This window comes from Trachypithecus francoisi, unplaced genomic scaffold (assembly GCF_009764315.1).
Source record: "Trachypithecus francoisi isolate TF-2019V2 unplaced genomic scaffold, Tfra_2.0 Lachesis_group4, whole genome shotgun sequence".
NCBI classification, from domain to species: domain Eukaryota; kingdom Metazoa; phylum Chordata; class Mammalia; order Primates; family Cercopithecidae; genus Trachypithecus; species Trachypithecus francoisi.
In genome coordinates this window covers 91,654,732-91,726,820 of record NW_022681469.1, presented here as the reverse complement: position 1 = coordinate 91,726,820, position 72,089 = coordinate 91,654,732, and the positions used below count along the sequence as shown (strand labels likewise).

The window sequence follows — 72,089 nt, the reverse complement described above, 5'->3', positions numbered from 1 at the left end:
CCCTGAAGTTTACAATATACATTTTTAACTAATTTCAGCCCATTTAAAAATACTCTACTATTTCAATACAGCACAATTATTTGATAATAGCATATTTTCTATTTCTTCCTCCCATCTATTGTGGCATTACTGTCATTCATTTGATTTACCATGTCTGATAATCACCCAATACTTTCTATTATTATTGCTTTAAACCAACAGTTACCTTTTAAATCAATTGTAAATAATAAAATACATTTTATTTTACTCTCCTCATTGTTTCTCTGATGCCATGCCTTTCTTTACACAGATCAAATTTTTTAACCTATGTCCTTTCCCTTCTGCCTGAAGAACTTCTTTCAACATTTTTTTGCAAAGGCATTCTGCTTATGATGAATTTCTTTTTTTCCCAGGTATACTTTTTGAAGGATAATTTCACTGTATGTAGAATTCTAGGTTGATTTTTTTCTTTCAATACTTTAAATATTTCAGTCCACTCTCTTCTTTCTTGCATAGTTTCTTTTGAAAAATCTACTGTTATTCTTATCCATATCTCTCTATAGGTAAGGTAATTTTCCCCCGGTATTCTCTATTTCAGTCTATGGCACCACTGTGTTACAGATGCCTGAAATCTAAGAGTTATGTATGATTTCTCTCCTTCTTTTATCAAATTATTCAGTGTATTCTGTTTAATTCTCTCTATTTACACTACATACTTTCAATCTTGTACAAGTTACCATCCCTCATATCTGGACTATAGCACTAGCCTTCTAAAATGGTCTCTTTGCTTTGGTTCTATCTTTTCTGTAACATATTGCTCATACAGCAGCCATAGTGATATTTTTAAAGCATAAATTGGATCACATCATTATTTTGTTTAAAACTCTCCACTGTTTTACTATTGTATGTATTTATCATCATACTTCTTCCTCTTGTTTTTAAAGTCTTACACAATCTAGTCCTTGACCACCCTTTTAAATTTATTTCCCATCATTCTTTCCCTATAGCCACATAGTCCTTTTCTGCTCCTTTAGTCCACTAGTTTGTTTTTACGAGTGGATGAATTTTATATGGAATTGTCTTCTACTTGATGAACAAATTTCAGCCTCCATATTATCCTTAAAATCTCTGCTTAAATGCCATCTCTTCAGAGTGACCTTTCTTGACCCAAACTAATGTAGTCAGTCATATTATATCACCACACCTTACTTTCATTCTCTGCTTAGCTTTTTCACTATGTGATATTTATCAAACTTCATGAGAGTAAAGAATATTTCTGCCTTGTCCACTGCTATATACTTAGCATAGAGAATGGTCTCTGGTCCATGGGAGTTGTTCCATAAGTTCTTGTTCAATAAATAAATGGGCAGCTAGAAGCAATATGAATTCATTCAAAAATTTATAAGGGCTATCAATATAAAGGGAGGAAATAAGAAAGAAATGTTTGAGTAGAAAACCCAAAATTTTACGTACTTCACAGTTTTGCCTAAACCTAACCCTATGTTCTGTTGACATTTCTTTGTTACATGCAGCTTTCTGTTCTCTCTCTGTGCTCAGCCCATCTACACCTTCCTTTCAATTCCCAGTTCTATGTAGATGACTCACAGCTTTGTCTTTGTATTTCTATCTCAAATCTCTCAACTAAGCTCTAAACCTCTATATGCACCTGCCTACTTGGTGTTTCCTCTTGGATGTCTCCAGCTTAATTCAGATCCAGCATGTCCCAAATATAGCCAGGATATATTCCTCTTGAATCTTGTTTTCTTCTTATTTCCACTGTGTCAATGACTAACACCATTTGTTATCCAATTATTTAAGACACAACCCCAAAATCTGTCTTGAAACTTCCTTATACCTAAAGTCACATCTATCAGGTCACCCTGACTACTCTTCCTAAACACATCCTGATTTTCTATTTTATCTCCAACTATACCTCCTTAAAAGTAATAGCTAAAATTAATAGAGTACCTTACTATATATAAGCACTCTTCTAAAAGCTTTTCATATTTACTCACCCATTTAATTTTCTCAACTACCTCTGAGGTAAATTTTACTTTTATTACCATGTTACAAATAATGAATCTTGACATGGGAGGTTTTGTGAGTTACTACAAGGGAGCACAGAGAGGTACAAACCTGAACAGACTGGTGCAAGTCTACATGTTTAAACTCTGGACTTTATTAGTCTGAGAACCTAGTCACCTCCAGCCTAAGCAACTACAGTAATCTTGGAAGGAGCATATACTTATTGGTTCTGGCTGCCATCATGTTGGATCTTCAATCTGCAGCCAGATTAAGGTTTTCAAGATACATGTCTATTCATTGTAAGCCACTGATTAAAACATTGTAATAGCTTCCATTGCTTTTACTACAAAAGCAAATGTTCTTATTACTTTCAATGTTTCTCCTTTAGGGGAATCTTTTCAAGCCTTCATCACTAGATCAATGTTCCTGTAGCACATATTGTTAAATTACAACCCCATCCTCTTCTGAGTTGATCTGCAGCTGAGTGGACAGTTTCTGTGCACACTGATCTCTTCCCACTTCAGGTGCCTGTGTCATTTTTTTATTTGTCTGAGGGCTTGCTTGGGAACTACTGGGGCTTTTTAACCTACGAGCTGGACAACCTGAGGGTGCCTCGAATTCAGTGCCCCAGAGGCAAATCTTAACAAGTGAGAAAAAAGAATCAGTGGAAAACTATCCTATATTCCTCATATGTTGGTAGGACAATTCTGATATGTGTTACAGATAATTCTTTAATGCTTTAAAGGGTCTTTAGCAGGAATGAATTCCTGCTGTCCATGGAAATAAATCACTTTTAAGTAAATTGTTTTCTTCTCTAGATCACTTTCCCTACTACCTCACTTATGCTCCAGGGATAAATTCTCAAATAAACTTCCTTTATCTAATTTATTGTCTCAGGGGTAGCTTTTAGAGGTACCCAATGTATGGTATCTCCTTAGTTTACTTTGTCCTGCTACCATGTACCTCTGTTTCATAACGTATTTAGAATTTGCATTCATGTGGATGCACAGAAAAAAGTCTGAAATAGTGTTCAACAAATGACTAGTTTTCTGGGAATGGGATTTTCAATATATTTTTAAAAGCATTATAATGTTTAAAAGTGACATAATTTTTTCTAGGACCATAAGAATTAATAAAATGGTACATTTTACTTTTAATTAAAAGAAAAACTTATACAGAAGGAAACTTCTAATATAAATGATTTCACCTTATATGACATTTTGATCATATTATTAATAATATACTGACAGAAGGAAATGGCTTATTTTGTTTAGTAGCAAAGATATCTAATTACAACAAGTCTAAAGAAGGTCCCTTTACTAACTTTTGCATAGAGTTGTTAAGGAATAAAAAGTTTAACAACACAAGGGGCTAAGGAGTTAGTATTTTTTCATACATGTTAATTTTTCTTAAAATATATTTTGAATGTCATTTGCTCCCCATTATAAAGTCTAAATTAGAAAGGAACTAATTAGCTTTGTGTATATATTTCATAGTAAAACCATGAGCATTTTATGCCTACTTTTTACCTGCTATAAACAAACATTTTAATGAGGAAGGAATGCAGCTAAATTTAGATAAAGTGGTATTAAAGTGTGGCCCTAACGCTAATATGAGATTAGTGGTTTTTCCTGCCTTTTTTTTGGACTGAAGCTAAAGTAAAAATAGAAATAGAAAAAAATTTAATCCTGTGAGTATGACCTAAACAGGACTCAGACTATCATTTTGGCTAAACTATCTCTGTGGAGCAATTTTCTTTTCAATACCCATAAGACTGTCACGAAGAAATCCCTGCTTTTCAAAATAAAATATTTCAAGGCAATAGGGTTGATGTGAGCTTCAGAGAACAAGTATTTAGGGATCGTAAATTTAAAAAATGGCTTTTTGGTTCGTGGAAAATACAAGCTATCTTTGGCTAATAAAGTGTTTCATTGAAGTCATGAAACAAGTTTGACCTCAATTTGTTTTGATCCTAAGAAATTAATTTATTATAAATTACCAAGAATAATATTATATACTATCAAAATACAAGGTACATGAACAATCTCTGGAGTCAGAATATATGGACCTAGTAATAAATAAACTACATTTTTCTTCTATTTAAGTTTTAAAAATTAAAATCATAATTTATGTTGGAAGGGTGGGACAATGAGGACATTTATGCACTGCTGGGGCCTTATAAAATGAGAAAACATTAATGTCCATCACCTTCCACTTAGAAGTATGTGTACTACAAAGGACAAATGAACAAATGTCTAAGGACTTAGACGTAAGAATATTCCCATTGCATGACTTATTACAACCAGAATTTTTTTTAAAGAAAATAACATAAATGTTCAACCATAGAAGAAAAGTTAAGTAAATAATGATGAAAGGCTTTCTAGCCTTTAGAGATAATAATAAAAAAATACTCATTGAGAGAAATATGTTCTTAATTTATTGTTAAGTGAAAACAAGTAATTTTGGGCTTTTGGTTTCTGGTCTAGCATGTAAAGAGGTTGGAAGTTACAAATTTATCCCAACGACAAGTGAAAACCCTGAACAAAATAAACAATCAATAACTCCTCTTAGATCATCAGAGAAGTGAAGTCGTAGGGTAATCTATTAACACCCAGAACTGGAGAGACAGGCAAATACAGAGCATCACAAGCTCAGAAACACGTGATCAGAAATCTCCATAGAAATTAGTACTTAGAAATGAACTGTAACTGAGTAACCATTGGAGGCTAAGTATGAACCAGTCTGAGAGTTAAAAATCTTCAGGGAGGTTAAGCTTCAGACAGATCCCCACACTTTTTTGAGTCTTACCTACAGGAACTTTACCAGGTTCTCATAGTGAGTATCTGAGAAAAATCTCCTAGGGCTTCCAATGAAGGAGGGGAAAAATAAACATTTTGAATACACAACAGCATTCTGTCCTTTTAAAAGGCCTGCACTCAAGAGAAACTATTTTACCGGAGCCTAACCTGCTGTTTTCTTGTTTGGTTTTGTTGTTCTGTTTTGTTTGTTTTTCAGAGTCTAACTTACCTGAGGGAAGGGAAATACCCAACTCCAGTACCCATTCTGTCTCATTTAAGGGAAAAAAAGTTTTTTTTGAGAATCACTGGCAAAGTTCACAGTCCAGAAGCACAGGTGTACCCAAACCCTGAGACGGATTTATAAATTATAAGAATGCTTTATTTTTCCCCCACAAAAACAAAAGCACAACATACCAAAAGTAAGGAAATGAAGCAAAAGCAGTACCAGGTGGGCAGCTGATAGTAATAAATGACTATATTATAAAGAGGAAAGATATTAATGAACAACTTAACTTTATACATCAAGGAACACTCAAATGCATTTTATGAGGCCAGCATTACCTTTATAACAATGCCAGACAAAGGCATCACAAAAAAGAAAACAAAGCCAAGATCCTTGGTGAATTTGGATACAAAAATCCTCAATAAAATGCTAGCAAACTGAGTCCAACACAACATTAAGAGAATCATACACTATGATTAAGTGGGATTTATACCTGATATATAAGGATGGTTCAACTTTTTAAAATTAATGTATGTTATTATACAATATCAATATAGCACATTACAGAATAAAAAATAAAAATTACAGGATCATAAATGCAGAAAAGACATTTATCAAAATTAATTATGCTTTCATGATAGAAATTCTGAACATGTTAGGAAAAGTAAGAAATTACCTCAACATAATAAAGGTCAAATATGATAAGCACACAGCCAACATCATACTTGATAGTGAAAAATTAAAAGTCTTTCCTCTAATATCAACAACAAGACAAGGATGCCCACTTTTACCATTTCTATTAAACATAGTACTGGAAAAAACATAGTACTGGAAGTCCTAGCCAGAGCAAGTAGGCAAGAAAAAGAAGCAAAAGACAGTCAAATAAGAAAGAAAAAGTAAAATGTTCCCTGGTGTAGATGGCATAATCTGTTAACTTTTGGAAACCATTAGAAAAATTGAGTGAATTCAGTAGAGTTGTAGGATACAAAATCAACTTACAAAAATCAGTTGCACTTCTATATACTAACAATGAACTATCTGAAGAGGGAACTATGAATATCCCATTTAAAACAACACCAAAAAGAACAAAATAGGAATAAACTTCAGTAAGGAGGTGAAAGACTTTTATACTGAAACCTACAGAACATTGATAAAATAAATTAAACAAGAAGAAAACAAATGTAAAGACGTTACACCTCCATGGATTGAACAACAAGATATTGTTAAAATGTTCACACCACCCAAAGTAATCTCTACCAAATCCCAATGGTAATTTTTTTACAGATATAGAAACAATTCTAAAATTCACATGCAACCACAAAAGTCTGAATAGCTAAATAAATCTTGAGCAAAAAGAATAAAACCGGCTAGACATGGTGACTAACTCCTGCAATCCCAGAACTTTAGGAGGCCGAGGCAGGCGGATCATGAGGTTAGGAGATCGAGACCATCCTGGCTAACACGGTGAAACCCCGTCTCTACTAGAAATACAAAAAATTAGCTGGGTGTGGTGGCGGGCGCCTGTGGTCCCAGCTACTCGAGAGGCTGAGGCAAGAGAATGGCATGAACCCAAGAGGCGGAGCTTGCAGTGAGCAGAGATCATGGCACTGCACTCCAGCCTGGGCAACAGAGCGAGATGCCGAGAGAGAACAAAACCATAGACACCATATTTTCTGATTTTGAAATATATTACAAAGTTGCATAATCTAAAGAGAATGCACTGGCATAAAGATGGACATATAAACCAATGGAAAAGCATACAGAGCCTAGAAACAGATCTACACATTTACAGTCACCTGACTTTCCCCAAAGGTGCCAAAATACACAATGAAAAACAGAATATCTCTTCCATAAAAGGTATTGAGAAAACTGGAATCCACATGCAAAAGAATGAAATTGGACCTTTATATCACATCATACACAAAAATTTATTTGAAATAGATTGAAGACCTAAATGTCAGATCCCAAACTTTAAAATTCATAGAAGTAAGAATGGGCTAAGTACTCAAATAGGCATTTCTCTAAAAAGACATGTAAATGCCCAAGAAGTAGATGAAAAAATACTCAATGTTTCTGATCTTCATGTAAATGCAAATCAAAACCATGATGAGTTGTTATATCAAACCTACCAGGATGACTATTACTTAAAAAAAAAAAAGAAGAAGAAGAAACAATATCAGGGAAAGAAATTGGTACCCTTGCATACAATGGGAATGCAAAATCGTGCAGTTGCTATAAACAGCAGTATGAAGTTTCTTCAAAAATGTAATAATAGAACTGCTACATGATCCAGCAATCCCATTCTGGATCTGAAATCATGATCTTTTAGATGTATTAGCACTTCTGTGTTCTTGTTGCACTATTCTTTACAGCTTAGAAATAAAAATAGTCTAAATGCCATCAGCAGATGAATGGATACAGAAAATATGATATATACATATAATGGAATACTATACTCAGCTTTTTAAAATAAAGAATTTCTGCAATATGTAACAAAATGGATGCAACCTAAAGACATTATATTAAGTAAAATAAGCCAGTAACAAAAAGACAAATAATGCATGATTCCATTTATATAACACTTCTAAAATAGCTACATTCATTGAATCAAAGTGTTGAATAGTGGTAACCAGGGGCTGGAGGATGGAGAAATGGAGTTATAAATCAACAGACATAAGCTTTCACTCAAGCAACATAAATAAGCCTAGAGATCTACTCTAAACATTGTACCTACAGTCAAAAATAAAGTATTGTACACTTAAAAATTGTTAAAAGAACAGATCTCATGTTATTTCACAATTTTAAAAAGTGAAGGAGAAATAAAACCCTTTTCAGACAAATAAATATTGAATAAATTTGTTGCCAGTAGACTTGCCTTGCCAGAATTGTTAAAAGAAATTCTTTGAAAAGAAGAAAAATGATATAGGTCAGAAACACATATTTACATAAAAAAGGAAGAGCATTAGAGAAGGAATAAGTGAAGGTAAACAAAAACTTTTATTTTTCTTATTCTTAGTTGATCTAACAGATAAAATTTTATTCATAAAAGTAATGGCAACAACATATTTCATTATATATGCTTACATATATATCTTGTGTGTGTGTGTGTGTGTGTGTGTGCATTAGTTTGTTCTTGCACTTTTACAAATAAATACCTGAAACTGGGTAATTTATAAAGGAAGAGGTTTAATTTGCTTATAGTTCTGCAGGATGTACAAGCTTCTGCTTCTGAGGAGGCCTCAGGAAACTTACAAGCATGATGGATGATGAAGGGGAAGCTGGCACGTCTTACCTGGCAGGAGCAGGAGGAAGAGAGAGAAGGCGGAGGTGCTACACACTTTTAAACAACCAGATCTCATAAGAACTCACTCACTATCATGAGAAAAGCAAGGAGAAATCAGGCTCCATGACCCGATCACCTCCCACCAGGTCCTTCCTTCAACATTGGGGATTACAATTCCACATGAGATTTGGGTGGGGACACAAATTCAAACCATATCAGTATCTAAGAACACTATATATGCTTAGATACAAATGAAATGAATGATAGCTATGATACAATAAATGGGAGGAAGAAATTTTAATTATTTTTTAAAATATAAGGTATTCACACTACCTGTGAAGCAATAGCATGTTATTTGAAAGTGGGTTTGCATTAGCGGTAAGGGTATGTTGCAAACATTAGAGAATTTACTTCCATATAGCAAAAGTAAATGGATTGAAAAAGATATTTCTAGTTTTCCACCTTAGGAAGCTAGAAAGAGTAAATAAAATCAAAAGTAAGCGGAAGAAAAGAAATAATAAAAATTAGAGCAGAAATCAATGAAATTAAAAATAGGAAATCAATAGAGAAAACCAAAAGATGGTTCTTTGAAAAGATGAAAAAATTGAAAAGCTAAGAATAGAGATGATACCAATTACTAACATCAGAAATAAAAGTACTGGGAAAACTTAGATAAAATAGGCCAATTCCTTAAAAGACACAATTTCTCAATAAATACATAGTTACTTCTTGTTACAAAGGAAAATAGGCTTACAAAAGAAATGTAAGGGATAGGCGTATATCTATTAAAAATCAAATCAGGGGAGGTGGAAGAAGATGGCAGAGTAGTAGTTTCCACTGATTGTTCCCCTCTCAAGGATGCCAATTTAACAACTATCTACAAAGAAAAAGACACTATCAAGAACCAAAAATCAGGTGAGCACTCACAGTACCTGGTTTTACCTTCATGTTGTTGAGAGAGGCATTGAAGAGAGAAAAAGCAGTCCTGAATCGCCAACGCCACTCCTCCCCCATGACTGGCCGTAGTGGTCTGGGCCTCAGGAGAGCATCTCTGGGTGCTAGAGGAGGGAGAACAAAGCAATTGTGAGGCACTGACTCAGTGCTATCCTATTACAGCAGAAAGGAAAACCTGGCCAAACTCAGCTGACACCTGCCCATGGAGGGAGCATTTAAATCAGCTCTAGTCAGAGGGTAATCACCTCTCCCAGCAGTCTGGACTTGAGTTCCTGCAAACCTTACCACTGAGGGCTATAGTGCTCTCTGTCTCCAACTAAACATGAAAGACAGTCTAGGCCATAAGGACTGAAACCCTTAGGTGAGTGCTAGTGCTAAACTAGGCCCAAAGACAGTGGACTGAGGGGATGGGGCACAGGACGTACTAAGACACTCCACCTGCTGGAGCAGCCAACTGAATACTGGCATCACCGTCCCCTAATCCCAGTCTGCACAGCTTTTGGATCCCAAAGAGACCCCTTCCTTCTGTTTGAGGAGAGGAGAGGGAAGAGGGGGAAGGACTTTGACTTGCCTATTGAATACCAGCTCAGCCACAGAAAGATAGGGCACAGATCAGAATCATGAGGTCCTTGGTGCAGGCTCTAGCTCCCAGATAATATTTCTAGACACACCTTGGGCCAGAAGGGAACCTGCTGCCTTGAAGGAAAGGACTCAGTGCTGGTAGCATTCGTCACCTAGTAACTAAAGAGCCTTTGGGCCCAGAATAACCATCAGTGATACCTAGGTACTATGTCGAGGGTCATGAGTGAGCCTCTGAGACATGCTGACCAGTTCATACTCATCACATTACAAGCTATGGTGGCTATGGGACACAACCACTTCTGCTTGAGAAAAGCAGAGGGAAAAGTAAAGGGGACTTTATCTTGTACCTTAGTTGCCAGCATAGCCACAGAGGGTTAGAACACAAAGAAGGCTCTTGGGGTCCCTGATTCTAGCACTTTACTCTTAGACGGCATTTCTGGACCTGCCCTGGGCTAGAGGGGAGCCCACTGCCTTATGGGAGAGTCCCAGGTCAGGCAGCATTCACCACAAGCTAACTTAAGAGCCCTTGGGCTTTAAGGGAAAGTTGGCAGTAGTCTGGCAGTATGCCTTCAGGCCAGGGGTGGCTACAGGGTGAAGTGCCTCTGCCTTTGGAAAGAGGAGGGAAGAGTAGGAAGAACTGTGTCTTGTGGTTTGACTGCCTGCTCAGCCACAGTACAATAGAACACCAGGTAAACTTCTAAGGTTTTAGCCTTTAGTCTCTTAATGCTGGATTGCACACCTGGACTCATCTGGAGTCTGGGGGATCTCATCACCCTGAAGAGCAGGTTACAGGCCTATCTGGCTTTGCCTCATGCTGATTGTAGAGCTCCAGATACTACAGCAAACATAGGCAGCAGTCAGAGAGTGGTTACAGCAGGCCTTGGGTGAGACCCAGTGCTGTGCTGCCTTCAGGTCTAACCCTGCACAGTCATAGTGCTGGTGGCCACAGGGGTGCTTGTATCACTCCACCCCCAGTTCTATGTGGTTCTTAACAGAGAGATAGAGACTCTGTATGTTTGGGAGAATGTAAAGGAAGAGAACAAGACTCTCTGCCTGACAATCCAGAGAATTCCCCCAGATCTTGTTCAAGACCATCAGGGTGGTACCTCTGTGAGTCTGTTAGAACCACAGTATTACTGGGCTTGGGGTGCCCCCTAAAGGAGATACGGCTTAGATCACAACACCCAAGTCCTTTCAAATATCTGGAAAGCTTTCCCAAGAAGAATGGCTACAAATGAGCCCAAACAGTGAAGACTACAATAAATACCTAACTCTTTGATGCCAAGGCAAAGAAGAACATCTACTTGCATCAGCACCATCTAGGAAAATACAGTCTCACCAAATGAACTAAATATGACATCAAGAACCAATCCTGGAGAAACAAAGATATGTGATCCTTCAGATAGAGAATTCAAAATACCTGTGTTGAGGAAACTAAAAAAAAAGTCATGATAACACATAGAAGGGATTCAGAATTCTATCAGATAAATTTACCAAAGAGATTGAAATAATTTAAAAGAATCAAGCAGAAATTCTGGAGCTGATAAATGCAATTGGCACATGGAAGAATGCATCAGAGTCCTTTAATAGCAGAATTGATCAAACAGAAGAAAAAATTAATGAGCTTGAAGACAGGCTATGTGAAAATACACTGTCAGAGGAGACAAAAGAAAAAAGAATAAAACACAATGAAGCATTGCTACAGGATCTTGAAAATAGCCTCAAAAGGACAAATCTGTTATTGGCCTTTAATAGGATGTAGAGAAAGACATAGAGGTAGGAAGTTTATTCAAAGGGATAATGACACAGAACATCCCAAACCTAAAGAAAGATATCAATATCCAAGTACAAGAAGGTCATAGAACACCAATAAGACAACCCAAAGAACACTACCTCAAGGCATTTAATAATCAAACTCCCAAAGGTCAAGAATAAAGAAAGGATCCTAAAAGCAGCAAGAGAAAAGAAACAAATCACATACAATGGCGGTCCCATACATCTGGCAACAGACTTTTCAGTGGAAACCTTATAGGCCAAGAGACAGTGGAATAACATATTTAAAATGCTGAAAGAAAAATACTTTCACCATAGAATAGTATATCTAGTGAATATATTCTTCAAACATGAAGGAGAAATAGAGACATTCCCAGACAAACAAAAGCTGAGGGATTTTGTTAATACCACATCTGTACTACAGGAAATGCTAAGGGGATTACGTTAATCAGAAAGAAAGGATGTTAATGAGTAAAAAGAAATCATCTGAAGATACAAATGTCTTGAGGCAAATGATAATGGAAACAATATATGAAAACCTATGGGATACAGCCAAAACAATATTCAGAAGGAAGTTTATAGCTATAAATGTCTACATCAAAAAAGTAGAAAAGCTTCAAATAAAAAAATCTAATGATACATCTTAAGAAACTAGAAAAGCAAGAGCACATCAGACCCAAAATCAGTAGAGAAAAGATTCGAGAAGAAATAAATGAAATTGAAATAAAAAACATATAAAAGATCAGTGCAACAAAAAGTTGGTTTTTTGAGAAGTTAAACAAAATTGACAAACCTATAGCCAGGCTAAGAAAAAAAAAAGAGAGAAGATACAAATAAATAAAATCAGAGATTAAAAAGGAGATATTATAGTTAATACTGCAGAAATTCTAAAGATAATCAATGTCTACTATGAGCCACTATTTGCCAATAAATTAGAATATCTAGAAGAAATGGACAAATTCCTAGATACATACAACCTACCAAGGTGAACTAGGAAGAAATTCAAAACCTGAAGAGACCAATAATAAGTAACAAGATCTAAGCTATAATAAAAAGACTTCCAATGCAGCAAAGCCTGGGGTCCCATGGCTTTACTGCTGATTTCTACCAAACATTTAAACAATTAATACCAATCCTATCAAACTGTTCTTAAAAATAAAGGAGGAGGAAATATGTCTAAACTCATTCTACGAGGTCAGTATTACCCTGATACCAAAACCAGACAAAGACACATCAGAAAAAGAAAACTACAGGCCAGTGTCTCTGATGAACATTGATGCAAAAATCCTCAACAAAACAGTAGCAAACCAAATTCAACAATGCATTCAAAAGATCATTCATTGTGACCAAGTGGGATTTATCCCTGGGATGCAAGGAGAAACAAACCACACCAATCAATCAATGTGTACATCATATCAATAGAATGAAGGATAAAAATAATATGATCATTTCAATTGATGCTGAAAAAACATTTGATAAAATACAACATCCCTCCATGACAAAAACCCTTAAAAAACTATTAGAGAAGGAGCATACCTCAAAGTAATAAAAGCCATACATGACAGACTCACAGATAGTATCATACGGAATGGGAAAAAACTGAAAGCCTTTTTTCTAAGATCAGGAACATGATAAGGATGCCTACTGTCACCACTGTTATTCAACATAGTACTTGAGGTCTTAGCTAGAGCAATCAGACAAGAGAAAGATATAAAAGGCATCCAAAGTGGAAAGGAAGAAGTCAAATGACCCTTATTTGCAGATGATACGATCTTATATTTAGAAAATCCTAAAGACTCCACAGGAAACCTTTTAAAACTGATAAAAGTTTTATCAGCCAGGTGCAGTGGCTCACGTCTATAATGCCAGTACTTTGGGAGGCCTAGGCAGGTGGATCACCTTATGTCAGGAATTCGAGACCAGCCTAGCTGACGTGGTGAAACCCCATCTCTACTAAAAATACAAAAATTAGCTAGGTATGGTGGTTTTTGCCTGTAATCCCAGCTGCTCAGGAGGCTGAGGCAGTAGAATTGCTTGAACTCAGGAGGTGGAGATTGCAGTGAGCCAAGATCATGCCACTGCACTCCAGCCTGGGTGACAGAGTGAGATTCCATCTCAAAACAAACCAAAAAAAAAAACCCCAAAAATCCTGATAGATTCAGTGAAGTTGCATACACAAAATCAACCAAAAATCATTAGCATTTCAATATGACAACAATGAACAACCTGAAAAAGAAATACAAATATAATCTCATTTATAATAGCCATGCAAAAAATGAAATACTTAATAGTTAACTTAAAGAAATAAAAGATCTCTATAATGAAAAATATAAAACACTGATGAAAGAAATTGGAGAAGACACCAAAAATTGAAAAAATATTCCATGTTCATGGATGGTAAAAAGTAATATTGTTAAATATCCTTATTACCCAAAGCAATCCACAGATTCAATGCAATCTCTATCAAAATACTAATGACATTCTTCACAGAAATTTTAAAAAGAATACTAAAATTTATATGGAATGACAAAGAGGCCCAGAAGAGCCAAAGCCATCCTAAGCAAAAAGAACAAAACTGGAGGAACTATCTTACCTGACTTCAAATTATAGTACAGAGCTATGGTAACCAAAAGAACATGGTACAAGCATAAAAGCAGACACATAAACCAATGGAACAGAATAGAGACCCCAGAAATAAATCCACACCGCCTACAGTGAACTCATTTTCAACAAAGGTGCCAAGAACATACACTGGGAAAAAGATAGTCTCTTCAATAAATTGTTCTGGGAAAACTGGACATCCATATGCAGAAGTATGAAACCAGATCCCTATCTCTCGCCATATGCAAAAATCAAATTAAAGTGAATTAAAGACTTAAATCTAAGATTTCAATCTATAAAACTATGACAAGAAAACGTTGGTAAAATTCTCCAGGACATTAGTCTGGGCAAAAATTTCTTGAGCAATACCCAAAAGGCACAGGAAACCAAAACAAAAATGGGCAAATAGGATCACATCAAGCTAAAAAGATTCTGCACAGCAAAAGGTACAGTCAACAAAATGAAGAGACAACTCACAGAATGGGAGAAAATATTTGCAAACTACCCATCTGACAAAAGATTAATAACCAGAATATATAAGAAGCTCAAAAAACTCTGTAGGAAAAAATTGAATAATTGGATCAAAAAATGGGCAAAATATTTGAGTAGACATTTTTCAAAAGAAGACATACAAATGGCAAAGAAGCACATGCAAAGGTGCTCAGCACCATGGATCATCAGAGATACACAAATCAAAACTATAGTGAGCTATCATTTCACCCTAGTTAAAATAGCTTATATCCAACAAACAGGCAATAACAAAGGCTGACAAGAATGTGAAGAAAAGGAAACTACTGTACACTGTTTGTGGGAAGGTACATTAGTACAACCATTATGGAGAACAGTTTAGAGCTTCCTCAAGAAACTAAAAATTGAGCTACCATAAAATCCAACAATCTCACTGCTGGGTATATACCCAAAAGAAAGGAAATCAGTATATTGAAGAGATATCTGCACCCCTATGTTTGTTGCAGCACTGTTTACAATAGCTAATAAAAGGAAGCAACCTAAGTGTCCATCAAAAGATAAATGGATAAAGAAAATGTGGTACATATATACAAGGGAGTACCATTCAGTCATAAAAATGAATGAGACCTAGTCATTTGCAACAGCATAGGTGGAACTGTGGATCATTATGTTAAGTACAGAAAGGAAAGGAAAGGAAAACACTTCATTTTCTCATTTATTTATGGGAGCTAAAAACCAAAACAGTTGAACTCATGAACATAGAGAGTAGAAGAATGGTTATCAGGGGCTGAGAAGGGTAATTAGGAGTTATTAATAGTGGGGAAATGGGGATGGTTAACGGATAAAATACAAAATATTGTTAGAAACAATTGAATAATACCTACTATTTGATAGCACAATGGGGTAAGTATAGTCAGTAATAATTGTACACTTCAAAATAACTTAAATAGAGTAGTTGGATTGTTTATTACTCAAGGATAAATGCTTGAGGGGATGGATACCCCATTCTCCATGATGTGCTTATTTCACATTGCATGCCTATATCAAAACATCTCATGTACCCCATAAATATATACATCTACTATGTACCAAACAAAATTAAAAATAAAAATTTAAAAACAAAACAAAAAAATTCAGACCAATAATTAATAACCATCCAAAGCAGAAAACACCAAGCCCAGATGGATTCACCAGTGAATTCCTTTATATTTAAGTTCTGGGGTACATGTGGAGAACGTGCAGGTTTGTTACATAAGTATACACGTGCCATGGTGGTTTGCTGCACTCATCAACCCATCATCTACATTAGGTATTTCTCCTAATGCTATCCCTCTCCTAGCCCCCCAGCCCCAACAGGCCATGGTGTGTGGTGTTCTCCTCCCTGTTTCCACGTCTTCTCATTGTTCAACTCCCACTTATTAGTGAGAACATGCGGTGTTTGGTTTTCTGTTCTAGTGTTAGTTTGCTGAGAATGATGGTTTCCAGCGTCATCCATGTCCCTGCAAAGGACATTAACTCATTCTTTTTTATGGCTTCATAGTATTCTGTGGTGTATATGTGTCACATTTTCTTTATCCAATCTATCATTGATGGTCATTTGGGTTGGTTCCAAGCCTTTGCTGTTGTTAACAGTGCCACAATAAACATATGTGTGCATGTATGATATATGTTTTTCATATGTATTTCATATGTTTGTTGGCTGCATAAATGTCTTGTTTTGAGAAGTGTCTGTTCACATCCTGTGCCCAATTTTTGATGGGCTTGTTTTTCTCTTGTAAATTTGTTTAAGTTCTTTGCAGATTCTGGATATTAGCCCTTTGTCAGATGGATAGATGCAAAAATTTTCTCATATTCTGTAGCTTGCCTGTTCACTCTGATATAGTTCCTTTTGCTGTGCAGAAGCTCTTTAGTTTAATTAGATCCCATTTTTCAATTTTAGCCTTTGTTGCCATTGCTTTTGGTGTTTTAGTCATGAAGTCCTTGCCCATGCCTATGTCCTGAATGGTATTGCCTAGGTTTTCTTCTAGGGTTTTTATGGTTTTAGGTCTAACACTTAAGTCTTTAATACATCTTGAGTTAATTTTTGTATAAGGTGTAATGAAGGGATTCAGTTTCAGCTTTCTGCATATGGCTAGCCAGTTTTCCCAATACTATTTATTAAATAGGGAATCCTTTCATCATTGCTTGTTTTTGTCAGATTTCTCAAATATCAGGTGGTTGTATATGTGTGGTGTTATTTCTGAGGCCTCTGAAAATTCTCAATAAAATACTGGCAAACCAAATCCAGCAGCACATCAAAAAGCTTATCCACCATGATCAAGTCGGCTTCATCCCTGGGATGCAAGACTAGTTCAACATGCACAAATCAATAAACGTAATCTATCACATAAAAAGAACCAATGACAAAAAGCACATGATTATCTCAATAGATGAAGAAAAGGCCTTTGACAAAATTCAGCAGACCTTCATGCTAAAAACGCTCAATAAACTAGGCATTGATGGAAAGTATCTCAAAATAATAAGAGCTATTTATGACAAACCCACAGCCAATATCATACTGAATGGGCAAAAACTGGAAGCATTCCCTTTGAAAACTGGCACAAGACAAGGATGACCTCTGTCACCACTCCTATTCAACACAGTGTTGGAAGTTCTGGCCAGGATAATCAGGCAAGAGAAAGAAGTAAAGTGTATTCAATTAGGAAAAGAGGAAGTCTAATTGTCTCTGTTTGCAGATGACATGGTTGCATATTTAGAAAACCCCATCGTCTCAGTCCAAAATCTCCTTAAGCTGATAAGCAACTTCAACAAAGTCTCAGGATACAAAATCAAGGTGCAAAAATCACAAGCATTCCTATACACCAATAACAGTCAAACAGAGAGCTAAATCATGAGTGAACTCCCATTCACAATTACTACCAAGAGAATAAAATACCTAGGAATACAACTTACAAGGGATGTGAAGAACCTCTTCAAGGAGAACAACAGACCACTGCTCAAGCAAGTAAGAGAGGACTCAAACAAATGGAAAAGCATTCCTTGCTCATGGATAGGAAGAATCAATATTGTGAAAATGGCCTTACTGCCCAAAGTAATTTATAGATTCAGTGCTATCCCCTTCAAACTACCATTAACTTTCTTCGTAGAATTGGAAAAAATTACTTTACATTTCATATGTTACCAGTGAATTCTACCATACATCTGAGGAGGCAATTGTATCAGTTCTCTACAATCTCTTCTTAAAGATAGAAGGAGAAGGAATACTTCTTAGCTTATTCTGTGAGGTCAACATTATGCTAATACCAAAACCAGCCAAAGACGTTACAAGAAAACTACAGAACAATAGTTCTCATAAATATAGATGTAAAGTCCTCAACAAAATAATAACAAAAACAAAATTGAATCTAACAATGCAAAAAAAAATAATTATATGGCATTACCAGGAAATTTATCTCAAATATACAAGGCTCATTTAACATTGAAAAATTAATTAAGGTAATTTATCATATTACCAGGTTCAAAACCACATGATCATATCAATATCAATATCAATATCATATTGATATTGATCATATCAATAAATGCAGAAAAAACATTTGGTGAAAATCTAACACCCATTCAAAACTGAGAGTTTTTGCTGAGACACAAAAAACTAAGCAAACTAGGGATAGAGGAAAACTTATTAACTGGATAAATAATATATACACAGAAATATCTTACACTAACATAATACTTAATGGTGAAAATCTAGACACTTTCCTGCAAAAATAAGGAAAAACAAAAGGGAGTTCCTCTTAACATTCTTTTTCAAGATCATATTGGTAGTCTGAGCTAATGCAATACTTTTTTTTTTATAAAAAGAAAAAAAGATAGACATATTGAGAAGGATGAAATAAAACTATGTTTATTTTCAGATGACATAATTATCTATGTGGAAAAAACAAAAGAATTAACCTTTTTTTCTGAAATTAATAAGTTATTATAGCAAGGTTGCATGATACAAGGTTAATATTAAAAAGTCTATCATTTATCTATATACCAGGAATGAGTAAGTGGAATTTGAAATTAAAAACATTATACCATTTACATTAGCACTCCCTCCAACAGTGAAATACTTAGTATAAATCTAACAAAATATGTACAAGATTTATACAAACAAAACTACAAAACTCTAATAATAAATATCAAAGAACTAAATAAATGGAGAAATATTTCATGTTTGTGGATATGAAGGTTCAGTATTATCAAGATGTCAGTTCTTCCCAACTTAATATACAGATACAACACAATCCCAATCAAAATCTCAGTAAGTTCTTATGTGAATAAACTGATTCAAAAATTTATATGGACAGACAAGAGAACCAGAATAGCCAATTCAATTTTGAAGGAGAAGAACAAAGTTAAAGGACTAACACTATTGATTTCAAGACTTACTATAAAGCTACAGTCATCAAAATGTGTGGTACTGGTGAAAGAATAGACAAATAGATCAATGGAACAAAATAGAAAGCCCTAAAATAGATCCACATAAATATAGTCAACTGATCTTCAACAAAGAAGCAAAGATGATACAATGGAGCAAAAATAATCTTTTCCACAAACAGTGCTAGGACAATTAGACATTTGCATGCAAAAAAAAAAAAAAAAAGAATCTAGACATAGACCTTACACCTTTCACAAAAATTAGGATGGATTACATATGTAAATACTATAAATGCAAAACTATTATAAAAAATATACAGAAAACTCTTAAACTCAACAACAAGAAAATTAAAAACACAATTTAAAAAGTACCAAGATCTTTACATCTCACCAGAGAAGATATATAGATGGCAAGTAAACATATGAAAATATGTTCCACCTTATATGTCATAAGAGAAATGCAAATTAACACAACAATGAGAAACCACTACACATCAACTAGAATGGCCAAAATCCAGAACGCTAACACCAAATGCTGCTGAAGATCTGAAGCAATGGAAACTCTTAGTCATTCCTAATGATATGGTATATCCATTTCGGTCTCAGTCATTGCTGGTGATATGATAGAGTCAATTTGAAGATGGTCTGGTGGTTTCTTACAAAACTAAACATACTCTTAGCATACAACCCAACAGTCATGCTTCTTGGTATTCATCCAAAGGAGTTGGAAACATATGTTCACACAAAATCCTGCACATGGATGTTTATAGCAGCTTTCTTCATAATTATCCAAATTTGGAAGCAACAAAGATGTCCTGCAGTAGGTAAATGGATAAATAAACTGTAATACATCCAGACAATGGAATGTTATTCTTCACTAAAAAGAAATGAGCTATCAGGACGGGCACGGTGGCTCACGCTTGTAATCCCAGCACTGTGGGAGGCCAAGGGAGGCGGATCACAAGCTCAGGAGATCAAGACCAGCCTGGCTAACACAGTGAAACCACCCCCCTACACACACACTAAAAATACAAAAAATTAACCAGGTGTGGTGGCACGTGCCTGTAGTCCCAGCTACTCGGGAGCCTGAAGCAGGAGAATCACTTGAACCCGGGAGGTGGAGATTGCAGTGTGCCGAGATTGTGCCACTGCACTCCAGCCTGGATGACAGAGCAAAACTCCATCTCAAAAAAAAAAAAAAGAAAAAGAAAAAAAGAAAAAAAAAAACGAAAAGAAATGAGCTATCAAGTCATGAAAAGACAAACAGGTAGCTTAAATGCACATTTCTTAGTAAAATAAGCCAATCTGAAAAGGCTACATACTATATGATTTCAAAATATGGCATTCTGGAAAAAACAAAACTATGGATATAGTAAAAAAGATCATTGGTTTCCAAGAGTTAGGGAGGCAGGAGGGAAGAACAGTTGAGGCACAGAAGATTTTTAGGGAAGTGAAACTATTTTGTATGATGCTACAATGGTGACTACATGTCATTATTCATTTGTCAAAATCCAGAGAATGTATACCACCCAAAGTGAACTCTGAAATAAACTATGGATGTTAATTGATAATGATGTGTCAATGTAGGTTCATCAATCGTAAAAAGTATACCACTCTGGTGTGGTATGGGGTGTTCAACATAAATCCATTTTAGTGGAAATAGCGAGCAGGTGAAGGAGAACGGCTGTAACAGGACCATTATTATTTTTTAAAAAATTCCTTGGAGTCTTGGTGACAAAATAAGAAATTAAGCAGAGCTTCTCAAACTCCATTATACTTCTCTTTCCACCTAAACACTACCTCTTTCTGACAAAAGATATAGATATAGGGTTTTTTTGTTGGTTTGTAAAAATTTTAATATACTCCTTCAGTTATATTAAAGAACAGTTCAAAGGGGGATTTTAAAATTTCTTCTTGCAGAGGAAGTTGTATAGATAGCTCAACAAGAATCTGAATAAAAATTATTTGAAAAATTTTTCTAAAAAAAAAGTAATAAAATGTTTTTGTCATCTTTGCTACAAGAACTGAAACTTATGAGAGTAGAAAAATAAGAAAACGACCATAATATGTTTTGACAATAACAGAGAGCCGTCTAATTGCTGTCAAAATTAAATACACTAGAAAGAATGATAAAATTCAGGCTTTTGTTTTAATTTAAAATGCAACTCCAGTGAATCAATACAAATATTATTTTTTTTCTTAACATAATGTATTTATAGACTCCTTTGCTTTTGTGGTCCCTAAGAAGGTATAACAAATGGAAAATTCAGTTGCGTAGTACAATTTCAAGATCGGTCTCTCTCCAAGGTCAGATGGAAGACTCTAAAACTCCCAGAAGGGATTCTCTGAGACTCTTCCAGACAACATGCCTCATGAATGAGGTCAGATTCAATGGAGATTCAATAGAACATTCAAAAGGCAAATGGAGAGTAAGGATTTCATTAATGATTGAACTAGACTCTGAAACGAGGCCAAAGAAGCTCTAAGACTAGTCAGGACTCAGCTTTAGATTTTGGAAAGCTTTAAGAACATTGCCATAAAATATCAAATATTTTAAGTAAATAATGCCTTGCTTCCACCACCACTACCACAATCACAAATTTGGAGTAATTAGCTATTAGTTTATGGCAATTCTGGGGTGAATCGAGAAAGGCATCTAATATTCTATACAATATTCTATACTTCCCCATGCTCTTTTCAAAGCCTTAATAACCTTCATTTATTCAGTATTTACAATGTGATAGCTTTATAATGTGGAAAATATTGGAAATAGTTAGACTTTATCTTTGTTCTTAAAAATTCCCAACTAATCAAAGTAGACAAATAACAAAAAATGACTACCATAAAATGATTAAAATAATGAATAATTATAAACAGAGAGACAGGGTTGATTAAATATGCTGGAGAAAAATAACCCCTGAGTATATGGGAAGAAGATCCCAAATAAGATGGGATAGATTGTTAACGAGTATAGAATTTGGAGGTTTAGGGTAACAAAAAATAATCTTTTTGTTGAATATTGGAGTTAAGGAAGAGATGAATTCTATTTTAAAAAGGGATGCATTTTAGTGCTAAGGAGAAATCTGGAAAATCTCACATCAAATGACTACAATAAAACAAAATATAAAGCTGTCTACTGATTGTAATAGAAAAAGGAAATTAGATTTATGTTTAGAGGGATATAGGCCTGATTTTAGGCCATATAAAATGGAATCTACAGACCATGGAAACATGAACCAAAAAAAAAAATCAGTGTGTGAACAAAAAGATTACTGAGTAGGATGAACGATACCACATGAAACCAGGGAATAAGAACAGATACAATAAATGTTAGATTTTTACAAATGCTGAGGATCAGAAGCCTCAGCATGCTAAGTGTTTGCTAAAATATGAATGAATTGGGAGCAGTAATGAGCACATTACCAAATTGACTGATTATAGAACTCATCCTGGGAGAGAAGGGGTTGAATGAGAGAGAAGAGTAAGCAAGACCAGGCTGAAGTTAAGTAACTTAGAGATCATAATCCAGACAGAGATAGCTGTAGTGGGTCAAAAGGATAGGGAGAAATGAGAATGCAGGTATTTATGTGCAGAGAAATGCATTGCAGAGCTAAGAGGTTAGTTTCAAGTATAGCTTTTTCATTAAATAGTTCAAACATTGAAGATTATTATCTGTGCAGCCAAGATAATCAAATATGTTGATGATTAAATCACTGAAGGTAAGAGAGGCCAGGGCTGAAAGAATAAAAAAGTGCATAGCACTGGTTCACTGAAGATTGTGAAGTGCTTTAATGGGAGTCAATAGCCATTTGTAACCATCAATCTAAGGCAGAAAATGTATTCATTTATTTTACAAATACTTATTGCTTACTCTGCTCCTGGCACACTTTATCTAGTAAACAAACAGATAAGAAGCCCTGGTTCTCAAAGAACATACATTCTAACTGGAGAGACAAACAGTTAAGCAAACACAATAATACACCAAGTGGTGATAAGAAGTATGAAGAAAAAACGGGACTGTTATATTGTAATATTACATGAGCTTAGGGAAAGACCAAAACAGGTAATAACGTTTGACATTGGAACTGAGACCTGACAGAGGAAAGAAGAAAGAAAGATAGTATCTGTATGAAGAGTGTTGCAAACAATGAAGAAAGCAAGTCATAAATTCTGGAGGTAGAGACATAATTGGAATATATGAGGGACAACAAAGAGGCACATGTGACTCAGAAAGGCAAATATGCACAGAGAATCTAGAGTGTGGGGGCAAAGGTCGAGATTAAAGTAAGGAGAAAACAGGAAGAAGAATATATTGAGTTTTTTAAGCCAAGATAACAGCTTTGGATTTGAGTGGAATAGAAAGTTGTCAGTCATGGTAGACTATAGGTCAAGAAAGAATGAAACCAGAAAGAATAGTTAGGAAAGTAATTTAATAATACATTGGACAATTTTGCTGCCTTGGGCTAGGGTGGAGTGAAAAGTCTGATGAAAAGTGGTTGGAAGCTAGATAAAGATTAAAGAGGAATTGCAAGTGGGTGGGGGTGCTGGGGGGAGACAGAGAGGAAGGTAGAAAGTATCAGTGCTGACTCTAAGGTTTTTGACCCAAATAACTGGAAGAATATAATTGCAACTGAGTTGGAGAATGCTGGGGGATGGACAAGTTGAGGGTAGAAGAAAACCAATAATTCATTTTTGGTGATTTTAAGCTTAAGATGTGACCAGGATGGCCTTAAAATTCCCCTCAAGTTGACTAAATTTTGGACAAGTTTCTTCCTGCCTATAGGCTCATAGCATTTCTTTTTAAAGAACACTAATTTTAGATAATTTGCAAGAGAAAACTGTTTCTGCCCTCCTGAGATCCAAATCTTCCACATCCCAGAAATATTCTTCCCAAGCTGCTAGAAGCAATCCCTTTGACATGTAATCTTTAAGAAAGATGGCACCTCTAGGTTTATCCATGTTATTCCAAATGACACAATTTTGTTTATTATTATGGCTGAGTAGTTTTATATTGTTTACATATGCACCACATTTTTTAATCCATTCATTCATTGATTGACATATAGGTTGATTCCATATCTTGGCTATTTTAAATAGTGCCGCAGTAAACATGGCAGCACAGACATCTCTTTGACATACTGGTTTTATTTCCTTTTGATGTAAACCCAGTAGTTGGAGTATTGTATCATATGGTAGTTCTATTTGTAGTATTTTGAGGAACTTACACACTATTGTCCATAATGGCTATACTCATTTACACTCCCATTAACAGTATATATAAGAGTTCCCTTTCTCCACACCCTCACTAGCATTTGTTATTTTGTCTTTTTATATTATGTGAGATAAACCAAGTACAAAATGACAAATACCACATGATCTCACTTATATGTGGATTATAAAGAAGTTGATCTCACAGAAGTAGAGAGTAGAATAGTGGTTACCAGAGGTGGGGGAGATGGGGAGATGTTGGTCAATGGGTACAAAATTAGTTAGAGAAGAGGAATAATTTCTGGTGTCCTATTGCAAAGTAAGGTGACTACAGTAAAGAATAATGTATTATATACTTCAAAATAGCTAGAAAAAAGGATTTTGAGTTTTCTCACCACAAAGATATGACAGGTATTGGAGGTGATGGATATGCTAGTTACCTTGATTTGATGATTACGCAATGTATACATATATTGAAACATTACACTATCCCTCTTAAATGTACCATATAGGTATATGACTATAGGCATATATATATTATATATATATACACACACACATATACATATATATACACATACATACACAATTATTACATGTCGATTGAAACCAAAATAAAACTTTAAAAGATAAAAAGAAAGAAAGCATCTCTATTTCTTAGTCTCTGTGGGAGGGGAGGAGTCTAACTTCAATAAGCACCAATTGCAAAAACTGATGTGCTAATCACCTGAATCAGCCTTTCCCCTGATGTCAGTTTTCCACTGTTCTTCCACTAGCTCGCTTCAGTGCTTGAAACTCTCTCACCTTTTGTTTTATCAGAGTTGAGTTCAATCTTTCTCCTTTATTGCAATAGTCTTGAATAAAGTCTTCATTTCCCATTTAACTTATCTGGTGCAACTTTTCATTTACAGATGCATATTGGATATCTAAATAGAGATATCAAGAAATGAAGATATGAGTTTCCAGTTCCAGGGAGAAATTCAGACTAGAAATATAAATTTAGGAATTTTAAAGTTGGTAGTCACATTTAAAGCTGCCAAATACAAAAAGATCACCTGTGTGAGAGAACTGAGTCCTGAAACATACCTGTGTTTAAAGATCTGGGAGGTGTAGAGGAATTATCAAAGGAGAATGAGAAGGAGCAGCCAGTGAGGTGTGTAGAAAAACAAGGTTGGTATTATGAAGGTCAAGTAAAGAAGTTGTTTCAAGTAATAATGTGTGAATAATGTTTGTGTAAATGATACTATTTGGTTAAATTGAATGTCTAGTAAATGACCACTAGACAACATAATACAGAGGATTTTTGTGTCCTTGCCGAGAGCAGCCCCTGTTGCACAGCACGAACACAAGCCTGAACAGTGTGGGTCCAAGAGGGAATGGGAAGAGAAGAAAAAAAACTGTGACTACAAAAACTCTTCTCTATAGAGGAGAAAAATGGGACAGGGACTATGTGAAGGGATATAGAATCAAGGGAAGATTTCTTCAAGATAGTTTGTGTTTATGTACTAATAGAAAGAGACCACTAGTGAAAAAATGATGATGCAAGAGACAAAGCCATAGCAAGAGCAATGGCCTTGAGTGCACTGCAGTGGATGGGTTTAGTACTTAAATAGGTGGGTTTGCCTTGATAATCAGGTAAGGCATATGGGTAATGATGTTGCTCTATATGGTGGTGGAAGCATGCAAGAATTTTCCTCTAGTTATTTCTACTTCCTCAATGAAATAATAAGCAAACTCATTAACTGAAAGCGAGGTTGCAGCAGAGCAGAAGGGGACGAAAGTTTGAAGAGAGAAGAGAATAATTTCCCAAGGCAATGGAAATATAAAATAAAATAATTCCCCATGGGACTGGATAAGTGAAAATGAAGAGGGATGACAGAGCTACACTAAGGCCCCCTTAATGAGTGTGGTTATGAAATTAATGTGATCACAGCAAACATATGATGCATTTTGCCACCATTTGTGATTAGCTGCTATATTTCAGGAGCAAGATAGGAAAAGAGTTAGTTCTAAACAGGATTAAGGTTGGCCATGTGGCAATGATAGAAGGAATATTTTAATATTAGGCCATAGAAGCTAAGGAAGGTAAGGAGGAGAGTGAGGACTTGAGTGAGATTCATGGTGACAAATTGCTAGCAGGAACAACTGACTAGAAGTGATGTGGTTTTTATTGTTATTTCTATTGTTGTTGTTCTCTTTTGCTTTTTGATTTTTACAGACAGGAAACGAGTTTTAGGAATCAGAGTACTCTAAAGAGGATAGAAGAAGAGGATGTCATAGAGAACAGATGTGTTCGATGGAGTGATTAAAACTGGAAATTTTGGAGTGGATAAAATTGTTAATAATGAAGTTTAACCATGACCATGGATGAGGTGGAACAGAGGTAAGATCACCAAAGAATGGGGGCAAGAAATGGAGAGGACATGTATTGAAAGAAACACATGTGTGGATATTGATGTCACTGAAAAATATGAAATAAGCATTTATGGAAAAGGAACAGTTGGAAACTAAAATCTCGAAGGAATTGTCAGGGGCAATCAAAGGCTTGTGGATGACTGAGTCAGGGAGAGTTACTTGGGCAGTAAACATATTGGGTAGCATGACTTTCAAAGGAACTGAGAGTTTTGGGGAAAAGGTCATCCCATGGGAAAAGCAGGGCATCCATCCTATCTCCTGACACAGAGGTACAAGACATATTAAAGAGATATGGCAGACACTTCTTCTGAGGAGTAATAGATGGCTTTGAGCAGAGAGTTGTGTTACAGCTTCTAACATTGACTTGTTTAATGTTCTGTGAAATGTTAAAATTTAATATGGCACTTTGAAAGTTAGTAAATATAGGAAATATCCAAGGAGCTGGTTTTAAAATGCAGATGCTTCTTAGGTAATCCAGGTGAACACTGTAAGTGATGTCATGTTGATCATATGTACCATTGCTTTAGTGTGATAAGAATGACACTTCACTTCAGTGGTCTTTCTCCCAAAAATCCATAGCCCTACTCTCATCATGAGAAAAACATCAAACAAACCTCAACTGAGGGATATTTTATGAAATATCTGACCAGTGCTTCTCAAAACTGTCAAGGTCATGAAAAACAACAACAATGTCCAAGAAATTGTCATAGTAAAGAGATGCTAAAGAAGACATAATGACAAAGTGCAGTGTGGTATTCTGGGCGGGGTCCTATGACAGAAAAAGGACAATGGGAAAAAAATAACCAAGTAATTCAGAATAAAGTATGGGATTTGCTTAATAACAGTGTATCAATACTGGTTCATTAGTTATGACAAATGTGAAATAGTAATATAAAAGTTGACAGTGGAGGAGACTGGGTCCAGTGTATATAGGAACTCTGTATTATCTTTGGAACTTTTCTGTAAATCTAAAGTTATTCTTCAAAATAGTCTGTTCCCATAAATGCAGATGCTTAGGTGATAGGACATAAGAACCAGCATTTTAAAAAACTGAGATGTAGTTTAAATACAAGGAAAGGTTAAGATCTTAATTATTTTATTTGATCAGTTTTTGTGAATGTATATTAAGACATAGAATATCTTCAGCACCCAAGAAAATTCCCTCATGCTCCTTTCCACTCAGTATCCCCCTTCCAGGAGTGACTGCTGATCTGATTTCTAACAGTTTCTATTAGTTTAGTGCATATTATTTTATTTATTTTTTTTTTAGACAGAGTCTCACTCTGTTGTCCAGGCTGGAGTGCAGTGGCCCAATCTCGGCTCACTGCAACCTCCACCTCTCAGGTTCAAGCAATTTTCCTGCCTCAGCCTCCCGAGTAGCTGGGATTGCAGGCACATGCCACCACGCCTGGCTATTTTTGTATTTTTAGTAGAGATGGGATTTCATCATGTTGGCCAGGCTAGTCTTGAACTCCTGGCCTCAAGTGATCCACCTGCCTCGGCCTCCCAAAGTGCTGAGACTATAGGCGTCAGCCACCACGCCCAATGAGTTTAGTGCCTATTATATGATCCATTTATAGTTTCTTTGGGTGATCAAAGTGAACACTGTATTCCTATGAGGAAACTAATATAAATGGATCATATAAAATGCACTTCTTTTGCATCCAGTTTCTTTCACTCAGCACAATATTTGTAAAATATTTATTTTATAGTGTGTATCAGTTGCTTATATAATTTATGGCTAAATAGACTTCCATTGTATTGATGTGCCAGTATTTAGTTATATATCTTTTGATTGATGAATAATCATCATTTTTAATAACCACAGAAGTGATTATTTTACAGGTGGTATACAGATTTTATTTTGAGAAACATTGTTTTAAAAAGTGGATACTGAATCCATTATTTCTTAGTTAATAAACACTTCCAAGCATGAGAAGATAACTGAGTATCTAAGAACCTTAATACAGCTGCAAAATAATATGTCAAGATTATCTCACTAGCCAGGTAAACAATAACAATAAACAATAGCCTAGTAATGAAAAGGTGCAAGGTATTAGAATGTCTATGTAGACAAGAGAAATAATTTGTCGTCTAAGAGAGCTCATTTGTCTTTAGTTCAAAATGGTGCTGATTTGTTTATCTGTCTTTAGGGACCAATGAGAACAAAATGAATAGAGGCGGTGTGTTTCTGATGAGGCAGTATACATCTCTGGTGATAGTTGGGCAGTTTGGCCAACATGAGGTGACCTTTCGCATTTCTGCAGCATTGTGTTTTAGACATAATGATACTATGGCTCAGACTATGCCTATGTACCCGAATGGTTCTTTTTTTCCAGAATAGTATGTTACAATGTGGGAAATTATTCCGAAGCCAGGTAAAATAAGAATATAGACTTCAGGGTGTCCGAAGAATCAGAATAAGTGTTGATATAAGATAGGATCTCCCCCTCCTGCAGGGTCAAAGAAGGTGGTGTTGAGATACACTGTACTGGGTGTTTAAGGAATGTTGAGGGAAAGGAAATAGCCTGATAAATTGCAGGGAAGGAAAAAAAGACAAACTGTTGGAAAGAATACACATCTGAATTCGGACGACAGGAAGAAACAAGGAGCTGAGGATATAGGCTTGCTCTTCACAGCTCTCTGGAGTGCAATAATTGAGACTGAGAGCACAAGTAATATCCTGAATAGGAAAAGAAGGCTGCTGCTGCAACTTACACTTGGAACGCAGACTCCCATGGCAGTAAGCTGCTTCTGTTCCCATAGGAACCTGTATTCTCCAGCCCCAGTCTGAGTAAGCATTTGGAGCGTATCTTCCACAGCTTCATGAGAAATGCATGAGTAAATTAAAATCTGTTCCCACTCTTTCCATATCCAGTGGCTGCAATTTCTCCCTTCTGTGTATTTTCTCGTTTGCTCATTCTCATTATCTCTTTATTTTTTCTTCTTCTTTTGTTTGGATGTTTCATCTTGTGTGTATGCTCCTAATTTTACACTTTCACTTTCTCAATAATGTTTATAAACCCTATGTTGGCATTTAAATGAAAATCATATTTGGCATTTTAATGTAGATTTGGAAGAATTAAAAAGGTAAAAAACCCTAAGCCATCAGAGAGATGAGCTGAACAGCTTTAAGAGAACATCAACCTCACCCTGCAGTAAAACAGGGTGAGTCTGAAATTGGGATAGCTAGAGACTGAACCCACTCCCCAGGGAAGACTCTAAATTCCTTCCCCCAAATTTCACATGGAAATTTGTTTATCAGAATCAGGCAGAGATGGCTAACTTTACTTTCTGGAAAACCTATGATGTCATTTTATTAACTGTTTAGATTGGCTGCAAAATGCCTCCAAGATTATTTGATGGTTTAGTGTTTGGCCTTGTTGCACCATAATAATTTGATGGCCTCGTGATTTCATTTAGAGCCTGATATTGTCAGTCACACCAGATTCAAGTGTAGCTCTTACACAGCTGGAAGTAAAAGTCATCAAATGTTGGCATTGGTGTGGCCCATTGATATGATTTTAATTGTTGAGGGAATTAAGAATAATATGCTGAAGAAATATGAAGCAGGTCTAGAGTCAATGAAATTATTCAGCTCGATGAATTCTCACTTGTTGAATATAATGAGTCTACTGGCTGTGTGTACATTGTTACTAGGGCAGTGAGTATGTGAGGCTCAGGGTTTCTCAGTATCTGATCATATAACGACTGGAAGGCAGGATACAAAAATGTTTCCTAGCTTCAGAGTTGGTTGTTTTCTTCAGCCTCTGTGCTGCATTTGGGTCATCTTACCTCCTTTGCTGTAGCTGGGAAGGGTATTGTTGTGAGGCCATATCTCATGCTTGAAATAAAAGAGTTGGGAGCCATTTTGTGTTGGGTTCAAATCTCTTTCTTCTATTACCTTTCCAACTGTCCTAGGGAAGTTATGTAGTCACTTTGAATCTCTCCTTCTTCATCCTTAAAGTAGGAGCTTACAGTAATATATTAAAAGAGTATATAACATCTATGGAGTTGTTTTCATGATTGAATGAGTTGTTACCTGTCAATCACTTGGAACAGTTACAGAACATAGCAAGGGCCTACTACCTGGTAGCCATTAGTGTTTTTATTGCTTAATATTTTTTTCTTTATATCTCTTTCATCTTAGTTGGTAGGATGTCTTTGATTGGTGATTTTTGTCCTACTCAGAGTACAACCCATTAAAATAAAATAAACACTTGCAAACAAGGTACTCTACTGAAGACTGACACAGAGCTTACTGCAGCAGTGTGGTGATGTTTAGCAGCTTGCTCACTACAACTTTTCATAGAATATCAATGTCTTAGCCACCTTTTCACAGATATGTGAGCTATACCAGGAGAAGTAACACATATGGATCAAGGTTGCCCATTAAGTCACGAGAGCTCTTCTTATAGCTAACATTTTCAGCACTCCCAGGGCAAGACTTTAGACTGATGCATTAAGAACCTATCAATCCGAGCACACTGGGAGGCCAAGGCAGGTGGATCACCTGAGGTCAGGAGTATGAGACCAACCTGGCCAACATGGTGAAACTTTGTCTCTACTGAAAATACAAAAATTAGTCAGGTGTGGTGGCAGGTGCCTATAATCCCAGCTACTCAAGAGACTGAAGCAAGAGAATCGCTTGAACCCAGGAGGTGAAGGTTGTAGTAAGCTGAGATTGCACCACTGCACTCAAGCCTGGGTGACAAGAGCAAAACTCCATCAACAAAACAAAACAAAAACAAACAAACAAACAAACAAAAAACACCTATCTTGATAAAATGTACTCTAATATAGAAGAGCTCGTTTGTTTGGATGGGGTTCTTATGGCCAAATTTTGTATTTTATTTCTGATACTGTCTTTATAATGACAATGAAGGGGATCAATTCATTATTTATTTTTCTATTTATTTGTGTGTGTATTTTTCAGCTTGGGCTGTCATAAAAAATACTATAGACTGGGTGGCTTAAACAACAGAAATTTATTTCTCACAGTCACAGTCCTGAGGGCTTAAAAGTCCAAGATCAAGGTGCCCACCAATTTGGTTCCCCAGTGAAAGTGCTCTTCTTGGCTTGAAAATGGCTGCTTTTTCATGGCATTTCACGGTATCATAAAGTGGACAGAGGGAGAGAAAGAGAAAAAGAGAGAGAGAGAGAGAGAGAGAAAGTGAGGAAGAAAAGCCTCTGTTGTCTCCTCTTAGAAGGGCAGTAATCTCACCATGAGGCCCCGCGCCCTCATGACCTCATCTAAACCTAATTATTTTACAAAGGCCCCATCTCCAAATACCATCACATTGGGAGTTAGAGCTTCAACAAATAATATTGGGGACAAGGTGTAACTCAGTCCATAGCAGTTTGTTTAGTTATTGGTAAGAAACACCAACAATTTGTGACAGCTCTTTATAAGGAAAAAATATTGTGGAGCTTGGAATTTAAAAGGATCCTGTTTTTTAGCCTGAAAATATGTGATAAAATATAAACATCAACCTTACTGAGCGGGTTTAGTATAAACTAAGTGTGATTTGAATGCAAAAACTCCCAAAAGGTTCTCATTAGAGGCCAGACTCATAAGGTCTGCCATTCCTCATCAGACATGTGTTGTCAAAAAATATTGAGACACACATGTGTAAAAGTTAGCAGGTTCTTAGAAGATATTATAAATTATAAGTTTCTTAAATTTTTCTGTCTTTCTCAGAGCAAGTCAAATACTAGAGTCTGAAATTATCAATTTGGGGGTCACACATTTCTTTTTGTTAATATTGTGCCTCCCTAAATGTTCTTTTTAAGTGGGAATATATTCCCTTGAAGGCAGGACATAGAAACACCTAATGATAGGAAAATTTTCCTGGCCAAGAGTGAATAGGAGAGAAAGGAGTCTGGGGAATGGGACACAGCATTTCTAAGTATAGGTGTGGAGGGAGAAGAGAGGGGTCAGGGACACAGCCCTGGGGTTTCCCATTACAATCCTGTGGAAGGCCAGGAATAGAATGAACAGAATGAGATTACCTAGGTGCAGAGTGGTGTCTAGAGGATAATAAAGACCACTTACTGGTATATTTGGTTTGTTAATGTTTCACATACAGAAATAACCTAATGACCACCAGTTAGTTTTTCAGTTCCAGGTAATCATCATCATATACTAACTCCATGACTTTCATTGTTTGTTTTCAGATAAGCAAAAAGAAAAGTAAGAGATATGGAACTGAACTTCCCTTTGGCAAAAAAATTAGAAAATGATAATCAGGTGAGGAGAGACCTTAAAACAGAAAATTATATACTTTGGGGTTATTGAAAAACAATTACTCCTGTGATATTATACTATATAAGAGAAGAGGTGATGTAGAACTATATGGATAAGAGTAGTATTGAATGGTTTTATCATAAAAATATTTCTTCATATCTGGTCCTACAGACATAAAATATATTTTTTAGCTTATTCTTCTACTAAGACTCAAAGCAAAGTAAATGGAATATAAATCTCTCTTCCCCCCCTTATTTACCTTAAGACACCTGTGAATCATTCTTCAACGTATAAAAAAATTTATAAGGCCAGTACCTTGAGAACATCAAATTTTTGAAAACACATATGAATTTACATAGTCAATAATAAGATTTGTTAAGAACCCTGGGTGAAAGGAAATGGTGAATCAGCCTGGTGAATTAATCTGCTCATCAGATTAATACATAAAAGTGGAAACTTGGGTAATGCTATTTTCTTTACATTTACCTGATGGATCTATGATTTTTAGACAGGTATGAACAAATGGCATTTTATGATCCAGAAGGAAATGACATTCTGTTTTTCTGAAGTCAGTTATTCACAGAGATAAATACTGAGTACACCTCAAACTCATATGGTTTTAAGTATAAAATCACAGATGAGTAATATAATACACAGTTTCTGTGCACACTTGCTGAAAACATGTATCTTTTTATGTATTTTCAGTTCACAATACTTGTCAGAACTTCAGTGTATTTAAGCTGGGTACTATGTTTTTTGCCAAAACAAACCATATGAAGACAACACCCTTTGGTAAGAACACTGATATTTGGTATGCATTAAACATTATTGTTGTTATGTTTATAATTTACCATGTATTTTCTGGTCATTAAAGATGGCATTTTATTTAATATGGCTGAGGTTATAGTTGTAAGAACTAGCTAAAATATATTCAAATCCTTTTAAAGCTCTGTATTAGTCTGTTCTTGCACTGCTATAAAGAAATACCGGAGACTAGTAATTTATAAAGAAAAGAGGTTTAATTGGCTTATGGTTCTGCAGGCTGTGCAAGAATCAGGGCTAGGGATGTCTCAGAAAATTTTCAATCATGGCAAAAGGTGGAGGGGAAGCAGGCAGGTCTTACTTGACTGAGCAGGAAGACGAGGAATGAGGTGAGGGGTGCTACACGCTTTTGGTATTGCGACAACTCACCCTCAGGAGAACAGCAGCAAAAGGGAAATCCACCCTCATGATCCAATTAGTTCCCACCAGACTCCACCTCCAACGCTGGGAATTCCAGCTGGACATGAGATTTGGGCAGGGACACAGACCCAAACCATGTCAAGCTTCCTTTATTCAAGCAGAGAATACTTAGGGGTAAACGGATTCAGAGGACCTAAAATATATTAAGAAGGATGGAAGTTATATACTATTTATCCTTTTTGTGAATTTCAAGGACCAGGTTTTTCTTAGAGAGGAACTCCTGTGATTTAGGTTCACTTTAAATTCTGAGCAGTACAAATGGTGTTTTTAAATAATGATTATAGAACATCACTCTGTATGTTTTAAATTGTTTCCAGTAAAGGGGAGGGCCTAAATAATCACAACTCAGTTAGTTAATTTATAATTAATATTTCACCTAAAAAGAAAATGGGCTTATTGTGGGAAAAAAATAATAACAGTGAAATGCTCATATCAAATTTCATTGTAAAGTTGTTTCATAATTAGAGTTTTATCAGATGTTATATTGTAGCATTAGCAAACTGGAACATGCAGTAGTAAATGTTGGCTGTAAGGGTTTTGGTCACTTCCTAAACTCTTTATAATTAATGACTCTTAAAAATGTTTTTAGTGTTAGTTTTATTATGTCACCAAGTCATTAATATTTCAACATGGTAATAATCCAACTAAAATGTAATTTTCCAGTTAAAACCACAGCAACCAAGGTACCTTTTCAGTTAATAACAACATTGCCCAATATAACAAAAATTACAACTTCCTGAGAATTCCTGTAAAGCAGGATTTCTCAACCATGGCACTATCGACACTTCGGGGTAAATAATTCTTTGCTGTGTGGGCTGTCCTGTGATTGCAGGATGTTTAGTAACATCTTTGGCATCTACCCGCTAAATGCCAATAGCACCTCCTTTCAGTTGTGACAACCAGGAATGTGTCCAGATGTTGTTAAGTGACCCATGGCTTGGTTGAAAATCACTGCGGTAAGACCTTAAATGTACCCAATTCTTAGGTGGCAAATAGTTTACCCTTTGGTGGTTGAGTTAGCCTAAGAATAAACCTAACTTTATGATCCTGAGTCACTCTTCTTTTTAAGTCATATTATCTTATCTAACTCATTCTAAATCTAGCCTAGTAGAAAGCAATGTGCCCCATTTCTCTGCATCACTAATTTTGATGATTGAGTGCTTTAATGGATTTATAATTCAGACTGACTCTGTTATTTGCTATAGGTTCACTTTACAAAAATATTACAATTTAAATGGCTTTTTTTTCCCTAAGCATTACAAAGGGTAACAGAGTCTGCATGTTTACAACAACCATACAAATATATTTTAAAATGGTGTTTCTATTCTTATCTCTAGGGTCTGTATCAATAAATAGGTATATTATTAGAAGTCACAAGGAAAATTAAGAAACACCAGAGAATGAATTAGCTCAGCTATGCTTATATTTTCTTGGCATATTGGGCTATTACCTTTCTGAATCTCCTTCACTGGCCCACTTTTTATTTGGTCTGACTCATTTTCTCAGGGATGCATTTATTAAAACAAAAACACACAGGCCTTTCTAATTTTGTTGAAGCTTCATTACAGTGGAAATAGGGTCTAGAGGATCTGATGACAGAATCTGTTTCTCTCTCTCTCTCTCTCTCTGTCTCTCTCTCTCTCTCTCTCTCTCCCTCTCTGACACACACACACACACACACACACACACACACACAAAATTTCTTGTGATACTAGAAAGCAATGATGTATAAAATTAAAAAGTTAGAAAAACTATTTAGGTATTTTTAATGACAAAGAAGGAAGAAGTATGAAATTCATTTTTTATTAGCACCAACCAGATGTGAGTATACATAAGACAGACACATTGAGGAATAAAGTACTCCCAAAGGTAAACTGTTTTAAAACCCATTGCTCTCTGCATTCTTATTTGTTTAGAAAAAATGTATATATACACCTTAAAAACTTTACACTGTGTGGTTTTAAAACAATGGATTCTAAAGTTAGCATATATGGGGGATACATAAGTCATGAAAATTTTCTTGATGACAATTATTTTTAAAATACAACATCTGTTAGTAGTGAAAGAGCAAGTTCATGGTTGTCATTTTCCTGGGTTTAGGAGGGAAGAGTCAACAGAGAAATAGAGGTGATATTTATACCTGCTCCATTCTAGATATTTTATAATTTCTTTGTATATGCATTCAGTTATACAGAAAATATCGTACTTTATTCTCATATCAAATATTCATTTAGCCAGCCATTTCTTGAGTATCTGTTAGAGCCTACACTTTTTTAGGTGCTGGGATGTAATGATAGTAATGATAAGTAAAGCAAAAGCCCAAATATCCATGAGTTCCCAGTCTAGAGGAGAAAAAATTAATATACAGGTAATTGTAATGGGTGGACAAGGGAACTACTATGAGATGAACCTGTGATCCTCAGCTGGGCAAGGAGAGTGAGGAAGGTGATGCAACAGTACGGGCACCAAAGAAGAAGAGGCTGTAATCAGATGCTCACTGGACCCTTAGCACATATAGTGGAAGAGCAGAGGAGAAGGTGAGTAAGAGCAGAAGAAGCAAATGCAAGAGGTTTGAGTCAACAAGAAAACTCTGCAGAGTTCTTTAAAGCCTTTGATGTGAATAGTTGTAGAGCACCTATGGTGGAAGAGTAAAAGGCAAGGCTTGGGACCAGGGATGGTGGCTCATGCCTCTAATTCCAGCACTTTTGGGGGCCGAGGCAGGTGGATCACAAGATCAGGAGTTCAAGACCAGACTGGCCAAAATGGTGAAACCACGTCTCTACTAAAATTACAAAAATTAGCCAGGTGCAGTGGCAGACGCCTGTAATCCCAGCTACTCAGAAGGCTGAGGCAGGAGAATTGCTTGAACCTGGGCAGCAGAGGTTGCAGTGAGCCAAGATCGCACCACTGCACTCCAGCCTGGGTGATAGAGTGAGACTCCATCTCAAAAACAAAAAACAAAAACAAAAAAAGGCAAGGCTTGGGAAAGATACAGAACAGTTTTGAGAGCCCTCAATAACATTCCTTATCTGAGAAATGCTCTCATTGTGCACTATCTACAATATATTTCTGATTAATTACCTTTGGTCATCACACATAAATCTGACTAATGTGTGCATTGGGTTACAGGTTAAAATTATCTTTGCAGGCTTCCTACCATTTAATTCTCAAAACAACTATATTTTGTGTAAAGGCAAACTCCCTTAGAGAGGCTAAGTTACTTAGTTTGCTAGTAACTGGTAATGGCAGGATTTGAACACAAATGCTCTGAACACCAAATCTCCATATTACTTGTGTTTTTCCCTAGTCATCAGTCTTATAAAGAGCTGTGTATTATGCCATTCTCACATTGCTATAAAGAAATATCCGAGACTGGGAATTTATAAAGAAAAGAGATGTAACTGGATTATGCAGGCTTTACAGGAAGCATGGTTCTGGCATTTGCTCACTGTCTAGAAAGGCCTCAGGAAGCTTACAATCATGGCAAAAGGCGAAGGGGGAGTAGGCATGTCACCTGGCAAAAGCAGGAGCAAGAAAGCAATTGGGGTGGGGAGGTGCCACATACTTCTAAAGGAACAGATCTGATGAGAACTCACTATCACAAGACAGCACCAAGCTATGAGACATCCACCCCCATAATCTACACACCTCCCTCCAGGCCACACCTCCAGCATTGGAGAATCTAATTTAACATGAGATTTGGATGGGGTCATGTATTTGAACTATATCATTTCACCACTGGCCCCCTTCAAATCTTATGTCCTCACATTTCAAAATATAATCATCTGTTCTCAATAGTCCCCCCAAAGTCTTAACTCATTCCAGCATTAATCCGAAAGTCTCAAGTTCCAAACCCACAGTATTATCTGTAAATGAATTTCTTTTATCTATGAGCTGTAAATAAATAAATAAATAAATAAATAACAATTAAGTTAGTTGCTTCCAAGATACTTTGGGAGTTCAGGCATTGGGTAAACATTCCCATTCCAAAAGACAGAAGTCATGAAAATGAAAGGGCCTACACACCCCCATACAAGTTCAAAACCCCACAGGGCGGTCATTAAGTCTTAAAGCTCCAAAGTCATCTCCATTGACTATATGTCCCACATCCAGGGAAAATGGGTGCAGAAGGTGGGCTCTCAAGGCCTTAGGCAGCTCCACCATGTGGTTTTGCAGGGTGCATGTCCTAAGGCTGCTCTCATAGGCTGGAGTTGAGTGACTGCCCCTTTTCTACATGCTGGGTGCAAGCTACTAGTATATCTACCATTCTCAGGTCTGGAGGATGGTGGCTCTCTTCCACAGTTCCACTAGGCAATGCCCCATTGGGGACTCTGTGTGGGGCTTCCAACTCCACATTTCTCCTCCACACTCCCGTAGTAGAGGTTCTCTGTGAGGAGCTCCATCACAACAGCAGGCTTCTGCCTGGACACAGAGACTTTCTCATATATCCTCTGAAATCTAGGCTGAGGCTACCAAGCCTCAACTCTTACACTCTGTGTACCTGAGTACATAGAAGCTGCCTAAGCTTACAGCATGCACCCTCTGGAGCTATGGCCCAAGCTATACCTGGGTCCATTTGAGCCAAGGCTGGATCTGGAACAACCAGGATGTGGGGAACATTGTCCCGAGACTGTGCAGAGCAGCAAGGCTCTAGGTCTGTCCCACAAAACCACTCTTCCCTCCTAGGCATTCAGAACTGTGATGAGAGGGGCTGCTGCCAAGGACTCAGAAATGCCTTCAAGGCCTTTTCCCTATCATCTTGGCTATCAGCTCTTGGCTCCCTTTCAGTTATGCAACTTTCTCTAGCAAATGGTTGCTCCTGAAAAAGCTTTTTCTTTATCTGCCACATGGCTGGGCTGTAAATTTTCCAAACTTTTATGCTCTGCTTCCCTTTTAAATATGTTTCAACTTTAAGTCATTTCATTGTACCCTCATCTGAGGTTAGGCTGTTAGAAGCAACCAAGTCACATTGAAATGTTTTGGTTCTTAGAAATTTTTTCCACCAAATACCCTAAATTATCTTTGAAGTTTAAATTTCCACAGATCCCTAGGAAATGAACAGAATGCAACCAGGCATTCTTGGGAAACACAAGTGCAATGCGGATTTGGTATCCAGAGGATTTGTGTTCAAATCCTGCCACTATCTGTTACTAGAAAACTACATACCTTAGCCTCTCTAAGAGTTTATTCTTATACAAAATATGGTTGTTTTGAGAATTAATGGTAAGAAGCATGTGAAGATAATTTTAACCTGTAACCCACTGCATGCACTAGTCTTACGTGTGGCAACCAAAGGGAATTAGTCAGACATAGAAGACAGTGCATACTAAGAGTACTTCTCTGGGGGGTCCGTTCCAAGATGGCCAAATAGGAACAGCTGCAGTCTGCAGCTCCCAGCGTGATCAATGCAGAAGACAGGTCATTTCTGCATTTCCAACTGAGGTACCTGGTTCATCTCACTGGGACTGGTTGGACAATGGGTGCAGCCCATGGAGGGCTAGCCACAGCAGGGCAGGGCATCACCTCATCCAGGAAGTCCAAGGTGTCAGGGGGTTTCCCTTTCCTAGCCAAGGAAAGCCATGACAGACTGCACCTGGAAAATCAGGACATTGCCACCCAAATACTGCACTTTTCTGATGGTCTTAGCAAATGGCACACCAGGAGATTATATCCCACACATGGCTCAGTGGGTCCCACGCCCACGGAGCCTTGCTCACTGCTACCACAGAAGTCCAAGATGGAATTGCGAGGCAGCAGCCTGGCTAGGGAGGGGCGTCTACCATTGCTGAGGCTTAAGTAGATAAACAAAGTGGCCTGGAAGCTCGAACTGGGTGGAGCCCATCACAGCTCAAGGAGGCCTGCCTGCCTGCCTCTGTAGTCTCCACCTCTGGGGGCAGGGCAAAGCTGAACAAAAGGCAGCAGAAACTTCTACAGACCTAAACGTCCCTGTCTGACAGTGCTGAAGAGAGCAGTGGTTCTCCCAGAATGGTGTTTGAGCTCTGAGAACAGACAGACTGCCTCTTCAAGTGAGTCCTTGACCCCTGTGTAGCCTAACTGGGAGACACCTCCCAGTAGGGGCCGACTGACACCTCATACAGCTAGGTGCCCCTCTGAGACAAAGCTTCCAGAGGAAGGATCAGGCAGCAATATTTGCTGTTGTGCAATATTTGCTGTTCTGCAGCCCCTGCTGGTGATACCCGGGCAAACAGGGTCTGGAGTGGACTTCCAGCAAACTCCAACAGACCTGCAGCTGAGGGTCCTGACTGTTAGAAGTAAAACTGAAAAACAGAAAGGAAGAGCATCAACATCAACAGAAAGGACATCCACATCAAAACCCCATCTGTAGGTCACCATCATCAAAGACTAAAGGTAGATAAAACCACAAAGGTGAGGAGAAACCAGAGCAGGAAAGCTGTAAATTCTAAAAACCAGAATGCCTCTTCTCCTCCAAAGGATCACAGCTCCTCACCAGCAATGGGACAAAGCTGGATGGAGAATGACTTTGATGAGTTGACAGAAGTAGACTTCAGAAGGTCAGTAATAACAAACTTCTCCTAGCTAAAGGAGGATATTTGAACCCATAGCAAGGAAGCTAAAAACCTTGAAAAAAATATTAGACGAATGGCAAACTAGAATAAACAGTGTAAAGAAGAGTTTAAATGACTTGATGGAGCTGAAAACCATGGCACGAGAACTACGTGATGCATGCACAAGCTTCAGTAGCCAATTTGATCAACTGGAAGAAAGGGTATCAGTGACTGAAAATCAAATTAATGACATGGAGTGAGAAGAGAAGTTTAGAGAAAAAAGAGTAAAAAGAAATGAACACTGTCTCCAAGAAATATGGAACTAAGTGAAAAGACCAAATCTACATCTGATTGGTGTACCTGAAAGTGACAGGGAGAATGGAACCAAGTGGGAAAACACTTGTCAGGATATCATCCAGGAGAACTTCCCCAACCTAGCAAGGCAGGCCAACATTCAAATTCAGAAAACATAGAGAATACCACAAAGATATTCCTTGAGAAGAGCAACCCCAAGACACATAACTGTCAGATTCATCAAGGTTGAAATGAAGAAAAAAATGTTAAGGGAAGCCAGAGAGGAAGATCAGGTTACTCACAATGGGAAGCCCATCAGACTAACAGCAGATCTCTCAGCAGAAACTCTACAAGCCAGAAGAGTGAGGGCCAATATTCAACATTCTTAAAGAAAAGAATTTTCAACGCAGAATTTCACATCCAAACTAAGCTTCATAAGTGAAAGAGAAATAAAATCCTTTCCAGACAAGCAAATGCTGAGAGAGTTTGTCACCACCAGGCCTGCCTTACAAGAGCTCCTGAAGGAAGCACTAAACATGGAAAGGAACAACCGGTACCAGTCACTGAAGAAACATGCCAAATTGTAAAGACCATCAATGCTAGGAAGAAACTGCATCAACTAATGGGCAAAACAACAAGCTAACATCATAATGACAGGACCAAATTCACACATAACAATATTAACCTTAAATGTAAATGGGCTAAATGCCCCAGTTAAAAGACACAGACTGGCAAATTGGATAAAGAGTCAAGACCCATCAGTGTGCTGTATTCAGGAGACGCATGTCACATGCAGACACACATAGGCTCAAACTAAAGAGATGGAGGAAGATCTACCAAGCAAATGGAAAGCAATAAAAAGCAGGGGTTGCAATCCTAGTCTCTGATAAAACAGACTTTAAACCAACAAAATCAAAAGAGACAAAGAAGGTAATTACATAATGGTAAAGGGATCAACTCAACAAGAAGAACTAACTATCCTAAATATATATGCACCCAATACAGGAGAACCCAGATTCATAAAGCAAGTCCTTAGAGACCTACAAAGAGACTTAGACTCCCACACAATAATAATGGGAGACTTTAACACCCCACTGTCAATATTAGACAGATCAATGAGAGAAGTTAACAAAGTTATCCAGGACTTGAACTCAGCTCTGCACCAAGTGTACCTAATAGATAGATACAGAACTCTCCACCCCAAATCAGCACCACATCATACTTATTCCAAAGTTGACCACATAGTTGGAAGTAAAGCACTCCTTAGCAAATGTAAAAGAACAGAAATCACAACAAACTGTCTCTCAGACCACAGTGCAATCAAATTAGAACTCAATATTAAGAAACTCACTCAAAACTGCACAACTACATGGAAACTGAAGAACCTGCTCCTGAATGACTACTGGGTAAATAATGAAAAGAAGGCAGAAATAAAGATATTCTTTGATGAGAATCATCATCAATAGAACAAAGACACAATGTATCAGATTCTCTGGGACACATTTAAAGCAATGTGTAGAGGGAAATTTATAGCAGTAAATGCCCACAAGAGAAAGCAGGAAATATCTAAAATCGACACCCTACCATCATAATTAAAAGAACTAGAGGAGCAAGAGCAAACAAATTCAAAAGCTACCAGAAGGCAAGGAATAACTAAGATCATAGTAGGACTGAAGGAGATATAGACACAAAAAAACCCTTCAAAAAATCAATGAATCCAGGAGCTGGTTTTTCGAAAAGATCAACAAAATTGATAGACCACTAGCCAGACTAATAAAGAAGAAAAGAGAGAAGAATCAAATAGATGCAATAAAAAATGATAAAGGGGATATCACCACTGATCCCACAGAAATACAAACGACCATCGGAGAATACTATAAACACCTCTATGCAAATAAACTAGAAAATCTAGAAGAAATGGATAAATTCCTGGACACATACACCCTCCCAAGACCAAACCAGGAACAAGTTGAATCCCCGAATAGACCAATAACAGGCTCTGAAACTGAGGCAATAATTAAGAGGCTGTCAACCAAAAACCAGTCCAGGACCAGATGGATTCACAGCTGAATTGTACCAGAGGTACAGAGAGGAGCTGGTACCATTCCTTCTGAAACTATTCCAATCAATAGAAAAAGAGGGAATCCTCCCTAACTCATTTTATGAGGCCAGCATCATCCTGATAACAAAGCCTGGCAGAGACATAAAAAAAGAGAATTTTAGACCAATATCCCTGATGAACACTGATGCAAAATCCTCAATAAAATACTGGCAAATCGAATCCAGCAGCACATCAAAAAGCTTATCCACCATGATCAAGTCGGCTTCATCCCTGGGATGCAAGGCTAGTGCAACATATGCAAACCAATAAACGTAATTCATCACATAAACACAACCAAAGACAAAAACCACAGGATTATCTCAACAGATGCAGAAAAGGCCTTCAACAAAATTCAACAGCCCTCCATGCTAAAAACTCTCAATAAACCAGGTATTGATGGAACATATCTCAAAATAATAAGACCTATTTATGAAAAATCCACAGCCAATATCATACTGAATGGACAAAAACTGGAAGCATTCCCTTTGAAAACTGGCACAATACAGGGATGTCCTCTCTCACCACTCCTATTCCACATAGTGTTGGAAGTTCTGGCCAGGGCAATCTGTCGGGAGAAAGAAATAAAGGGTATTCAATTAGGAAAGAGGAAGTCAAATTGTCCCTGTTCACAGATAACATGATTGTATATTTAGAAAACCCCATTGTCTCAGCCCAAAATCTCCATAAGCTGACAAACAACTTCAGCAAAGTCTCAGGATACAAAATCAATGTGCAGATATCACAAGCATTCCTATACATGAATAACAGACAGAAAGCCAAATCATGAGAGAACTCCCATTCACAATTGCTACAAAGAGAATAACATACCTAGGAATCCAGTTTACAAAGGATGTGAAGGACCTCTTCATGGAGAACTACAAATCACTGCTCAACGAAATGAAAGAGGACACGAACAAATGGAAGAATATTCCATGCTCATGGATAGGAAGAATCAATATTGTGAAAATGGCCATACTGCTCAAGGCAATTTATAGATTCAATGTCATTGCCATCAAGCCACTAATGACTTTCTTCACAGAATGGGAAGAAACTACTTTAAAGTTATAGAGAACAACAAAAAAAAAAAGAGCCCACATTGCCAAGACAATCCTAAGGAAAAAGAACAAACCTGAAGGCATCACGCTACCTGACTTCAAACTATACTGCAAGGCTACAGTCACCAAAACAGCATGATACTGGTATCAAAACAGAGAGACAGACCAATGGAACAGAACAGAGGCCTCAGAAACAACACCACACATCTACAACCATCTGATCGTTGACAAACCTGACAAAAACAAGAAATGGAGAAAGGATTCCCTATTTAATAAATGTGCTGGGAAAACTGACTAGCCATATGTGGAAAGCTGAAACTGGATCCCTTCCTTACACCTTATACAAAAATTAATTCAAGATGGATTAAAGCCTTAAATGTTAGACCTAAACGAGAAGAAAACCTAGGCAATACCATTCAGGACATAGGCATGGACAAGGACTTCATGTCTAAAACACCAAAAGCAATGGCAACAAAAGCAAAAATACACAAATAGGATCAATTAAACTAAAGAGCTTCGGCACAGCAAAAGAAACTACCAGCAGAGTGAACAGGCAACCTACAGAATGGGAGAGAATTTTTGCAATCTACCCGTCTGACAAACAGCTAATATTCAGAATCTACAAAGAACTTAAACAAATTTACAAGAAAAAAATCAAACAACCCCATCAAAAAGTGGGCAAAGGATATGAACAGACACTTCTCAAAAGAAGACATTTATGCAGCCAACAGAGACATGAAAAAATGCTCATCATCACTGGTCATTAGAGAAATGCAAATCAAAATCACAATGAGATACCGTCTCATACCAGTCAGAATGGCAATCATTAAAAAGTCAGGAAACAACAGGTGCTGGAGAGGATGTGGAGAAATAGGAACACTTTTACATTGTTGGTGGGACTGTAAACTAGTTCAACCATTGTAGAAGACAGTGTGGCGATTCCTCAGGGATCTAGAACTAGAAATACCATTTGACCCAGCCATCCCATTACTGGGGATATACCCAAAGGATTATAAATCATGCTACTATAAAGACACATGCACACGTATGTTTATTGTGGCACTATTCACAATAGCAAAGACTTGGAACCAAACCAAATGTCCATCAGAGATAGACTGGATTAAGAAAATGTGGCACATATACACCATGGAATACTATGCAGCCATAAAAAAGGATGAGTTCATGTTCTTTGCAGGGACGTGGATGAAGCTGGAAACCATCATTCGGAGCAAACTATCACAAGGACAGAAAACCAGACACGACATGTTCTCACTCATAGATGGGAGTTGAACAATGAGAACACTTGGACACAGGGCAGGGAACATCACCCACTGGGGCCTGGCATGGGGTGGAGGAATGGGGGAGGGATAGCATTAGGAGAAATACCTAATATAAACGACAAGTTAATGGGTGCAGCAAACCAACATGGCACATGTACATATTTGTAACAAACCTGTACGTTGTGCACATGTACCCTAGAACTTAAAGTATATATTTAAAAAAGAGTACTTCTCTGATAAAGCATATTACTGAAGGCTCTCAAAACTGTTCTGTTTCTTTCTCTAGCCTTACCTTCTACTCTTCCATCATAGGTGCTGTACAACTAGTCACATCAATGTCTTTAAAGAATTCTGCAGAGTTTTCTTGTTGACTCAAACCCCTTGCATTTGCTTCTTCAGCTTGTTACCTAATTTCAAAGTCACTTCCACATTTTCAGGTATCTTCACAGCAATGCCCCACTTCTCCATACAAATATTCTGTATTAATTAGTTTGTTCATGCAATGCTGTAAAGAAAATACCTGAGACTGGGTAATTTATAAAGACATTTAATTGGTTCATGGTTCTGCAGGTTGTACTGCTGGTATTGTGTCGGCATCTGCTCAGCCTCTAGGGAGGCCTCAGGAAGCTTATAATCACAATCATGATGGAATTTATTGATAGTTATGATTTAAAACTATATTGATGTACATATTGCTTTTTATAGGCAAATATTTAAAAATATGGTTTAATAATGACCTCTGTTTTCTAGGATGTGGGCATGTCACTTGGCAAAAGCAGGAGTACTGGACAGAGAGAGTGGGGGTGGGGAGGTGCCACACACTTTTAAATGACCAAGAACTCACACATTATCATGAAGACAGCATCAAGCCATAAAGGATCCACCCTCAGGATCCAAACACTTTCAACCGTCTCCTGCCTTCAGTATTGGGGATTGTCATCCAACATGAGATTTGAGTGGAGACAAATACCAAAACTATATCAAACTGAGAACTTTGGAGCCAGGGAGAGGAGAGAGCTTACCATTGCTGAGAGAGAGGAAGATAGATAGATAGATAGATAGATAGATAGATACACTATACATATGTTTATATATTTATCAAGTATATATATTTATATATATCAACTATATATAACTTTATATATATCAATTATATATATCTTTATATATATCAACTACATATATAGAGAGAGAGAGAGAAGAAATATGCATATTTGAGCAAGTTTTTCTCATAGATGTGTCATTACTAAATTTTTATTCCTTGGTTAGGAAATGGAACTGATCAATAATGCACAGTTGAGATTCTAAATTTCATATGTTAAAAAAATTAGCTATAATAAATGAAAAGTAATGAGAGGACTAAATATATTATAAAGTTATATTAATATACATAAATTAGTTACACAAGTTAAAACAATTTATTACCAATGAATGAACAAATTAAATGGAACCAAATAAAAACTGAAGAGAGGGTTCTGAAAATATCAAAATTTAGTATATGAGAAACAAAATACTTCAAATCAGTTGGAAAATATTGCATTTAATAAGTATTGGGAAAACTAGATATTCATTCTGGGAAAGAAGAAAAAATTGGATAAATTCGATTAGCTTTTCACATCTTAGACACTGGTTATTTAAAAATGAATTAGAGATTTAACTATAAAAAAGGTAAATAGAAGCATTTTTAAAATGGAAAATAATTGTTTTATAATTTTGAATAAGAAAGACCTTTCTAGATATTACACGTAAGCTGGAAGTCATATTAAAGAAATATTTTAACAAATTCAATTACCAAGCGTGCACACATGCACACAGACACACATGTGAAATCTTCTTTCACAGAAAAATGTATCATGAAGAAATAAAATCATAGGGGAAATGGTTTAAAAGTATTTACAATGAATATTAGACAAAGAGCTAATTTCTGTCTCATAGAAAGGGCCACTACACTTGATACGAAAAATGATCAACAACCCAAAGAAGAAATAAACAAATATTTAAAAAAATAAAATAGGAGTGGCTCTTAAGTATGTGAAAAGATTCCTAGCCTCTCTCACAATAAGATAATTATCATTTAAACCTATATAGAGATACATATTACCTTTTGATAGGCAAATATTTAAAAATATTATTTGATCATGAACTCTGTTTTCTAGGATGTGGGGAAACAACTTTCATAGAAATGTAACTTTTTACAACCACTGTGGAAAGTCATTTGGCAACACCTGTCAGAATTATAAACACCTGCTCATTTAATTCCAGAACTTAACTTCTGAAATATATCATGTAGGTAAACTTTGTGCATGCAAAATGACTTGGATGTAAAGTTCCTCACTGCAGCTTTATGTACAAAAGCCAAAGATAGGAAATAATCCCATGTCCCTCAAGATGGGACATGATTATACCATGTTGCATCCACTGCTAAAGAAAAGAATGAGGAAGTTTTTTATGTATTGACATAAATTAATTTCCATGTTTTTTGATAAAAGCATGTATATTTGGGCACACATACACCCATACATACTTTTATACACATACTGGTTTAATACACAGAATGACTCTAGAAGTGTATGCAGACCACTGATAAGTCATTGCCTCAGAGTGAAAAACTAGGTACTTGGGAGTGGGGGCAGCAGGAAGATTTTTACTATAAATCCTGTTGCACCCTTGGGATTTTGCACCATGTGAATGCATTGCCTTTTAAATAGTAAATTCAGGAAAACACAGTAAGGAATTTCAAAATTGGGTCTCACAAAATCTGAATAATTCTTTAGAATCCACGATTGCTAAGGTAACTGAGATAGCCTAGAGTCTAATTGGTAAAAATGGGATTTTGTTGATTCTTCTAGTCAGTGTGAACTGCTATTAAAAATCATTAAATTACATTATCTGATTCTGTTTGACTTAGTATGTTTTTGAGCCTTTTCTGTTTCTACCAGCATCTCAACTATTTCTGGTTAAATGTTTCTGATTCAAATTCTTTTGGAAAGACTCAGATCGGTCCAATTATTGCCATCATCTCTACAGGTCACTTCTTTCATACCAGATTATTATTTGCCATTGTTAGTCTATACATTGACTCACCTTGGTTGGTGACTCATTCTTGGGCAATCATATATGGTCAGGTAGACAGTACAATTTCAGTTATATGCAGTAAGAATTATCAATCATGTGAATGTTATTGGCCCCACTTCTCCTGCCAGCCAGCATTTGTTTGCTCCCCCCACAACAGACCTCAACAAAAACACCTAATCTCTGTTTCAACTTCTCTTTTTTCAATTGCTATTAAATCCATTCCAATCAAGCTTTGGTCCTCTACTAATCTACTAATACTACTTATCTCAAGGTCACCACTGAACTTTGCTAAATTAGAAGAAAACGGTTCATCAACTTATTTGACCGCTCAGCTGTCTCACCAGCTATTTGACAGTCTAGAATTTAGGGGGGGAAATAGGCAGGAAGGTCTCTGGGGACTCTCCAGGGTTATATTTATATATATAATTTATATAATATAAATTTTATTATAGACATTAATATATGAACTGTATATAATAGATTTTTAGAAATAAACTTTTTTTTTTTTTTTTTTTTTTGAGACGGAGTCTCGCTCTGTCACCCAGGCTGGAGTGCAGTGGCACAATCTCGGCTCACTGCAAGCTCCGCCTCCCGGGTTCACGCCATTCTCCTGCCTCAGCCTCCCAAGTAGCTGGGACTACAGGTGCCTGCCACCACACCCAGCTAAGTTTTTTGCATTTTTAATAGAGACAGGGTTTCACCGTGTTAGCCACGATGGTCTCGATCTCCTGACCTCGTGATCCGCCCGCCTTGGCCTCCCAAAGTGCTGGGATTACAGGCGTGAGCTACCGCGCCCAGCCTAGAAATAAACTTTAAAAAATACTTTTTAAAAAAAGTTTCAGAATATTAGTTTAAAGCTGACTGCATCCAGGGATGCAATAAAATTTCTAATTACCTGTCTTTCAATCTCAGGTCTATTATTCTTTGTTTGAATCCACTTTTATATTGTCTCTTTTTTACTATAATATGGATGCTTGTTACTCTAAGATTATTATCTGTTTTCAGCAGCTCAGCTTTCCTCTACTAGGAGGTTCAAAAAAGACCCAGAACTGAGCCTCATTGAGCTATGGTTTGGTCATAACCAAGGATGAACTAATTGCTCTAGTCAGAGGGATGTGTTACTCTGATTGCCAGTGCAGGTCATATACTCACCTTTGTAGTTACAGAAGAAGTAGCTCCAGTAATATCACAAGAATTAGCAGAGATGGGAGGGATGGTGTCTTAGTCTTCTTTGTGTTGCTACAACAGAATGCCACACATGGGATAATTTACAAAGAAAATAAAATTTTCACAGTTCTGAGGCTGAAAAATCCCATATCAAAGTGCTAGCGTCTGATAAGGTTGTTTCTGCCACACCATCCCATGGCCGAAGGTGAAATCTCCCAGGAGATCAAAAGATGAGGCAAGAGAGAAAATGGGCCAGATTCATTCTTTTCATTAGGATGATAAAGAGAAGAGTTATCATTTTATTAGTAATTCACTCCTGTGATAACTCCCAGCATAATGCCATTAATCTGTTAAGGAGGGCAGAGACATGAACTAATCACCATTTAAAAGCCCTACCTGTCAGCACTGTTGCAGTGGGAATCAGGTTTCCAACACATGGAAGTTTGGGGAAACATTCAAACCATAGCAAATCATTTTAAGAGGAGAATAAGGGTGCTGACACCAGATGAAGAGTTGAATATTTTAACTACTGACAAATATATCTACTTTCCTTACATTTATTCAAAAACTTACTAACGTATATTTTTGAACTTTTAAAACTCAAGTCATTTTTTAAAGGCAGTTTTCTACAATCCTACCAACTTTTCTATAAACAGATGTTCAGCTTTAAGGTTGCATTCTTCAGCCTTTAATACATATTAAAATATATATACGTGTATATTTTTTGCTATATGATTTTTCAGATCTCATCTGCTAAATTGAAAGGGAAATGTCTGAATCACGGGGTGCTAGTGGTCAAGGAAAAGTAGTAGAGCAATTTGTTCTCAAGTGCTACTGTCTGAATAAAAATGCAAGATATTAACTTGACTGGTCTTTTTAGAATGTATAATTGTGTTTTTATTTTATAAAAATTTCTAATTTTCAGGATAAATAGGCCTAAATTTCAATCAACTTAGATGGGAGTTGTTTGGATAAGTTCTCTTAATTGCTGGGAGGTACATTGACTATAAATCTCCAGTCTGTCTCATCCCAATAAACTCTACATCTGTGTGTTTTGATTGAAATTGGAATGAGAGCAAAGGGATGATCGTAATGGGAAAGATAACCTGCTAGAAGTGATTAACATTTATTATGATCATCTCTACACATTAGCCAACAGACATTTTTAGCAAAGTATAAATTGATGAATACAAGAGCAGGCTGCCACAACTTAATGAAACATACCATTTTTCTTTCTCCACTGGCTTTATGTTAATGCAGAGTGAATTGTCTGGCAGGAACATCTGTTTATCTCATGGACCCAGCCAAAGTAATCTCATGTGCAGATTTTACTCATTTTCTTCAGTAGGTCAGGTGAATAAGAAGGTTCCTGAAAATGATAACAAAATACCAGTATCACCAGCACAAATCTCTGCTGAGCCCTCTTGTGTTGCAGGCCTTGGAGATACAATAATGGGACAAGACAAAATATTCATGACCACAAGAAGCTGACAGACTAGGCATACTGAGGAAATAAAATTAAGACAGATTGAGGCCAACTCGGGAATCTTCAGGCTTGCTTCAGGAAATCATAGGATGAATTATTGGACCACTACTACTCTGCCTTTCATCCTCATGAAACACTGAGATGATTTATATGAATCAAATTGCTGGTGATTCTCCAGGTCCAATATGAGTTAGTTAGTAAATCTTATGCACCATGGCAGGTGGAGATGGAGAGATGATCCTTAGGCAGACCCAGGTTGACCCTAGAGTTAGAAAATATTATTTTTCATCTGTGCATGCACCCACACACACACACACACCCCTAGACAGTTCCTTATAACCTGGACATGAAAATGCCACAGGATGAGTGGTGAAAATAGAAAAATACCTGCTTTCTGTAGCTACAGAACCTATGGGAAAATAAAATCCTTAAAATGATATTAGACTACAAACTTCTTGTCATACTATCTATATTCCCTGCAACAAACAGGACCCATTCTCCATCACTCAGGTTGGAGGTTGAAACATTAAAAATTCCCAAAATAAAACACTATGTGGATGGAAGAATTGGCCATGCATTAGCAAAGAAATTATCTTCTTTTTTTTTTTTTTTTTTTTGAGACGGAGTCTCGCTCTGTCACCCAGGCTGGAGTGCAGTGGCGTGATCTCGGCTCACTGCAAGCTCCGCCTCCCGGGTTCACACCATTCTCCTGCCTCAGCCTCCCAAGTAGCTGGGACTATAGGAGCCCGCCTCTACGCCTGGCTAATTTTTTGTATTTTTTAGTAGAGCGGGGGTTTCACCGTGTTAGCCAGGATGGTCTCAATCTCCTGACCTCGTGATCCGCCCGTCTCGGCCTCCCAAAGTGCTGAGATTACAGGTGTGAGTCACTGCGCCCGGCCAATGATCTCTTTTTTATTATCACTCTTAAAACCTCTTAACATCGAAACATAATGCCTGACAGCCTCCTCAAACAAACTGCAAAAGTAAAATAAAAATAACCTCTTTCATTAAACATTGCATGGGACACAGACTCCCCGAGGCTTCTCCAAGGAACCCAGTCTGAGCAACCTTACTCTAGACCTAGGGTGCTCCTCCTTCCTAGAAAGCAGAAGGGTAAGGAATGGTGAAATGCGCAGGTGAGGAAAATAAGTGGTATCAATTGTTAAATTTGTTCATTTTAAAGATAACATAGGAACTGCCAAAAGTTTTTAAATGCTAATATTTTCGAAGACAGTATTCTAACAGTTTTATCAGATGGAGAGTTTTACAAAGAAGTCAGCTTGTCCCTGTTTTCTTTATATGTCTGTACCCTCACATTTGTGTAACTTTGTTTGCTTAGAGGTCTATCTCTTTGTGTTTCTCCTGTTTCTCCTTCTCTGTGTGTGTGTGTGTATAAACAAATATTCTGTGTATAATATAGTTATACTATATTTATATATGCATATGTATGTCTATACACACATGTATGTGTATATGTCTATACACACATACATACATATACATATATGCATGTATATATACACATATACACATATACACCTCTGTGATATACACAACTCTGTCATATATGTATGTGTATATGTGTACATATGTGTATTGAACACACATATATGTATATATGTACATGTATTATGTACACATATAGGTATATTTATATATTTGGGTATATATATGTATGTACATATATACATACAAAAATATACATACATATTATATATGTATACATATAAACATACACACATATGTAATATACATACACAAAACATTTATAATCTTTTCTGGAGCACTAGAGCAATTGAAATATCTTTCAAACACATTTTCAGGGCCGGGCGCGGTGGCTCAAGCCTGTAATCCCAGCACTTTGGGAGGCCGAGACGGGCGGATCACGAGGTCAGGAGATCGAGACCATCCTGGCTAACATGGTGAAACCCCGTCTCTACTAAAAATACAAAAAACTAGCCGGGCGACGTGGCGGGCGCCTGTAGTCCCAGCTGCTTGGGAGGCTGAGGCAGGAGAATGGCGTAAACCCAGGAGGCGGAGCTTGCAGTGAGCTGAGACCCGGCCACTGCACTCCAGCCTGGGCGGCAGAGCGAGACTCCATCTCAAAAAAAAAAAAAAAAAACACATTTTCAGTATTGAAATTGGGTCACTTAACATGATAGTCACTAGCAAACTTGAAGATAGGATTTGCGTTATAATTTTTATCATTAGATTTACGGCTTTAGCTTCCTTTCTTTGTTCTTCTATGGCCAAAGTTCCTAGAGGTGCTGACTTGATGAAGCCAAATTAGAGCAGACTTACCCTTGAACGTACTTTCTTCTAATGCACACAAATGCTCTTATTTATTATCCATCTTTAATTTTTAAAGTCGGTTCTCTCTTAGCAATGTCCCACACTTCCAATACTTCCAGGGTATTATTATTGTAATGCTGACAGGAACGTTCTACCTACCAAAGGGGTGACATATCCTGAGGACAGGTCACTCAATGAGTTGACACCTCTGCTAAGAAGGCTTGTTTGTCTAAGAGGCCTAGTGAAGTGTCTACCACCAAAGGGACAACTCTGGCTTTGGTGTTACACAAATATCAATGATTCTCCTTCTGTTGATCATACCCGCCACTGATGACACTGGCGCCTATGTGTAGATAGAATGCCATTTGCTGGAACTCTGTGGCATCTCATTTAATGATTCACGGACAGGCATCATTGTAGTAATTGTCAAATAGACATTGAACTGTGATGAGAGCAATGTTTATTACATCCAACTGAGGCAAAAAACTTCCTTTACTAGCATATATTGATACATTCAGTAATAGGTTGCTCAAAACTTGTTGACTGACTGCCTAACTCCTATAGAGACTAATAAAAAGCCAAAGGATATGATCACTGGCTTATCTTTATTTACTTTTACTTTATGTCTCCCTATTTATTCCAACAATTAAAGCAAACAGGAGAGAGAGTTTGCTTGGACAAAACAATGTTATAGGGAATATAGCTAATAAATCTTAACCCTCATCTCAGCAAAGGAGCACCCCAGGCAGCAGCTGGGGATTTTGCTTTTGCTGATTTTTAAAATAAATGAAAAGTGAACTGCAAGTTATAACAGGAAAGCCTGACCTATACAAATAATAAGACACCTGCACTTAACCTGAGCAATCAATACAGCCTCATGTAGGAAAAGTGCTAGGGAAGCTGGATCGACACCCAGGGTAAATCCAGGCAGGGTAAGTGTTCCCAGCAAGGCAGCCCTAAACTTGTGTTTGTCTCTGCATTTCTCTCTGGCTTGTCCGTAAATCCAAAAAGGCTAAATTGAGTTCCTTTTTCTTCTCCCCTGAACACACAATAAGTATTTGTTCTGAGTCCTCTGCTATTATCTCCTATCCAGTTTCCCTCTGCCCATCTGAACCACATTAATTCTAAGACTTACTTTTCTATTTTCCTTACAGAAAGAAAATGATCTCCATATAAACCTGAACTAATTCAGGTTCTCTAGGCCTCCAGTCCTTCCTTAGCAACTTAATAGTTTGATACATTAAATCTCTTTACTAAATGTTTACTATATGCCTCGTGCCATGTTAAGCACTGGAGGACAAAAAGAAAAGGAGAAGGAGTGGAAAAGGCATGATCTCTGTTTCTAAGGATTATGGTGAGGTGGGTATTAAGAAGCAAAGAAATCAACTATGGTGGGTTATGGGAATCAGATAAGCTTTTGGGACACTTTGCACGGCAAGAAAGCGACTATGAGGGAGCAGCTGGTGACCACTCCTCAAGAGAGGTGTGCTTGGCTCAGGGCCTACAGGCCACACTGCTGCTGTGCTCCAGGAGAAGACCCTACTCCCTGATGGCTCTTTCGTTTTAAATGTGCATGCTGACCCTGAGAATGCCTTATGATGTCCGACCTAGGCAACTGGTTGTCTGAGTTAAGGATCCTCCAGATCTTTAGGAAATTGCTGGGAAAGGCAAACTACCCAAATATCACATGTCCCAAGGATGATTGGATGGTTGTAGCCCTTCCACTGGAGGGAAAAAGACTCACATCTCATGCTTGTGGAGTCAGGGGATGGCATTCCTAGGTAACTGATCACAGACAACCTTGCTTTTCACTCTATAATGAATGTTCATACATGCTCTAGGTATGTCACAGAAGATGGTCCTGGCTTCTGTGAAGACAAGTGAAAGTAAACACTGAAAATAGACAGGAAGGGAAAGGAGGGATTTAGCAATGACCCACCAAGCAGATAATGCTTTACAGTCAGGTGCTGTGGGAAATGTATTAATAACATCAGCGCTTACTTTTTTTTATTATTATAGTTTAAGTTCTAGGGTACATGTGCATAATGTGCAGGTTTGTTACATATGTATACTTGTGCCATGTTGGTGTGCTGCACCCATCAACTCGTCAGCACCCATCAATTCGTCATTTATATCAGGTATAACTCCCAATGCAATCCCTCCCCCCTCCCCCCTCCCCATGATAGGCCCCAGTGTGTGATGTTCCCCTTCCCGAGTCCAAGTGATCTCATTGTTCAGTTCCCACCTGTGAGTGAGAACATGCGGTGTTTGGTTTTCTGTTCTTGTGATAGTTTGCTAAGAATGATGGTTTCCAGCTGCATCCATGTCCCTACAAAGGACACAAACTCATCCTTTTTTATGGCTGAATAATATTCCATGGTGTATATGTGCCACATTTTCTTAATCCAGTCTGTCACTGATGGACATTTGGGTTGATTCCAAGTCTTTGCTATTGTGAATAGTGCCGCAATAAACATACGTGTGCATGTGTCTTTATAGCAGTATGATTTATAATCCTTTGGGTATATACCCAGTAGTGGGATGGCTGGGTCATATGGTACATCTAGTTCTAGATCCTTGAGGAATCGCCATACTGTTTTCCATAATGGTTGAACTAGTTTACAATCCCACCAACAGTGTAAAAGTGTTCCTATTTCTCCACATCCTCTCCAACACCTGTTGTTTCCTGACTTTTTAATGATTGCCATTCTAACTGGTGTGAGATGGTATCTCATTGTGGTTTTGATTTGCATCTCTCTGATGGCCAGTGATGATGAGCATTTTTTCATGTGTCTGTTGGCTGTATGAATGTCTTCTTTTGAGAAATGTCTGTTCATATCCTTTGCCCACTTTTTGATGGGGTTTTTTTTTTTTTTTCTTGTATATTTGTTTGAGTTCTTTGTAGATTCTGGATATTAGCCCTTTGTCAGATGAGTAGATTGCAAAAATTTTCTCCCATTGTGTAGGTTGCCTGTTCACTCTGATGGTAGTTTCTTTTGCTGTGCAGAAGCTCTTTAGTTTAATTAGATCCCATTTGTCAATTTTGGCTTTTGCTGCCGTTGCTTTTGGTGTTTTAGACATGAAGTCCTTGCCCATGCCTATGTCCTGAATGGTACTACCTAGATTTTCTTCTAGGGTTTTTATGGTATTAGGTCTAACATTTAAGTCTCTAATCCATCTTGAATTAATTTTTGTATAAGGAGTAAGGAAAGGATCCAGTTTCAGCTTTCTGCTTATGGCTAGCCAATTTTCCCAGCACCATTTATTAAATAGGGAATCCTTTCCCCATTTCTTGTTTCTCTCAGGTTTGTCAAAGATCAGATGGCTGTAGATGTGTGGTATTATTTCTGAGGACTCTGTTCTGTTCCATTGGTCTATAGCTCTGTTTTCGTACCAGTACCATGCTGTTTTGGTTACTGTAGCCTAGTAGTATAGTCTGAAGTCAGGTAGCGTGATGCCTCCAGCTTTGTTCTTATGACTTAGGATTCTCTTGGCAACGCGGGCTCTTTTTTGGTTCCATATGAACTTTAAAGCAGTTTTTTCCAATTCTGTGAAGAAACTCATTGGTAGCTTGATGGGGATGGCATTGAGTCTATAAATAACCTTGGGCAGTATGGCCATTTTCACGATATTGATTCTTCCTATCCATGAGCGTGGTATGTTCTTCCATTTGTTAGTGTCCTCTTTTATTTCACTCAGCAGTGGTTTGTAGTTCTCCTTGAAGAGGTCCTTTACATCCCTTGTAAGTTGGATTCCTAGGTATTTGATTCTCTTTGAAGCAATTGTGAATGGAAGTTCATTCATGATTTGGCTCTCTGTTTGTCTGTTATTGGTGTATAAGAATGCTTGTGATTTTTGCACATTAATTTTGTATCCTGAGACTTTGCTGAAGTTGCTTACCAGCTTAAGGAGATTTTGGGCTGAGACAATGGGGTTTTCTAAATATACAATCATGTCATCTGCAAACAGGGACAATTTGACTTCTTCTTTTCCTAACTGGATACCTTTTATTTCTTTCTCTTGCCTGATTGCCCTAGCCAGAACTTCCAACACTATGTTGAATAGGAGTGGTGAGAGAGGGCATCCCTGTCTTGTGCCAGTTTTCAAAGGGAATTTTTCCAGTTTTTGCCCATTCAGTGTGATATTGGCTGTGGGTTTGTCATAAATAGCTCTTATTATTTTGAGGTACGTTCCATCAATACCGAATTTATTGAGCGTTTTTAGTATGAAGAGCTGTTGAATTTTGTCAAAAGCCTTTTCTGCATCTATTGAGATAATCATGTGGTTCTTGTCTTTGGTTCTGTTTATATGCTGGATTACGTTTATTGATTTGCAAATGTTGAACCAGGCTTGCATCCCAGGGCTGAAGCCCACTTGGTCATGGTGGATAAGCTTTTTGATGTGCTGCTGAATCCGGTTTGCCAGTATTTTATTGAGGATTTTTGCATCGATGTTCATCAGGAGCGCTTACTTTTTAACATTGTTTTCATGTTTAAACTTTTTGAAATAAATAAGAAAATTTCATTGTTTTCTAGTCTAGGAAAACGAGGCTTATAAAGATCAAGAGGACTTTCTGCATTCACACAGATGTATGCAAAGAATATTCAAGTATATGACTCCCAAGCCGTGTTCCTTTGCTAGTAGATGCTTAATGCAGAGCACCATGAAATATACATTTCCAGTGCCCTGTGAGAGTCCTATGATGCTTTCCTTTGAGCCAAACTTTGCAACTAGGATGAGGACAAGTTAGGAAACTTAGACACTATTTTTAATAACAAAATTCCAGTTGGTATTTAGAGGAAAATGTTGTTGCCTAAAACAGTTTCTGATACATAGGGTTAATTATAACTTATTTGATATTATAATAACTTAGAGTAATAATACAGATTTTATATTTACTTTTAAATGAAAGAGTGATTACTAAGGCAAAATGGGAGAAGCCATAGGGTCTATGGCTCAACCTCAGATTTGTTATGTGACTTGTGAAAAATCTCTTAATATATTTTAGATTTCTGTTTTTGAGAGAAGTAAGAATAGAAATACCCATTTCAATTTTTGTGGTCTGTGTTTTTCATGTTAGCAATAGGAACTCACTCTGAGAGATAGGATTAATAGTTGTAGATAGACACACAAATTTTTTAATGTACTATGAACATACTGAACTATAGAAGTTTTTTAATATGTAATAATCTTTGCCTTTGAAAAAATGTTTATTCCGATTAGAATCAAGATGAAAACAGAAAGAGAAAACATCACTATAACTTCAGAGGAAGGAGATTGAGGTAGTTGGCTCAATACTTGAATTTTGCCTTAATGTACAGATATAAGTCTAAGAGATAAGGAGGGCTACCTAACCAGAAAAGATGAATACTAGCCCTGTTCCTCACAGTCTGTTTTTAAATGTTATATGAACAATGTTACTGGGCTCAAATAAATTTGTTTCTTTTAGGTTTTCCTCTAGTAGTTTCATAGTTTTGGGTCTTACATTTAAGTCTTGAATCCATTTTGGGTTGCTTTCTTTTGTATATGGTGAGTAGTAGGGGTCTAATTTCATTCTTCTGCCTGTAGATATCTAAGTTTTCCCAGAACCATTTATTTTGAAGACACTGCCTATTCCCCAATGTGTGTTCTTGGCACCTTTGTCAAAAATAAGTTGAGTGTAAATATGTGGCTTTATTTTGGGGTTCTTTATTCTGTTCCACTTTTGCTCAAGATTGCTTTGGCTATTTGGTGTCTTGAGCTTCCATGCAAATTTTAGGATTGTTTTACTTATTTCTGTGCAAAATATATGTTGTATTTTGACACACAGTGCATTAAATCTGAAGGTCAAGTTGGTGGCTTTAAGTTTGTCATACATGGCTGTGTTAAGGTATGTTCCATTTGTACCTAGTGTGTTGAGGGTTTTTATCATGTTATCAAATCAATGTTATCAAATGATTTTTATGTGTGTCTTTTGAAGTGATCATATACTTTTTTTAACCTTGATTTTGTTAATGTGATGTATCATGTTTATTGGTTTGCATATGTTGAGTCCGCCTAGCATTCCTCAGATGATTGAAGGCAGCATTGCCCTGATACTCAAACCAGACAAGGACACAATAAAAAAAGAAATCTATAGACCAATATCTTTTATGAAGTTAGATGTGAAAAATTTTAACAAAATATTATCAATCCAAATTCTTTTTTTTTTTTTTTTTGAGATGGAGTCTCGTTCTGTCACCCAGGCTGGAGCGCAGTGGCGTGATCTCGGCTCACTGCAAGCTCTGCCTCCCAGGTTCACACCATTCTGCTGCCTCAGCCTCCCTAGTAGCTGGGACTACAGACGCGCGCCACCATGCCCGGCTTTTTTTTTTTTTTTTTTTTTTTTTGGTATTTTTAGTAGAGACGGGGTTTCACCGTGTTAGCCAGGATAGTCTCAATCTGCTGACCTCACGATCCACCCGCCTGGGTCTCCCAAAGTTCTGGGTTTACAGGCATAAGCCACCATGCCCAGCTTATTTTTTTAAATATAACTTTGCTAAATATAAGAATTTTACAGTAGAATTCTTTGGGTATATACTAGAAAATTCTTATATTTAGCAAAGCAAACTAACACAGGAACAGAAAACCAAACACCGTATGTTCTCACTCATAAGTGGGAGTTGAACAATGAGAACACATGGACAAAGGGAGGGGAACATCACACACTGGGGCCTATTGGGGAGTCGGGGGCAAGGGGAAGGAGACCATTAGGACAAATGCCTAATGTATGGTGGGCTTAAGGACTAGATGATGGGTTGAAGGGTGCAGCAAACCATCATGGCACATGTATACCTATGTAACAAACCTGCACATTCTGCACATGTGTCCCAGAACTTAAAATAAAATAAAATAATAAAATAAAATAATTTTAGTTGGCATTTTCATTTTGCTTGTTTCTACTTTAAGCACTTTGATTATTCTACTATCTTTGGCTTCCATTCTTTATTTCTTTTTTTTTTTTTTTTTTTTGATGAGAAATCAGCTATTGGCCAAGTGTGATGGCACACACTTGCAATCCTAGCATTTGGGAGGCTAAGGTGGGAGGATTGCTTGAACCCAGGAGTTCAAGACCTGCTTGGGCAACATAGGGAGACTCTGTCTCTCCAAAAAATAGCTAGGTATGGTGGCATGTACCTGTGGTCGAGCTACTCAAGAGGCTGAAGTGAGAAGGATCACTTGAACATGGGAGGCCAAGGCTGCAGTGAGCCTTCATCACAATATTGCACTCTGGCCTGAGTGAGAGAGCAAGCCTTTGTCAAAAAATAAATAAATAAATAAATAAATAAATAAAATAAAATAGAGAAAAAAGAAAATAAAGAAAAGAAAAAAAATCAGCTATTAATTTTGTTTGTATTCTCTTTTAAGTAATAAGTCATTTTTCTCTTGTTGCTTTCAATTTTCTCCTTGTTTTTGACTTTCACCATTTTTATTATTATGTGTCTGTTTGCGAAGATCTTTGTGTTTACCCTCCTTGGAATTTGTTGGGCTTCCTTGATGTGTAGATTATTGGTTTTGAACAGATTTAGGAAGTTTTCAGCCATTATTTTTTAAAATATATTTTCTTCTCCTTTCTCTCTCTCCTCCCTTTTGGTATCCTGTTACACATAATGTTTTCTTAGAGGCTTTCTTTATTGTTCTTTATTCTTTTATTCTCTCATTTTTAGGCTCACATAATCTTTACTGAGCTCTCTTCAAGGTTGTTTTTTCTGTCCAAATCTATTGTTAAGCTCCTCTAGTGTATTTTTTCCCACTTACTGCATTTTTAACTCTAACATTTTCATTTGACTATTGTTACAATGTTTTATTTCCTATTGATATTCTGTATTTGAGGTGGCATTGTCATCATACTTTTATTTCTTTAATACTAATTTATTTTAGATCTATGAACTTGTTTATAGTGTTTAATGGAAAGTCTTTTTCTGACAAATACGGTTTTCTGTGTGTGTGCTCTCACAGGGAGTTTTTTGCCTGCTTTTTTCTTTAAACCTCTGGTGTATTGTTATACTTTCTCGTTTCTTTGCATCTTTTATACTTTTTTAATAAAAACTGGACATTTTAGGAAACATATTGTAGCATTTCTGGGTACTGTCCCTTCATGCCCTCTTGGGGCTTGTTATTTGCTTGTTTATTTGTTTAGAGGCTGGCAGGGTTATTTCAGTGAAATCTACCCATTTGTTCAGTGTTAAACCTCTGATGTCACTTTTTAGGGAGACACAGCTTTAGGTATGCCCACGGTCACTCTGGGATGACAGTGGTTTTGGTAGAGCTTTGTTTTTCCCTTTCCCTTACTGGACCTATCTGTTAAACTTCATTAATTGCTGAATGATGTCTCTAATTTTCATAACAATGCCCTATAACATAAATTACCACACAAATAAATCCTAAAAAATTTTAGCTCCTTTGAAGAAAGTTATTGAGGTCATTTTTATCATTTTTTACTCCAAGGTGGCACCTCCCACCTACCTTATTCCGTGGTACCAACTTACAATTTAGACCATATTTTTTCTCAGTTGGCTTCTACCACAGTCTTCTCTGTTCTTATGAGTACTTTCAACCTTGAACTTCTCCAAAATGTGTTGCAACTGAAGTCAGTTCCTTTGGGAAGAAATTAGATGCTGTTTTATGGTGTTGGTAAACTTTTCTCTGAGTGATATCCCTAGATATCACTCTCACTCTAGAAGCTGAGCACTTGGTGGTGGAAAACTGTACAGAATACAGAAGTAGCGTAAGATCCCTGTGGCTCACTTCTTCTGGTGCTGAAGCATGCCTCCTCACTAGCCAAGTCAAAGATGATTAGGGCCCCTACCCCATATCCTCAGCATTCCACACCTAAAGCAAAACATATCTGTGCCATGGGTGGGAAATGGGCAGATGAAGGTGACCTCCACTTCTCAACCACACTCAGCCTCTGCAGTAGGTAGCTCTGTGTAAGATCAGAAATACTGACGTCTTTCTCCTAAAAAGAAAGCTCTCCAACTGGGAGCAAAGAAGCGGGGTGGGAAGCGGGTCCTGTGTTCTTGGTTTCAGTGAAATCTCTACACCTTACTGATCCGGGAAGGGAAAAAAAGAGAGCTGCTTGGACTTAAATACTATAGACTATTGCTTTTTTTACTGCTTTTTATAGATTTTCTCAAGTAGATACTATTTTATTTGCTATTTGCACATAGTACCATTTCTCAAGACTTCAAATGGTTGCTGTTTTTATCTGGAGCTCCTTACACTGTCATGCCAAAAGTCAATTTCTGTCATTCTAGAGCTGTGGTGAACATAATTGGTTTAATCATTGTTATTGTCAAACTACTTATAGGTATATTTTAATATCATTTACAAAGTGCAACATTTCTGGATGTCTTTTTAAAATCAACTTTGTGGATGTATACTTTATACACAACAAAATCTATCCAAGTTTACATTACCAAAATGTTTGACAAATTTATACACCAGTGTAACTATCAAACCTAATCAAGATGTACATTTCCATCACTTCAAAGGATTTCCTGTGCCTCTTCCCAGATAAATCCATACCACCCAACCTCCATCTCCAGACAACTACTGATGTGCTGCCTTCATGTTGCAGATTAGATTTGTTTCAGGTGACCCTCGGAGATGCTTCTTCTTAATCATTTTTCCCTAAAACGATGTATAGCTGGAATATTATAATTCTGACTCTTCTAGCACCTCAAACCTTCAGTGAACTGTCGAGGGACAGCAGTTGTACACAGATATGACTATAGAGCTACTGAGGCCACCCAGAGCTGATTGGTTTTTGCCTGCTCAAAGTTTGCTTTCTGTCTCTTCTTTCCTGTCAGGCTTCCCCTAGCTAGCCACATCCTTGTCATATGCTCCATTTTACCTTAATTTAGCCAGTGTCTGTATCTATTACTCTCCACATAACCATAATTCTCATAAAAATTTAACTTTTTATAAAATTTTTATAAAGAAAACTTTATTTAGAAATACAGTATCATTACTTATGAATTGTTAAATTCCTCCAACTTAGACCAGAAACCAGAATTAGTTGATTTTTACCAGAATTAGTTGATTTTTAAAACAATTGCATTGTTGTTACATGAAGTGGAAAAAGAATTATTAATTGGTAGTCTATGAACAGGCTAAAAATATATCTGCCACAGTGAACATCAATAATCAGTTACTAAAGGGCAATTTAAAGCTCAAGTAGAGAATGCTAGTGAATAACTTAAATATTGAACAAAATGAAGAATTATAAAAAGAAGCTATAAAAATACAAAGCATTTAGACATTGTGTCTCGTGATTTGATTTTGTTGGTTAACTTGTGGGAAGCAATGGCAATAGTTGTTAATATTTTTTCATCATTCCATTTTCTGCATGCAAAAATTTAAGTGTCAGTTTACAATCATCAATCTATTGCCACTGTCCTTTGTACCTTGTAGGTATAAGCAAAGCTAATTTAGAAAGGAAATCATTATTCTCCTGAGAGTTTTATTTTAACAAAGGTTAGATAAAAATATTTTTTTAATCATTGTCTTCTGCCCAGACTCCTGGCTCAGACTTGTGCAGTCATTCACCTTCAAACCTCCATCACAGCACTGCTGAGTCTGCACTCAACTAAGCTGAGAAATAAGCAGCTTTGACATTTAGTGGCCCAAGGCTTCTTTTCTCCTTGAAGGAATTATGTAAGTCAACAACATGTGGTTTTATTTGCTCACCTGGTTTCAAAGCAGATGGTGAATTCTCACCCCAGCTGGATGGAAGGGCCCTGAAAACATTTAGCAGTGTTTACCAGGTGAACTCTGCTTGTGCTCCAGGGCCTTCGGGAACTTATGATTTACATTCATGGATGCCTAAATCTAGGTAGTGGAAGATATCAAATTCAAAACCAAAGGAAACCAATAACTTATGGTTCTGTTCCTGATGTACATCAAAGTTAGACTGTCTGTCATGAGTGAATATAAGAAAAGCTCTTATATTCTTATATATATATGAATATAAAATATATTTTACATATTCTTATATATATAATATATTCTTACATATAAGAATATAAAATATATATAAGAATATATTTTATATTCTTATATGTGATTGAAATTTTAGTCACCAGGAAGTCCTCAAGGACTCCCTTTCCCTGCAATTGTTTTACTAATGACACTTTTGTACACAGTAGTGATATGATTTCATTTTGGTTATATTTACTAAGATTATCCCACCTTTGACCTTTTTATTGCATACATTCTATTGGAAATTAGTTTAGTGAGTGAGTAATAGCTGTTGTGAACTTTAAATCCCTTCACTCAAACAAGATTTGTGTTTTTATCCATGTCCTAACAATGCCATTTCACTACTACCAGGAGACAGCGACGGCTTTTGTGCACCATAATGCAATCTTCAGGGCATGAATATTTCTGTAACAGATGAACATTGAACACCATAAGTATTTGCATAGTCACTGTTCTTAGTGAATAAATAAAAAATACTCTGGAATCTCTTTTACCTCTTCCTGTATTTTGTTTTGTTTTGTTTTGTTTTGGGAGGGAGTATCACTCCATCACCACACTGGAGTCAGGGGCACAATCTCAGCTCACTGCAACCTCCGCCTCCTGAGTTGAAGTGATTCTCCTGCCTCAGCCTCCCGAGTAGCTGGGATTACAGGCGCATGCCACCATGCCTGACTAATTTTTGTATTTTTAGTAGAGACAGGGTTTCACCATGTTGGTCAGGCTGGTCAAGAACTCCTGACCTCATGATCTGCCCACCTCAGCCTTCCCAAGTGCTAGGATTACATTTGTGAGCCACCAAGCCTGGCCCACCTCTTCCTGTATTTTTAATTATTGATATGGTTTGGCTGTGTTCCCACTCAAATCTCATATTGGATTGTAGTTCCCATAATCCCCACATATCATGAGAGGGACCAGGAATTGAATTATAGGGGAGTGCTTTTCCCATGCTGTTCTTGTGATAGTGAATACGTCTCACAAGAGCTGATGGTTTTATAAAGGGCACTTCCCACACACAAACATGCTATCTTGCCTGCTGCCATGTAAAATGTGCCTTTGCTCTTCCTTCACCTTCCACCATAAGTGTGAGGCCTCCCTAGCCATGTGGAACTGTGAGTCCACTAAATTTTTTTCTTTATAAATTACTCAGTCTTGGGTATTTCTTTATTTGCAGTGTGAGAACAGACTTATTCAATTATTACAGTCACTAATGGGGTTCATTGTCCATCAAATCATTCTCCAGTAAAGTCATCTACAATATTTCCATATGAGATTTTATTGTTGTACCTTGATGCCTAACTTGAAGTGAATCTGGACTGTATGTTGCCCACATTGGTCCTTAGTCACATTTTGGGATCTGTTTTTTCTAACAGTGAAGACATTAATTAATCCTACATGAGAGTATGTTTATGTCTGAAATTAATCACGACCATATTTTGTGGATTTAGGATGTTTCGCAGATGTATACACTTAAAGACTGTCTTGTAAGGTCAACAGCTGAGAGGATGTAGAAGGAACATGCTGAGAAGTTCAGGAAGTACTAACATAAAGCTCCCTCTTCCCGCAGGAACATCGATTTCAGCATATGTTAGGTCTTTTGAACAAAGACTTGTAGATACTTTCTTGGAAAAGTGTTTTCAAAAATAGAATTGCATATTTTAAAACTTTCATCCCAATAGAAAGCCAAAGTTAATGAGGAAACTTGGATTCATTTCACAAAATGTTGCTTGTAATCTACTTTGCTTGGCTACATGTTCCCTGGACAAACCCAAAAGACCAGTATAAATTCCAGTACTATCACTCACAGTATCACAAACTTTTGGTGACTCAATCACTTTACCTGTATGTTGTTCATTCTAGGACCAGTTTCCCAGAGGTCATACTCCTCTCAGATTTCTTAGAATTGGTTAGTCTTAGGTCATTCGACTTGAGAAGTCCTCAAAGATTTTACTGTTGAAAGTATGGCCGGGCGCGGTGGCTCAAGCCTGTAATCCCAGCACTTTGGGAGGCCAAGTCGGGCGGATCACGAGGTCAGGAGATCGAGACCATCCTGGCTAACACGGTGAAACCCCGTCTCGACTAAAAAATACAAAAAACTAGCCGGGCGAGGTGGCGGGCGCCTGTAGTCCCAGCTACTCAGGAGGCTGAGGCAGGAGAATGGCGTAAACCCGGGAGGTGGAGCTTGCAGTGAGCTGAGATCCGGCCGCTGCACTCCAGCTCGGGCGACAGAGCAAGACTCCGTCTCAAAAAAAAAAAAAAAAAAAAAAAAAGAAAGTATTAATACATCCATCACCACAAGGGAATCAGTTAATGTGCTGTTATATCTCAAAGACATTACGATACCATCTTTATTTTTCTCAACAGCCTCCACTAAATTCTATTCTTTCTCTTTGCCTTAAAGATCTGCACAATGAAAAAGAGCACAAGGGAAGTCTCCCGGGAAATACAGGGAGAAAATAATTAGTCAAAATGTCCAACGACAGATTATCCAATAATTTATGATGTATCAGGATGTAGAATACTACACAACCAAGAAAAATACTAATGTACTTATTGATCTATTCATATTTAAAAAGTTAATGATATATATTTTGTGTATTCCATATTACAAGCACTAGGCTAAGTCCCAGATATATCATGGTGAGCAGGAGAGACTGGAGCCCTGACTTTCTGAAGTTTTGAATCCAGTGGGAGATACTAACAATAGATAAGTGAAGAACTACAACCATAAAAATTGTTATTAAAAAATACCATGTGCTGGAATTTCTGAAAATAAAAGCATGCCTATATTCAAATATACAGTGTGAAAAATAAAGGTATGCACAAAAAAGTCCATAAAGGTACAAACAAAAGATGGGCAGTAGTTTCCAGTGGCTGCTGGCAGAACAGGCGTCAGGAGGCATGCGTGAATGGAGTCAAGCAGAAGTTATTTACAACCCCTGCTGACTGATCAGTACCCATGCCACACTGGTTATTATTAATACATACATGGGATATCAACACTGGGTGTTATTAGTCTGGCCAGTCCTTACTTCCATTATATTTTCTAGATTATCTAATTTTTAAATAATGCTTTATTATGTCATAATTGTAAAACATTTTAAATATACACACAGTAGAGAAAACTTTCACTTCTTTATTCGACATACAAGTTTAACAAAAGTTAAGAAATGGTCATTTTTGTTTTAGGATTTTTTTAAAATGAAATAATCACAGATAGAACTAAATTTCTAAAACTTAATCTTTTTTTTCTCTTCCTCTCCTTCCCATGTGTAATCACTTCTCTAAAACTGTGCTGATTTTATGTTCTAATAAAAAGGGCTTTAAAAATCAATATATAGTACAGATGTAACAGTCTGAATCACCAAAAAAGTAAAGAGAAAGAAAAGCAAGGGGAAAAAAAGAAAGAAAAAGAAAAAATGAGGCAAAACCGTGGAGTGATGAGTAATCGTTAGGAGAATGAAAGAGAAAGCTCCACTTTACAAAAGTCCCTGCTGAATGAAATGGTCAAAGTAATTGTAAGAAATCACAAAAAACATTTTGAAAAGCTCAGGTTAGCCTTAACTAAACTGCAAAACTTCCTGCAGCTTGAGAGCATGTTCCTGCTGAATCACTAGATTTTAGAAATATAAAAATAAACTAACCACTGAAACATTCAATTGTTGTAAGAAAGTTCTAGATTCAAAAATAAACAGAAGCAAAAGCATCGTTTAAGAAAGTTCTTTGAAGAAATTCCACACTCATAATTTAAATAAACGTTCAAATAAATGTTGTTATTAACTTTTTTGAGTGTCATCAGTGAATCACTCACTATGCTAGTACCCGATTTAGAAGATAAGTAGAAAATAATCTTTTCTTCGAGGAGTTCACAATCCAGTTAATAAAACTTGTTAGATGACATGGCATCTTTTTGTCCCTTGTGTTGCCACTATTCAGAGAAGAGTTGCATATAGTGGGCATGAGGGGTATTATTAAATGTTTAATAATTAGCTCTCTAGGGAAAATAAAAACCCGATTTGCAGTATTTTCCAATTTCCATGGTATTAATACTACCCCCATGGTTGATTTCAGGATGACATTATATGATGAAACATTATATTTCTTTTTGGAAAGAAATATACACCAGAACACTAGATTCACCAGAGCGAGCTAGTTCAAGCATTGAACAAATATTCATTCCATGAAGACAAACAGTATAATAAATTTAATAAAAGAGGTTGCTTTAACATATGACAGAAGAACAAAGAAATGATCAGATCTGTTGCAAGGGAGGGCTTGGGTATTTCAAAGTCTTTTCTGAGGTGATCTCTTGATTTTTTTTTCCATTACAGCTATGTTTCATTTACACATTTTCACTAGAGTAATTGTTCTCAAAGAGGGTACAAGATGACTGAGGGGTGGTAGTAGGAGGTTTGTATTACTGTTTCCAGTATTTTTAAAACAGCAATGCTACTAAATAATCTACAGTGAACAGGATGTCTCCTCCCCACCCCCCAGCAAAAACAACTGTGCGAATTGTCAAATATATCAACAGTGCTGAGATTAAGAACCCCTGCACTGGAATAACAGAGAATAATCTAGTTGAAGGGAACAGCTGGTACAAAGGCAATGAATAATGAAGGAAAAGTGTATTTTTACCTGGGATACTATGGAAACAAGCTGAGACTCAAAATCAGTGTTTTCACAAAGCTTTTAAAGAAGAGTTTTCCTATATTGGAATAACTCTATGCTTTCCTAATTTCATCTTTTATCATTTTACCATAACAATCCACTCTCATTTCTTGTCTTTTGTTTTCCTTTGTGAATCATATCTGCTTTCTCACATCCCATATTATTTCAAAAAATGAAGTTACATCCTTAACTTTTTCCAACCGTTACACACTTCCAAGTACCAATGGATCATCAAAATTAAAATTTAACATTGTGTTTTGCAGGCTTTCACTTACCTATAATGTTTCATATTACATAGAAAAACCTAAGTACCACTAAACATGATACACGAGGGAAACAGAATGAGGGAAAGATGTATTACAATTATCTCTGGGAAAACAAAAAGAAGCAAATATAGATACAGCTCTTTACATTGTTCTATTTTAAGAAAACAGATCTCATAAAAAGTTAAATTGTGATATAATCTTTGGGGTTTGAAAAATATCTTTAAATTATGAAATCTCACAATAAGATTATAGTGAAAGTTGTAATATATATATTTGTATATTGTCACTACATTTTCTTCTTTTGGGAAGTGATTTGGCAAGTAATTTCAAGATCAATTTAAAAAAGAAATCATGTTTGTAACCCAAACATTAGCTTCTGGCAATTTATCTTAAGCAATTAAAAAGAATAAAAGTTGCGTTCAAGAATAATAAAAAAAAGAGAGATTATAAAAAGAGGAAAAACCTCATTTAAAATTTCTAGCCTTTCAGAAAAATCCAAATTCTACTTAAATGGTAGTCCCCATTAGTTAGTATTAGGCATATAACAGAAATGGTACATGGTAGTAAATGCTAATTAAAGGCCAAATTCAATAAGGATGGGAAATGGATATTGGAATGGAAATTAGATACTCACTGTTTTCTGGTAGAGTAGTTTCAATGAAGTGCTGGAACCAAAGGATATTATTTAAGGTGGAGTAACTGCAACTGCTTTGTTTTAGAGTCCCTCTCTCCTCTCCCTGTAAAATGCTCCTACTTGCCTCTAGTAAACCTGTAAACTACCAAGAGCTTTGGCTTATTCTGTGAAATAGAATATGTGATAGCCAAACAGTCTCTTCAACTTCAAGCTAACCTAAACATTGATAGGCAGTGTGGGACTTGGAATCAGTGAAATCCAAGTGTAAATTTCATCAGTGCCACACACTACTTGCGTGATCTTTAGCAAGTTCCAAAATTCTAAATATGCATTTCCTCATTGATAGCATACAGTCCTAATAATGCCTAATTCATATAAGTGTTGCCAGGACAAAATCAAATAACATCCTATCCAAAACAACATAATTAGAGAATAGCTTATAGATGGAAATATTTAGCTTAATGTGGACAAGTTAGCATCTCTCTTTGGGTTGAATTTTTTTCTGGAAGCATTAATAATATATCTATTCAAGCTAATAAATATTTATTGAGCACTACATTACAAAACACTTTGCTGTATATTAATTAAGATTAATAATAAACGTGTGTCATACCTATGATCCAATACATTAATAACATTACGTGACAGTAACTTTCATACTGGTAAAGAAAATAAGAAAGATGGCCAGGCATAGTGGCTCACACATGTAATCCCAGCACTTTGAGAGGCCGAGGTGGGTGGATCACAAGGTCAGGAGTTCGAGATCAACCTGGAATATGGTGAAACTCTGTCTCTACTAAAAATACAAAAATTAGCCGGGTGTGGTGGCGGACACCTGTAGTCCCAGCTATTCAGGAGGCTGAGGAAGGAGAATCGCTTGAACCCACGAGGCAGACGAAGATCCTTGAAGTGAGCCGAGATCATGCCACTGCACCCCAGCAAAAAAAAAAAAAAAAAAAAAGAAAAGTTTGTTATTTTTTAAAGGAGTGATTTTGTTGAGGGAAAATTTTCATGAAATGTCAAACTGAACAGTAAAATAACTATCATTACACAAATGAACCAATAAAATAGAAGCCATAAATAGGTATGTAAATCTTCTCTTGGGACAGTCCTTACAAAGAAATGCTTCTACATTTACCTATGTGAACTAATGGTAGGTAACTAAGGGAAATATTTGGTGCACCATCTCTGAACTCAGCAGATGTGGTGTTATCATAAAGCTGAATTATCCTAAATAATAATTGCTTAGCATCTTTTAAGTAGTGTTTTCAAAACAGATGAAATAGTGAATTAATATTTTCTGATCTTTGGCTACCCCCTGTGCCAATAATATTATAAATTATTTTATTACCAATTCCATGATATGTAAGTTCTGGGTGCTATGGTTCCTAACATGTTCATCATTAGTTCTCATCCTGGCAGACTTTTATAATATATGGAAGCCAGTGCATCTTACAAAGTCCTAGTCATGAAGCAGAACATCAATACTGGCGAGCTAATGTATTGTCTCAAGCCAAGCTCAACACATCAAGCTCGCACCATCAAGCACTATCTTTATCAGTCTCCTTCAGCTGTATGCCCAGTTCAATGCACAACAGGAAATGGTAGGAAGGCAGATAGAAAAAGAAGATGCAAACATGCCATTAACTTTCAATTCAGAGATGATTGCCTTTGAGCCTTAAGGGGTTGTACCTTATTTTTCCCTTATGAACTCTTAGTGTGTTTTGAAGTATAGCTCACTTTAGTATTGTAAATTATTTTAGTATTTTTAAACAGCTCCTGAGTCAAGGCCTTCTGGATTTGGGTGGCCTCAAAGCCACTGGTGTTCTCCTCTTCTTTCTTGAAATTATGCTCTCTTTCTCCCACACCATCCACTTTTTCCCTCTTCTGCATCATCCAATCAGCCTATGATAGTTCCTCCTTTATTAAAACAAACAAATCCAGAAATTCCACATAAACTTTCAGCTACTATAACAATTCTATGTTCTCTTTATAACAAAGCTCCTCAAAAAGACGTTTGGAT

At 36.8% G+C, this 72,089-nt stretch overlaps 1 long non-coding RNA gene across 1 annotated transcript; it reads right to left on the bottom strand.

The window, feature by feature from the left end:
* Positions 1 to 25,126: 25,126 nt before the first annotated feature.
* Positions 25,127 to 51,082, bottom strand: LOC117072492. Its single transcript, XR_004432814.1, has 3 exons — positions 50,944 to 51,082; positions 49,705 to 49,791; positions 25,127 to 25,242 (listed from the first exon to the last, which is right to left on the bottom strand). It is a non-coding gene; the product is annotated as an uncharacterized LOC117072492 (long non-coding RNA).
* Positions 51,083 to 72,089: the final 21,007 nt, after the last annotated feature.